Source organism: Castor canadensis, chromosome 10 (genome assembly GCF_047511655.1).
Source record: "Castor canadensis chromosome 10, mCasCan1.hap1v2, whole genome shotgun sequence".
Lineage (NCBI taxonomy): Eukaryota > Metazoa > Chordata > Mammalia > Rodentia > Castoridae > Castor > Castor canadensis.
In genome coordinates this window covers 32546603-32618691 of record NC_133395.1, presented here as the reverse complement: position 1 = coordinate 32618691, position 72089 = coordinate 32546603, and the positions used below count along the sequence as shown (strand labels likewise).

At 37.1% G+C, this 72089-nt stretch overlaps 1 long non-coding RNA gene across 1 annotated transcript; it reads right to left on the bottom strand.

Annotated features, from left to right (window-relative positions):
* Positions 1 to 14035: 14035 nt before the first annotated feature.
* On the bottom strand, positions 14036 to 56568 carry LOC141411448 (uncharacterized). Its single transcript, XR_012436196.1, has 3 exons — positions 56299 to 56568; positions 47431 to 47569; positions 14036 to 17724 (listed from the first exon to the last, which is right to left on the bottom strand). It is a non-coding gene; the product is annotated as an uncharacterized lncRNA (long non-coding RNA).
* Positions 56569 to 72089: the final 15521 nt, after the last annotated feature.

Here is a 72089-nt window from a genome sequence, read left to right as displayed (position 1 = left end):
AATGATGATAAGTAGAAATTAGTAAACAAGTAGTTAATAAATGATAATTATTTTTCCCATTTACTCATTTTGGCTCTAGGAAGTTGACATGGTATTAGAGCTATATATAGTTGCCGCATCTTTTTCAGGCAAGGTCTTTGCAATTCTAGAAAGAATTCACAAATGCCACAAAACAGAAGCACAAAAGTAAATACAAATGAGCAACCAAATTAAATTTAAGCAAGAGCCCATACATCAATAGTGATTTTGATAACTAGGTGTTCTATAAACAGAAAAAAATGAGGACCTCAAAATTCAATTTCAGCAATTTATTTTGTATAAGCCAAAAGGAATTGTGTGCAAGACAGATTGCAATAAGATTTTCTGTCATTGCTATGAACAGTCCTATTTTTATAAGGGATATAAGCAAAATGCCTAGTATAACCATCTTTCTAGAAGGTGTTGTTGAAGAATATAGCTGTGAATCAATGTATTCACAGCAATAAAAACTCCAATGAATTTAAATATTGAGAAACAACTTAAGATATGAATTCTAGATCCCAAATTCAAAAATCCAATACAGTAGTGGCTGTAATAAAATGATTGAGGCCAGGACAATCTATATTCAAGCACTAAATTCCACCAGCAGAACAAGCCCACCCAACTAAAAGTTCTGATTTCAAGACTTACTATATAAAGCTATAATCACAAGGACATTGTGGAAGTCAAATAAAAAGACACATATCAATAAATGGAAAACAATAGAGAATCAAAATATAGACCCACCTATATGTCTGAGATTGAGGACTTTATTTGTTTTATTGGTATGTTTACCAAAGAACCAAGGAAAAAATCATTCTTTCAAGAACTGGTGGTGAACAACTGGATATCTATATGGGAAAGTTATTAATTTTGATCTTTACTTCACATCATTATACAAAAGCCACTTCCCAGTGGAACATCAATCTGAATTTAAACTTGTAGCAAGAAACATAACAGAAAACCTTTATAACCATGAGGTGGGCAAAGATAGAACACCCAAAAAAGAAAAAAAAAGCATTTACTTGGATTTCACAAAAAATTTAAACCTTTGTCTACTAAAAAACACCACTAATAAAGTGAAAAGGCCAGACCAAGGACTGGGAAAAAATTTTGGAATACATGTACATGGCAAACAACTTAGATCTAGCATATATAAAGTACCCTTAAAACTCAGTAAGAATATAAAAAGGCCAATTGAAAAACATTGTGGGAAAAAAGATTGAAACAGGCACTTCACAAAAAGACGTTTATGGCTTATGAATTATGGAAAGTTGTTCAGCATTATTAGTCATTAGGAAATGCTAATCAAAACCAAAATGAGATACTACTTCAAGTCCACTATAATTGTTAACACTTAAAAGATTTTCAGTACGAATCATTTGTATGACTGTGAGGCAACTGGAACTCCCATGCATGACTTATGGTGAAGTAAAATAGTACAACCACACTGAAGAATGTTTTGATCCAGAAATTGCACTCTTAGGTAATTACCAATGGGAAATGAAAACATGTATTTATATAAAGACTTGATATAAATATTCCTATAAGCTTTATTCATGATAGTCAAAAGATCCAGATATCTATATAAAAACAAAAGAATAAACAGTGGTATATCCATACAATGACTATTACTGTCTAATAAAAAATGAACCACTGAGACATACAGCAAGATAGCCATATCTACAAATCATATGCTAAGCAAAGTAAATCAGGACAAAAAAGTACATATTGAATGATTTTATTTATATAAAACTGTAAAATATGCAAAACAAATCCATAATGACAGAAATAAAATTACCAGTAACCTAAGGACAACAATGAGAAGAGTAACTGCAAAAGAGCCTAGAAAACTTTTGAAGATGATGGAAGCATTCTATATCTTTTTTCATATTGGCAATATGAGTTTACACATTTTTTAAAACTTAAATCTATAATAGAACTCCTACACTGACAATCACCTAAAAAGCAAAGAAGCTAACACTAGAAATGACGGGAAAATCATGCATCTTTCACATATACCATGTGATATTTTTTAAAGAATATTCTGACTTCTATTTTAAGAAGAAACTGGAGAGGTAAAAGCAAATTTCCTTCTGCATGTTCCCTCCAGAAAGAAGTCATTCCTGGCTCCCTTATCTAAAGTAGTCACACACATCCCATTTACAATGATGTGATTGCATACATAGAAAAGTATGCAGACTCATAAATTATTTGAATTAATGTAATAGCAGACTTCTTGGCACAGAATAAAAATTTAAAATAAGTTTTGTTTTTAAATAATATATAAGTGATTGCAAAATATATTTTAAAAATAATATTTACAATAACATCCTAATATCCAATGTCTAGGAAGAAATTGGTTGTAAAACTCATTAAGAGAAATTAAATAATATCTAAATAATTGAAGTTCATTTAATCTTTTTAGTGAATTTGAACTCAATGTCATAAAGGTGTCCATTCTTCAACAATTTGTCTATATAGTCAAAAATCTCTCTCCTTCTCTCTCTCTCTCTCCCTCTCCCTCACCCACTTCCTCTCTGTCTCTCTCTCCCTCACACTCTTCTTCTCTTTCTCTTTCTCTCCCCATAAATCTTCCTCCCTCCCTGGTATAAACTAGAACATAAACACCATATTAAACTGCAAAGACCAAGAATAACCAAAATGAAGAACAAAGTGGAGGTACTTATTTGATTACACATACAACTGCAGTAACTAAAATGGAACAGACAAAGGGAACAATATAACCAAATAAAGAGTGCAGGAAGAGCTCAGACATACAGTCATTTTATTTATTATAAAGATGACACTACAGAACACTGGAGAAAAGGAAAATCTTTTAATTTGTGGTTCTAGGTCAACTGAATGTCCACATGGGAAAAAAGAAACTAGACACCTACATCATTTAATATCTTAAAAATTTTAGGTGGATTTAAAGATTTAAATGTGAAATGTCAAACTTTCTAGATGAAAACACTTGCATATATCTTTAGGTACTTGAAGAAGTTTCAACTGAATATAAAAAAATACTAATGACAAAGAGATTGATAAATTAAATTACAATAAAATTAAGAACTTCTATTGAAAGTCCTCATTTTTTAAAAAAGTAAATAAAGACATTATGGAATTGGAAAAAAATATATGCAACATTTATACCCAGCAAAAAATGTGTACATAGACTGAAGAACCACCACAAATCAATATTTCAGAGACAATACAATAGACTTGAACAGTCATTTCAGAATAAAAGATAACCGAATGACCAATAAACTTATGAAAAATGTTCAATCTCAAAAGGAAGTCAAGGAAGTACAAGCTAAGATCTCAAACTGGTATCACTATAAAACCACCAGAATGACAGAAATAAAAAACACTGTAAATACTATTATGATTATTCACTAACCCATGTATTTATGGTTTGAATGCATAGTATCCTTCATAATGTTAGAAATAAGACCACTGGGGTCACAATTGAAGACATGGAAACAGAGAATTGTCTCAGCAAGGCAAAATTTACTTCTGCAGAAGAGTGCACAGGCACACTGGCACAGCATTCATGAGGAGCAGACCATAGGTCCACATTTTTATTCCTGACACATTGGGGCCCTGCCCCCTTTACTCAGATCATTTGAGTTTCCGTGCAAAATCTGCTCACAATTGGCTAATGCTATACCTGGAATTTGGGGATGGGGTACGTAGTAAATTCAGCATGAAAACAGAGCTCAGTGAACAAGAACCTAGAACTGCAAGCAGCTAAGATGGTGGCACACTTATAGAAAAGACTTTCCTCACAATTCCCCCCTCTTATTTTTCATTCTTTTCTTCAAACTCACTTAATGTTATTTGTCTATTTTAGTTGTACTCAACAATAATTGGTATGATATGGGAGTTTGTTTAGTTAGGGTGGTTTCTAAGAGTCTAAGAATTAGTCCTCATATACAGGGTATAACTCAACACCCAACTAAAGCCATTGCCCCAAAAACAACAATGAGGGATGTTAAGATAGAGGTCATCACTCCCTTCCATTTTTTTGAAACTATTGTTCTAACCAGTTAGTAAGGGGGTCATTTATCCCTGAGTTCTTAGCTAATTGTTTGTCAGGACTGTCAGGGCTGTTCTTGGTCCATCTGAAGCTGTGTTGTTGGGGATGAATGTGCAACATTCACCCCAGTCAGAACATATACTCCTCCCCCCTTTCTGCCAGAATCATGTCTAGAGCCATCCGGTTTTCCCATGCCATCTTACTGGTGGGGCCTAGTTGCCCTGCAATTCCCTTCACAAGTTCCCTGGTATAACTGACAAATCTCTGTTGGTTATAATAGATATAATTAATCTAATTTCTATTTTTATTAATAACGGACCACCAGAATACTGCTGATTCAAATCCTGCTGCTAGTAGATTTTATTTTATTTTTTTTGCTTTGAATTTATCAGGGACCTCCCCTGGGATCCCAATGGCAGCTATGTAGACATGGTGAGGGAAGGTTTAGGTTATCAGAATGCCAGGGTGAAAGGGATAGGCAATTGGACTAAAGTGCAAGTCCCACTCCATTTGACCAGAAGAGTCTCAAGTAAAGGTCCATCACAATACCACCAGATGTCTGCCTTGGAAAGAGTTAGAGCAGACTTATTCCTCATCTTTTCAAAGGATCAGCCTTCACTACACCCAGAGGTGTTTCCCAGAAACTCTAGCTCTTCCCCAGCACTTAGAGAGGCAAGAGGCAAAGTTAGAGCTTCAAGATGGGGGATTAGCCTCTCATGGTCATTAATCACGGGAAACAGTAGTGACAAAGTCCTGCAGGACCCATGCCCCAGGCTCCTTCCTTGGAAGAGGCCAATCACTCATGCCATACCAGCAGGGTCAGTGGTCCATCTCATAGAGAAAGAGACAACATGGGGTTCCTGTCTTTCTGTTGCACATGTGTAGCAATCACTTTATTTAATCAATTTCAGCCAGGCATTCATTTCCCCATAACCAGTTTTAATAGTTATAGTCTGTCTTAGATCTTTGACTTCCACTACAGAGCCTGGTCTAAATATGACAGAGCCAGCGGATACTGTTGGGGACAGGGGATTATAGTGTGCTGTGGTAGCAGTTTCTTTGAGCAATTCTAAGAGAACTGAACCTATAGATCAATGTTTCCCAATAAGATTAGCTTCTAATCCATAATACCTTAAGACAGATGGCTCTGTGGTCATAGAATGGGGATCATTTATGATCAGCCTAAAGGGGTTGCATTGGAGGGGCTGACAATTGGGAGGGGAAATAACTTTTTTTTAAACTGGATTTTGTCCCTTAATTTTTTTTCTCTATTTATCCTTTCCCCATTCTGTGGGGTAGTAGTAGGTTGATGAGCTATATTCCCCAGGTGTAATTATCCACCCTGTCATGTCCCATCCAGAACATGGGTGGCAACCATCCTCATAACTGCCCTTTTCATAACCAGGGGCTGAGTCTACACATATATATATATTCTCAGCCCTGGTATGGATATAACTCTGATTCTAAAGGTCCCCACAGGGTATTACAATGCATGCATCAAATTTAATAGATATAGGGGAAGAGGTCTGAGTGATACCGATAGTAGTCAGTGTCCCAAATGGAAAAGGAGTAACAGCCTTATTACAGTTTCTTTAAGATTTTTTTTTGTGTTGCCAGGACTTGAAGACATGGTCCATCATTCCTCCTTGGGAGCTCGTTTTATTCAAGTGTAGGGGGGTCCATCACTTCTCGGCAATACGTACTGCTGTCTCAATAGTGAGTAACACCTGATAAGGTCCTTCCCAGGATGGCTCAAGTTTCTCTCCACTCCAAGTCAAGCTCAGGATATAATCTCCCAGTGCAGATGCACTGGAAATTCAAGCAGTGGTGTCTGCGCCAGCAGTTCCTGTTGCCTATGGGATGATAGAGCTGCAGAGAGACTGAGCACATAATTTCAGAGAAAATGATCCATAAGCAAAGGTCATATCACAAAAAGTTACAGTACTAACCTCATGATCAAATATAAAGAAACTTCCACCTTTATCATAAGCAAATGCTGTTTCTTAAACTATGGCTCTTTTAAATCCAATCACAGCTGTAAGATGGGATAAATTTATAGGCTTTTAGGGGGAAGAGGAAGGACTCCACAGCTTTGAGTGCCACTTACCTTAAGGTAAGTTACATTTGTTTCTGCATCAGAAGCAATAGGCTGCATTGCTGTTTTACTTTTTAAATATAATGTCTTGCCCTTTAGTTTTAAAGTAGTGTCCAAATTTAAGATTACTAGGGCTGTTAATTTAAATTTTTACCTTTAGAATAAGATTTCTCTTAGAAGCTTAGGGTGACAGTGTTAGTGACCCCAGATAGAATTTATTTTAATTGACCAAGTGTTGGTCACTTTAAACATTTGACCCCATAAACTTTTGTATAGCATTTAAGTGAAATCTAGACATTCACCCCACACATTTCTAACATAATAAATGTATTAAAATCCTGAAAAGATATTTAGTTAGAACTCAGTTTCTTAAAGAGTTAAAACCCTGATGAGTTTTACAAGCAATATTTTGACTTTAGGAAATCCCTTAGATAACTCTTAAATTACAGTCAAGTTAATTACACATATAAAACTTTATGAAAGTTTATTTCATAAACTCCATCTATCATACACTTTTAAGACTTACTCAGGACCTTTATAGGACATTCTGAACCTTTTGATTGTTTGTCCTTATCCTTGTTTATTTGTAATAATCTTTAGGACAAACCTTATTTTACAAAATTTTTCCTCATCCAAAAGCACTCTTTCTCCTGTTAACTTTTTCCCAAACACATACTCAATACCTTTTTATATAATTTTACTTGTTGACTTTGTAACTTGTATTTTAAAATAACTTTTATAAGAATTTTAAATTTAAATAAAATTGTCTTTTCAATTAGCCTTATTTTTACTATATAGAACCATGAAGAAAGGCAATTTTAAACTGTTTGTCTAAACAAGTAACATAAAACACATCCAATTATGAAAGACTTGAATATAAGATAGGATGAAACTGATCAAGATTACTGTCCATAAAATAATACCTGTATTTTAGTTAAACCTGGTTGAAAGAAAATCTTGAAAACCTGTTTTTTTCTAAAAAGTTCGTAGCAGAAGAGGTAAGGGAGAGAAGAGAACAGAATCAGTAAAATGATTCTACTATAAGAATCATTTTTAAATTGTTTAAACACACTCATCTACAAAAAAAGTTTTAAATTAGGCATGCCATAAATGTCAGTTTAAGGATGCATAGATGACTGGGAATTCCAGATCAATCATAAATGCAAGACTAATAGACATACACACAAAGACACATAAGAACAACTGTAATGTACTCACAGGAAAAGCTTTTAAACCACGTGTCAGTTAGAATTTTCCTTAGGGTAGCAGCAAGATAAGTTCAGAGCCCTTAATTTTTATACAAATCACAATAGTTCTCCTTAAATCTCCTGTTTTAACATGTGCCATCCCTTTCCTGCTAAAGACCAAAATAGAATCCAAATTTCCCTGTTAGACAAACTGCAGAAACTCAAAATCAGTTTTAAAGTAACACAAATGACTCAAAACCCTAAAGTGGCAATTGGACTCTTTTATGGCCCAATTCTGAGGCATCTCAATTTTAGGATTGACCATATATTATTATTATAATCCTTCCTTTTTAAAATTTTGCACATTTAGTAGTACCCTTAGTACAGTAAGCAGCACTCATAAAATCCTAAGGGAGAATTGCCAGGACTGCATTTTTTCCCATGCTGTCTCAATTTCTGCCTGGAGAAGAAAGGCAGAAGGAAGCAAAGACAGAAAGGAGCCATGCATATCTGCATCTGTTTCCTTTATTCAGAACAATTAATCTATACCCTTAAGAACAGACATCTCCTTACACCTTAACAAGCATTAATTAAACCTGTAATGATTTTTATGACAATATCCCTTTCTAATCATTGTACCTCCCCAGTCCTTTTTGTTGGTCCCTGGACTTCCCATCCTCTAGGGAGCCCCCTTACTAGGTGCATTGAGACACATAAGTAGGATCAAAGAGCAAGATCTTAACTTAAAATGGTCTCTTTTAAAACTTTATATTTACACAGAGGGTGCTTTTTAAATAACCTCCAGTAATAGCTTACCTTGTGCTACAGCAACATTGCTATTGGTCAGATCTTCTAAAGAAAATTTGGGGAACCTAGTTTTGGGTGGAAAGCTGCTATTCTACATCTTCCTCCAGAAAAAGGATACAGGATGCACAAGTCCACCCTGTTAATTTACATAAAAAATTAGTTTTTCAAATCAGAATTTGTATGTCAGGCATGGTAAAGGGATTATGTGGCTCTCTTAGTAAGCATGGAAAAGGTAGAATGAATTAGCCCATCAAGAGTTAATTTCAGGGAAGGAAATTTTTCATAAAAAAAAAAAAACCCAAATGCCTTATTGAATCCATAACAGAATCCAAGAAAGGGGCTGTCTTGTTGCCTTTTAACAGTGTAATAACCTGGAATACTAAGGTCTCAATTTTAAATGCATGGGCATTTGTAGGAAGTAGAAAAAGCTTAGACAGAAAATTGAATTTCCCTTTCTGCTCCCTTCAGCCTGTGTGCACAAAAGGCTGAGGGCATGGATCTAAAACTCCAACAGTAACTACATGGTGTCTTGGCCAGGACAGTGAACAGGCCAGCCCATGGTTGCCACCTGCAGTGACCTGGACATGACCTATTCTCTCTCCTGGTCTTGACATGTCTGTAATAGGAAAAGTGTCCTATCCTGAAAGCAAGACTTAAAGAGGTTAACTATTAGTAGAGAGTTTAGACAGATTTGGAGACTTAGAATTAGGTGGGAAACAATCCAGGAAAGAAGCAGCTCCAAACCTCAGCCACATGCCATTTAGATTCACCTTCCTCTGAGCTCTTTTTACTCACAGTGTTCCCCATCTACCTGGTTGGTGAGAATCCCTGGTAGATATTCAACCTCCCAAATTTCCAGGAAGTGTCTTGCACACTCCCCCACATGCTTTGTCTCCAACTGATTCCCTTGTGGGATGATATCCAGTTGGTGGCATTACTTGGCAATAAGCAGGTCAGTATAAGCCCCCAACTAGGACCACATGGACTGCCGTTAAGCTGTATGTAGTCACCTAGACACCTACAGAACTGCAGGTTGGAACTCCACACTCACCCTGTGTCTCAGACATGTTTCATTCACTCTCACACAACCTCTGAGCTCTTCCCCAACCAGTGGCAAAGAAATGCTTTGCCAATCAATGTTGTTTCTTACCTTCCTTGGTCTGTGCACAGAAATGTTTGGTGGCTGCAGTGCTTATTAAGGCCCTTTCTTCCTGCTATGCTGAAATAATGCAGGCCTGGAATGAACTTCTAGTCCAAGAGTGCCAGTTGCCTATACTCTGGGGCCACCTCAACAAAGTGGAGGGACACTTCTCCCTTGGGGAAAGGGGATTCTGAGCACCTCTCCCAATGGAATTATCCCAGATGAGCCCCCAAATTGTTAGAAATAAGACCCCCAAAGACCACTGGGGTCACAAATGAAGACACAAAAACAGAATTGTCTCATCAAGGCAAAATTTATTTCTGCAGAGGGGTACACAGGTACACAGGCACACAGGCATAGTACAAAGGAGGAGCAGACCATAGGTCCCCATTTTTTTTTCCTGATAATGGGGCCCTGTCCCCTTTACTCATATTGGTCAAGTTCAGGTGCATAATCTGCTCATTATTAGCTAATGCCACACTTGGAATTTGGGGGTGGAGTAGGTAGCAATTTCAGCAAGAAAATGGAGTCAGTAAACAAGAACATGGAACTGCAAGCAGCTAAGATGGCGACATAGTTTGATAGAAAAGTCTGTTTTCCTCACAATAATGAAAATTGAACCTAAATTTAAAAACAAATTGGGGTTACCAATGTTAGAAGGTTATTTAAGAAAGCAAACAAAAATATTCTAATAAAGGCATAAATGTCTAAAATATGCTTATAAAATATGGAAACTTTTGTCAAAAAGTCAATTAACCAATAATAATTTATTAATCTAATACAAACTTAATTTTGGTGATAGTATTGTTCTTGAGGAGATTTATCAATAAGTATCCATGACAGAAAGAAAATTATGAACAAAAAGTAGGAAGGGGACCATATACCTTACCAAATATTTAAATTTACCATAATGCTACTGAATCAAAATGCTCTGGCACTGACACAAAATTGGATAACCAAGTTTGTGGAAAAAGATAAAGTCCAGAAATAAACCCACAGAAGCAGCACTTTAGTCCAGTGGGAAATAGTTGGTTTATTAATAAATGATCCTAGCATTCATGGCTGTCTGGAAAAAAACAAGCTAAATTATCTATCTCTCACCATATGCCAAAATGATTTCCAGATGGATAAAACTTTAATGCAAAAATATTTTTGAAGTTTTTAAAAACTAAGAAATTGAGATATTTTCAAAGCTATAAAACAAAGAAAAGCTTCCTATACAAAACATAATTGTCTGAAGCCACAAATTTTAAAAAGAGACATATTTTAACTTCATAAAATTAGAACATGTATGAAAAATCCTCTGAAAACAAGTAACAATAAGTATGATTAACTAGGAAAACATTTGCATATGGCATAAGGCTACTATATTTAATAAGTGGAAAAAATGCCTTTATTTTGAAAAAAAAGAAAAAAATGGACAAAAGCTGTAAATAGGCAATTTACAAAAGATAAAATCGAATTAACCAACAAAAATGAAGAAATACTCAGCGTCACTGTTACTCAGAAAAATGGGAACTAAAATTGCATTTTACTCATATCAGCAAAAATTAAAATATTTATGACATTTGGAACTGATGAAGATGTGAGAAAATGAGCCCTCTTGCATTTCATGTTTTTTCTGGGACTATGAGTAATAGATACTCACAGTAAACCAACATTAAGAGGTCTGGAAATTGCAATTAACATTCAAAATCTATGTAGCTTTTGGACAACCTACCCTACAAAAACAAAAACAATAGGACATTATAAGTACAGGAATGCTTGTTGCAATTATTTTTGTGAAGACAAGAAAAGAAACAAAAAGAAAAGGAAGAAGAAAATCCTGAAATGAATGTCTTTGATACAGACATTGTCGAAGAGATTATGGAATACCATTCTACAAATGTAGCTCTTGAAAAAAGGAAAAGAAAGGGAAAAGACTTTGCCAGGTGCCAAAGAAAGGGCCAGCATTCCAGACATTGCAAGCAGTGGTTGTATGCTGCCATTCACTCATTCTTTTTTTTGCCAGGAACATTAAGTTTCTTAATAAATTGCATAAATTGTATAGAACTGCCTATTAGACTAAAATAGTGCTTAAAATAAATTTCTTCTTCTGGAAAACATAGAGAAGAAGTAAAGATCTCACCTAGCTCATAAAAAGAGTTAATAAAAAGAATTAATTTTGAATTCTAATTCAGCCAGAAAGCAAGAGCCTCCTGAAATGCTAACTTATTCTCCTCTAAAGTTTTATTATTTATATTTTTACTTATTCTACAAAAAAAATGCAATCCTTAGTCTCACAGACTCATGTGGACATGAAGAATGTTAAAGAGTACAGCCCACTGTGATAGTGCATAAACTTCCTTCTTAGAGACATTGAAAAATAACTGCTACTTGCAACTTCACTGTTGGGACAAAAAACCTGGAAGAATTCTGTTCTTGCTCTGCTCATTTATCCTCTTTACATCACACCACCAAGTGTGGTTGCCTCAAAGACAAGAACCAAAGGAAGGATAAGATGTGTTAGGACCAGGTAACCGAACTGCTTTTCCTGTTTGGCAAAGTCATCTTCTGGTACATAGAAATATCTTTGCACAATACAGGGAGAAGTTCATTACTTAGGAAGGTTTTGTCTTGCATGTAGCAGAATTATAGACCAATATAGTGAATAAATGGAAAGCACCTTAGAAATATCTAGCTCAGCTTCCTCTTTTATAGATTAGAACAGGGCAGAATGATTGAAATGCTCAAGATCTCACAGCTACTAAATTGTCTTTCCTCTTCATAATTCTGCATTCCTAATATAAGTACTTTGAATACACAGCAAGAAAACATTTGCTGAATTTATGTAAGCATGAATTAAATCTTTCTAAAAGTTGTACAGTAGAAATTCTACTTTAAATATACAAAGTGATTTGCTATTAATAAGAACTCTGAAATGAGTTCTTTTTAATGCACATACTCTTCTGTCAATATTAGGTTAGGATTTTTAAATCCTTTTGTATTTTCCTGAGAAAAGGAAATAACTGAATTACAATCTTAAACTGTGACAATGAATAAGTCATGCTTTTATCATGATAGCTAGAAAAACTGTTGCAATGATCCTATCAACTCTATCATTAAATAATTACTGAGAACTGTATACCACTTCCATTCTACTATATAACATGAACAAATATTTTTACTAGTAAGGAAATTTTGAGATAATCCCACTAGAACAGAATCAGCACATTTGGCCCAATTCTACTCCTCCTGGAAGTCCCTTTAATTCTGATTTGCCTTTTTCTTCTTTGCCACTTGTAGATATTTTTCCCCTGGGTTTTTAATTTATTGACTACACTTTTGTGTCAGCTGCAGGCAGCACCTGTTTCTAAATGCTTGGCATTTGTGTCTGATAAATTACCATATAAATACTTTGTGGCCTTCTTTATACCTTTGTCAGCCTTTCCCAAATACATTTCCATTTTTGGTGCTTTTATTTCTAATCATACCTTATTTGAACAAAAGCATATTTGGCTATGGTCTGAAAGAAGTCTTGAAGTTTATAGAGGAAGATAAATGAAATCATGTTACATTTTGGAGAAGGGATATGAGATATCACAGCATATTCCCTTCCTCCCTATCTTTATCTAAGATCTTTGTTTTCCTTTCAGCAATATAGCTCAATTTCAACAACACCCTCATCTCAATGCAACACTGTACTTCAGCAACTGTTTCAGTGGTCAGTATGCTGCAGGCACTAGAACATCGCAGACAGGTGGGACATGGCTCTGTCCCCTGGAAGCACACCACATAGGAGAGAAACTGTCTAGTTACTGCGTGGTAAGGCGCTTAGTGCTGCGTGTATAAGAGGAGCATTATCACATGATGGAAACTTTTCAGTTGCTCTTAAAATGAATATATGAAGCAAAATAAATGAGTCATGTATTCATGAGAAGTTCGAATCCAAGAAGGAAGATTCACAGCAAAGTTCTGCTGAGAAAGACTCATTGCCTATGATTGTCTTTGGCATGAAGACCAGTCTGTTATTGAAGTACATCTTCCATCCTTGACAGCCCAAGGGGCTGGATTCTCTTTCAAATTTTAATTTATTTCTACCCCTCCCAAAGGCCAAGCAATCCATCTCACATAGTAGCACTTTAAAGCAAATATACCTAATCTAGTCTACCTTGTTTCCCTCTCCCAGCACCTCTTATCCCCTGCTGTCCCCACCACAGAGTTTCTCCAGTAGTTGAAGATGATAATTCTTTGCTGTCATCTCTAAACATCCATCTGGTTACCAGAATTTATGTTAGAATTTGGAACCAGAACGCATCATTACATTGAGGAGCCCCAAACCATCTCCTGCCCATCCCCAAACAATAACTAATGTAAGCACAAATAAGATGTCAGCATAGGAAATCACAAACTTGGATAGATAAAAGAAATGGAAAGAAAAGAGGAGGTCTAAGTAGACAGACTTTCCTGGGGTTTTTCAAGGTTAGCAGGCCACTCGTTTCCTTTTCTCCTTTAGGGGTTTTTTGGGGCTCTGTTATGTTTCAGTTGTGTTGAATGCCTCCAACAGTATCTTCCCATGTCTTGATCACCAAAAGGAAAACTATAGTTTTCTCATCATCTAGAAGCCACATTTAGCCACTTCAATCTACACTTAGAACACCAAGAATTCTGTCTGGGAGAACTGAGTGGGGAAGAAAAAGGCAAGGCCCCTAGTTTCACATGAGTTCAATCAGTTGCAACATTCCAATAAGCACTTTAGAGAAAGAGAATTTTTTGGTTGTTTATTTTCTGGTTTGGGTTTTCTTTCTTTTTCTGGTTGGTTTTAAGCAACACAAAAAGGATCAGAGACTTACATAGGGAAGGTATTAGATTTGGCTTGGGGAAGAATTTTTTTGTTTTGTTTTGATTTTTGAGATGAGGCCACACAGGCCTGGAACTCTTGATCCTCCTGTCTCTGCATCCCGAGTGTTGGGATTACAGACCTATACCACCACGCCTCACTAAAGAGATTTTTAAGCCTCAAAAATGCTTTGAATTTTTGCAGCTTCAAAGGAGTGTCAAGGGGAATCTACCCTGAGCACATTTTTGCCTCTTTCTGTGTATCTAGAACTCTGGGGTGGAATCTGTGATTTACAGACTTCCTCTTCTAGCCTGGCCCATGGAACATAACTTGAGTTCTTACTGTAGACAGATCTAGATCTTCCTTCCTTGTTTTAGACTCTCATCTAGTTTTCCTCATGCATTTTTGAAGCTGTAAACAGATTTGGGATTAGATTTTCTATGTGTTTTGTAAGCAAGGATTTAAGATTAAGTATTATTTAAGGCAAGCTCTTTAAAGTTTGCTTCTCACACAGATTTTCAAGCAACATCCAGTCTTCAGCCTTCCCAGCTGAAACCTTACTTAATAACTATTCAATATGATAATATTACTTGTGTAAACTTGTGCCATAAACAAATCACCTCATGAGTATTATATAATGAACCAGGAAATTTAAAATTAGTCAGACTTTTCCCAGAGAACTTTATCCTCTTGAATAAATTCAACATATATGACCTGAAAATGCTTACATGAGTGCTAGACAGTTAAAAAAAAAAAACATGAATTAGCGTTCGTCCAAAGTTATTGAAAATTATTTGGGATTTAGCAGTCCTCATAGATAATAATCTAAATTAAATTAGGGGCACCAATTTTCATTAACACATTTGATTCTTAAGGCATTTAATTTGACACTGACTGTACTGTTTCCAGTTGAGTAAACCTCCACGCATAAGCACATGTCCGAGGACACTTCTCAACTACTTCAACATAGCCCCTCATGACACGCACCCCTGTCCCACCTCCAGGATAGAGAGACAAGAACACTGTCATTTATTTAAAAATTACTATGTAACAAAATTAAGCAACAGATTAAGTCCTACTTAATTTCCTATCAACAAGACATTTGAAAATCTAGTCATCTGAAAGCCCAATTGGGCCTATGATTATAAAAATGTATATTAATGTTGAACTCTTTCTAAATGAAGACTGAGACTTTTCCTTTACATTCCATTGTAAAGATAAAGAAGACAGTATATCTACTCTCAAAGGAAATTATAGAAAAATACGCAATGAATATACCTAAGCAGGTATATTCATTGCGATGCTGCTTTTCTGTTTTATTTCCATAAACAATGTGGCTCTACAATTCTGACCAAGAGATTCGAAGTCACAGCCAGCTGTGCAAAACAGTTTTACTAAGTATTAATCCTAGAACTGGAGTACCTTATGAATCCTAAACTCCACATTTGTCATAGGGCTTCATGGGAAAATTTATGGAAACCACTATTTGCCATGTTTTGTATGAAATAAGAACTTCAAAACCTACTGGCTCTCTTCCCTTCCCTCCCTGATATTTTACATCATGTATGGAATCTTAAAACACTTTTTAAAATGAGGAAATCTCAGATTTTTGAACCATAGAGGAAATCATCCAAAGCTGGGAACATAATTGCTACTATGGTAGACAGCCTACACAGTAATTGTATCTTCCTAGTATCTTATTTCTTCCATTGTAAACAGTTTTCCACACACAAAGAGCTGTGGGAATGTGGGTTATCCCACAGGATGGACCTTTCATAATCACTTAATACTGACCACAACTTGCCTCAGAGTTGAATCTTATACATAACTGCAAATTCTGTGTTGCTGACAAGGGCTTACTTCCGTGCTAATCCAATACCATTATTTAGAAATAACCTTCTATTATTGTTCCTTTATTATTATTATGTTGTTGTTGTTTACTAGTCCTCTCTTCGTTTAAACTGACCTAGAAAAATGTGGTTAACAGGAACTTTCAGCAAATTTTTATCAGTCCATTTAGAAGTTTCAGTTGAAGGCAGGGAACCATTGAAGATGCCAGGGGCTTGTTCAGAGCTTGCTTATTAAACCTCAGACCTAGTTAACAACAAGTTCTTCCCTTTTAGGTGAATTGGAATGATCTCTAAGGTGCCCTCCGGCTCTAAATTTCTATGATTTAAAGTGAACTGGGGTTTCCCTAAGAGCACAAGCTTTTTAATGATATGAGAAGTGGATCTGAACCCTTAAGGTCTTTTCCAGAAATCCATTTCAAGGGACTGATTTATACTTTCAGTATTCATCAAAGCCCCAGCCTGTTCTGACTCTGTAGAGGCGAGCTTCTTTTAAGGTACGTGCCTTTATGTGATGTGCACTGCCAACACAGCATGCATTTTTAAACTAGGTTCACAATATTGGGGTAGATCCATAGGAAATGTTTAAAGCTGATCAAATGCTCCCTAACCTCTTCATCCCATCCTGGGGCAAGGAATGAAATTCAATGTCCTATGAATCTTAGTTGTCATTTTAATTAAAATTCTTATTTGTCCTCAATCTAAATTCTTAATCTAGACTCATCTTAAATTCTTTCCAACACAGAGCCTTGAGCTGCTTCTGACAATCCAATACACGCACAAAATTATCATTCAAGTTTGGACATTCTTCCCCGAGCAGCCCAGTTATAAGGCTGAAACTGAACTCTGAGAGAATTACAATAGCTAAAAGGCAGGCATTGATTTAATGGCCTTACATAAACTTGTTTCATCTCCCTAATTACCCTACGAGGTAGGGATGATTAATATTTCCATGTTACAGCTGGAGAAAACAGAGACAGAGTAAGTTTCCCAAGCTTACATAGATATTAAGATAGATATAATAAATACAGGGTATAAACATTGCCTTACAAGGGGTCCAAGGGAGACAAATTTTCCCTGGACAGACTTCTACACATTGTGATTTATGTGTAGTAGGAGGGGACAGAGGTCTGCTGGAGTTGGCTCAGGCTGGCTCATAAATGCCAACTGTAAGATTTTCAGGAATTTCATCAGCCAGTAAACTTTACAACTTCATTCTGGCAGTTTGAAATTGTCCATGATACACTGCTCATGAGTTATCAGCAGTTATTATGCACAAAATAAGGCCCCTCCACTCCTATCCCCAGAGAGCTAGTTGTTAAACAGCCGCACATTACTTAGTGAAGTATTTTTTAAATTTCCCTATTAATGTAGGAAAGGTTACTCCTGTCAGGTTGTTAACTCTAGTCAGACATAAGAGGAGAGAGAAGATGGACCATTCACTTTTTAGCATATAATGTATTTGATACAAAGATATAGAAGGGAGTGTGTGTCCCCATTATGTTAATACAATGATTAAAATAATACACCAAATTTGAACAAACAACATTTTCAAGGTAGCCTCTGTCTTTTACTTATAGATACGGAAATCCATAAGTACTGATGTTGTTCCTTGATTTGAGAATGGAGTAAACAGAGTAGGTAATGAAGAAAATTCTAGAACACAGCCTGTAGGAAAGGTCAAGAGCTGTGAAGACTCAGTGGTGTGAATATCCAAGAGTGGATTCTCAGAGCACATTTCCAGGAAGACTTTGGGTGTCTCGAGTACCTGTAGGGAGAGAAGGTGGAGGAAATTAGGCAGAGAAGTCTGATACCAAGTCTAGAACTAACATCCAGTCTTAAATGCCTGTACTACAAAAACAAAAAAGAGTCCAGACTTAAGAAGACCGGCAGGAATCAGGGGAAACTTTGATTGTAGAGAAACTGGGATCCTGTAGAGAATTCCCGATGTAAAAACAGTAAGGAGAAGTAAGACTGAGGCCCACTTCCTGAACTAGATGATGAAAGCCCAATTGACAAGCAGAGGTTATAGGTTTGTTACACTCAGGAATGATTTGTTACAGACATTTACCAGTCTCTTGAGTATGAAAATTACTTTGCACCACATATGGGAATATAGGGACTCATTGTCATATTAATCTAATAGTATATTTGCCTAAAATCCATTTTTTTCAAAATTTATTTTATTAATACTAGATCAGTTTAACTCCTGATGAGATTTTTTTTATATTCCTTTATTTTATTTTTATATTTTGACAAACCAAATACTTCAAAAATATCTGTGGCCAACTTGGAGACATATGTTTTATTTTCCTATTTTTATAAAACAAATTCCACAAGTTAACATTTTAAATACATGCTGACAAATTTTCAGCCTCTTTTGACATTCCGGCCATTTTCCAAAGGTATCCTTTTCTCTTTCTCTCACGTTTCAGATATTGTGTGTGGTGGGGGGAGTAATTTATGTAAGACAATTTTATTTTGTTTTGAATGCTTGCTGAGGATTTACTTCTATGACTGCCAAGATGCTTAACCTTGGAGATGGAGCTATACAACCAAAGAGAGGTGAATCACCCTTTTCTTTGCCTCCTAATCTCTAATTAGTTAGCAAGTAAATGCCACTTGAAATAGGTGCTCTGACAAGGAGGTCAGGATGTGAGACAGCCAATCAAAGAATCAGAAGAAAAAGCACCTATGGCATTCCCTCCAGCGCCCCCATTCACTTGGGTTTCCAACACAGAGATGGCCCCACTCAGAGACAGTCTTCAATTCTATAGGAAACCTAAGCTAACTCAGGTCACTTTTCAGGATGTTAGCATGGTCTACAGCGAAACCCATCTCCTCTCCCTTTCCAGCATCTAGAGCTACATTTTTTCCTTACGAACTGGATCTATCTTCCATCTTTAAAACTGTCAGCATAGAATCTTGCTTCAGTGCTCATGTGGCCTTCTTTGTATCAAATGTCCCTCATAAGAATGTAATTATGTTAACGCATTTTCATTATTTTATTTTTAGTTTCTTGTTTTATTTTTATTAAGGTTTTTGTTGCTTCTTCTTTTTCTTTCTTTGTAGTAAAGGAGTTTGAAGTCAGGGCCTTATGCTTGCTAGGCAGAGGCTCTACCACCTGAGCCATACCCCAACCCTTTTTTTCCCTAAACTGTAATAAAAATTATAGTGGACTTGTGGCCAGAGACTATATAAGCAAGAAGAGAATAGAGTGAAATATATAAATCTATGTAAAAAGTTGACAAACTTAGAATTCTAAATTCTGCAAAATTATCCTTAAAAAGTGAAGAGAGGCTGGAGGCATTGCTCAAGTAGTACAGTATTTGTCCAGCAAGTACGAAACCCTGAGTTCCAACCTCAGTATAAATAAATAAATAAATAAAATTAAGTGAGGAGAAGTCAGATTTTCTCAAATAAACCAAAACGGACAACATCACCAGCAGAATTGCCTTGCCAAGAAAGTTTTCACAAGCTCTTCAGGCAGAATATAGAGGTGACAAATGGACCTATGTTAAGAAAGGAGGAGCATGTGAGAAGGAATCAATGCTGCTTGTGGTGTATATCACCTTGGCTACTGCTTTCAGTTATTCAACCAAGCACCAATCTAGGTGTTTCTCTATAGATATTCTATAGATAAGATTAAAGTTTCCAGTCAGTGGGCCTTAAGGAAGGGAACTGATCCTTGATCCTTTAAATGGGTTGATCTGACCAGTGGCAGGTTTAGAAAAATAGAGCTGAGGTTTCTCTCAAAAGAAATTACACTTGTGAGAGTCAGCTTCAGCTTTAGCTTCAGCAACTTCAGCGACCAAAGCATCAGTCTGCTATTTCTGCCATCTACAACTTGCCCTGTGGATTCTGGACTTGCTTAGCCAGCCCCCAAAGGCACGTATGTTAATCCCTTGAAATGAAACTCCATATATAATCCCTAATACCTTGTTTTCTCTCAGTGAATTCTGATAGATAAATGCTTTTACTTTTTCTTCTTGTTAACTAGTCTAAAAAGTTAATATTTCATCACCATAGTAACAGTGCATTGGGTGGTCACATAGATCAGTAAAATGAATGACAACAATATCCCAAGAGACAACAGACAGAATTTGGGAATACTCTGTCATACCTGCACAAGTAATGTGCTGCAGACTTATTTAAAGATACATTTAAATTAATTAAAATGTATATTCATGTAAACTCTATGACCACCACAAAAATTTTAAGAAAATATAATTGGTACTCAAAGAAAGGAAATCAAATGGAATCCTATAAACTGCTGAACTAAAAAGGGAAGAAGAGACAAAGAAAAATGAAGGATAGGAAAGTTACAAATATGGCAATTATTAATCCAGCCAGGAAGAGGGTGTGGTGCACTTGAAGTGCATGATAACTTTAGAGCAGTGAATCTATTCTTTGTGATACCATAGTGGTGGCTATATGATGTTGCACATTGCTCAAAACCATAAATTTTATAGCACAGAATAAATGTTAATCTATGTAAATTTAAAAATGTTAAATGTTAATCTATGTAAATTTAAAAATTATGAGGTCTGGGGATCCCAGGAAAGAATATATTATGTGACAAAAGAATCTAAGTGTATTACAAACACATGAAGTAATTTCACTGAGGGGATTGGGAGAAAACGTTTGGATATAAGTAACACTAAAAGTGAGTGGAGCCTACAAGACTCCAATAAGAATTGAAGATAAGCACTACACTGTAGTTGATTTAAAAAATTACTTCTTATGGAAATACTGTCTAATAAAACCACCATACATGGAAAATGAAAGTAACAATCAAATAAATAGTAGGTGGATGGATGGAGTCAGATTTCTTGCTGTTGGAGAGGGTATTTACAGACAAGAGTAAGAGCTAGAATGATCCCTGTGGCAATGGATTGTACTGAGAGAAATCATCATGGTTAGCATAGTATAGATCCAGATAGATATTTATAGAAATATTTACAGATATATGAATATGTACAGATCAGTGTTGACACATGTATTTCTTCATGGAGAGGGCCAAAATGCAACAGCACTCTAAAAGCAACAAGTATACCAAGTACCCAGATCCGGTTTTTAATAACATTTGCCAACAAAATGTAACTAAGATCTCATGGAGACTTGGGCAATTATAGGACTAGAACAGAAAGCTAATAAGATGAGCCTGGACCATTTTGTCATACCAGACATGTCAAAAACAACATAAAAAACAAAACCACAATAATCCTGGCATCTCAACAGGACCCAAATAGCCACGTAAGCCAGGCATGGTGGCACAGGCATGTAATCCCTGCACTCAGGAGGCTGAAACGGGAGGGTCATAAGTTCTATGCCAGCCTGGAATGCATAGTGAGACTCTGACTCAAATTAAAAAATACTGAATGACCTCAGAATAACTCAAACTGGAACAATTTGGGCGCAAAAATTAAGTGGCACTGGATTATAACCAAGAGTTTAAAGTAAGTATGACACTACACTGGCATAAGTAAATGATATATAGATAGACAGATGGTCAAGAAAAGACAAATTTCTGTAAATAAGAATTCTAAATTTATATCGATTTACTGTTCTCAAGGATGTGAAGAATAACTCTCCTTGAGTGTCAGCTGCACATAGTGACTTCTTTACAAAAAGGACAGAGTGGAATGAAACAAAGAGAACTTTGCAGTAGAGAAACCTAGCAAATACTGTGATATCAAACAATATCATATTATTCTATCAAGACCAATATCATGTTGATATCTTTCATAAGATGTGATTCAAACCTCAGTCTCATCATAAGAAAAACATCAGACACATCCCAGTTGAGGAATATTCTACAAAGTATCTGAACATTACTCCTCAAAACTTCCAAGGTCATCAAAAACAAGGAAGGTTAAGAAGCCATCATAGTCAAAAGAATACATAACAACTAAATGCAACATGGTATCCTGGAAGGAATCTTGGAAACTAGGAATGTCATTAGGTAAAAGATAAGAAAATATGAATCAAATATGAACTTTTTAGTATAAAATATATGTATTTATATGTATGATTTTAATTTGAATCTTTATGAATAAAAGTAAGCATCTTTTCATGTTTAACTTTTTTTTTGTAAAGATAGGGTTTCTTTACAAATTGTTTCTTTGTGGAATGAAAAAAGGGAGTCAGGGACAGCATGCGCAAATAAGAAGCTGACTTCCCATTTTAGTATTTTTAATTCACATTATATTTTTACCAATTTTGACTTTAAATTATATATGGCATAGTTTTCAGAATGTTTATTTTTCTATAACTTTATTCTTCAATTTTACAGTTTTAATTTACATTAATATTTTAATTGTTAATTTTCAATCACTTCATTTTTTAAAAATTTGTCACTTTTAACCTTTTTATGCTTCCCTTGGATTTCCATCTCAATTTTATTTTCTTTTATACACATTTAATGTATTGATTTGTGTTTATGAAGAAGCATTTTCTTCATTTATTTGTTTTTTTGGTGCTACTTGAATTGGAACTTAGGGTCTCACATTTGCTAAGCAGTCACTCTACCACTTAAGCCATTCCCCCAACTCTTTTTTGCTTTTGTTGTTTTTTGGGTACTGTCTCACCTTTTGCCTGGAGCCAGCCTCAGACTTCAAACCTCCTACATATACTTCTCATTATGGCTGGAAATTATAGTCACATACCATTATACCCAATTTATTTGTGGAGGTGGGGAGTCTCACTAACTTTTTGCCTGGGTTGTCCTCAAACCATAGTCTTACAGATCTTCACCTCCCAAGTAGATTGGATTACAGGTATGAACCACTGTGTCTGGCCCAGAAGAATCATGTTTTGCCTGCAATAAGAAAGCTAGCAGCTGTCAAGCATAGGAGCACATGCCTGTAATTCCAGCAGCTGGGTGGCTGTAGCAGAAGGATCATGAATCTTGAGACCAGCCTACACAACATAAGTAAGTTCCAGGTCAGCCTGGGCTATCTAGTGAGACCCTGTCTCAAAACAAAACAAAACAAGGAAGTTAGCATCACAAACATGAAGGTTAGGGAACTTACTTTGCTATCTTTATTGTTATCTATTGCTGCATAAATATTATCCCCAAATTTAGTGTTAAAAACAATAATAGTCATTTATTGTCTGTCATGATTTCAGTGAGTCAAGAATTCATACAGGTCTGGCTCCTGTGGTTCACACCTGTAATCCTAGCTACTTGGCAGGCTGAGATTATGAGAATAATGGTCCATCACCCTGGGCAAAAAGTTTGTGAAATCCCATCTCCAAAATAACCAAATCAAAATAGACTGAAGGCATGGTTCAACAGTAGAGCAACTGCTTTGCAAGGGCAAAGCCCTGAGTTCAAACCCCAGTCCCATCAAAAAAAAAATTCATACAGGGTACCACAGAGCAGTTTTTCTCTTCTTCATTGTGTGTGGGACCTTACCTGGAAGACTTAAAGACTGGCACCTGGAGGCATCTAGAGACTTATTCACTTACAAGCCTTGCTGTCAGCTGTGAGACCTGAGCTAAGGTTAGTGGCAGGAACACACACACATGGCTGGGATATCATTCTGCCTGGTCAGTGTATTCTAAAAGTGAACTGAGAGAGACAGAAAGAGAATGAGGTGGAATGGATATGACCCAATTACTACCTAGACCTGAAATCCACACTATCACTTCTGCCACATTCTATAAGTCACAGCAATTGCAGTCAACATCTACTTCTAATTAGGACATAACATTAATGTTATTTTCTATGAAGAGTATATAGGATGGGTGCATATTAGTGAAGATGTATTTAGAAAATATAATTCTCCAGAGTGCCAGATGTATCTGAAATAAATCTTTAAGTGGCATCTAAGTGATTTTACATCTTCTAAGTTCAGTAATTGATAGGTAAGTAGATAGATAGCTATAAGATAAATAGATAGATAGCTTCCTGTGGCTGCGAGAAAATACCAAAGATAATCAATTTATAATAAAGAATATTTCATTTTGGCTCATGGTTTCAAAGGTCTCAGTCCATGGTCACTTGGCACTGTTGCTTTGGGCATGTGGTGGCACAGTCCATGATGATAAGAGAAGTACAGAAAGCCTGCTCACCTCATGTCAGCTAGGAAGTGAAGAAACAGACAGGAAGGGACTAAGGGTCCCACTATTCACTTCAAAGAGCACAATGACCTGACTTCCTGACTTCCTCCTACTATGCCCTGCCTCCTAAAGCTTTTACCACCTCCTAACAGCACTATGGGATGAGTACCAAGACTTTAACATTTGGATCTTTTGGGGACATTCTAGACCCAAACTATAGCACATAGATAGATAGATACTTTAGAGAACCTACTAAGATCCAGTCAACTGTGCTACAGTCTAGAGAGATAATGCTGACAGAATCCCTGCCCACGGTTGGGTGGGCAACACAGGAAGGAAACAGGACATGATAATTCATGTGTTTTGTATGACAACCAGGGTAAAGACAAAGCACTACTGGAGGATTCAGGATAGACACATTACTTAGATCTAAGAATTGGGAACAACTTGCCGAAGGAAGTGGCATCTAATTTAGAAAGGATGAATAAGTAAGAGTTACCCAGGAAATACCTAGTCATGGTGGAGGAAGAAGAGGGAATAAAGTGTTCAGATAGGAAGAAGAGCAAGTTCATGATTCCAGAAGCAAGAGAGTATGGCAATCAGAGTCAAGTGACTAGGTCATTGTGGCTAGAATATTCATTTGAAAACAAGTATGGAAAGATTTGGTTGCAGTGTTACATGAGATATAAATTGAGGCCTTATAATCCCAAAGTGTTCTGCCCAATGCTTCAAATGTCCAATACAGAGCAGCTGGGCTATGCTTTCCAAAGCAGAGACCCCATCCAGTCTGCTAAATTCTCCAGGAGACAGTTATTTTTGTCAGATTTTGTCCGCTTACATGTCCTGAGTGCCTAATGTAGCTAGCACAGAAGGATGCAATAACTATTGACTGAATAAACTTTTTTTACCTTTCCTTTGTTCTATGGCCTTGTACTAGGATACCCCCCTCTCTGAATATTGATGTTGGGTAAAAATATCACCAGACAGTCTTGCCTGGATGTTATCTTCTGGTTTGGACTTAGTTCCATAAACACTGGCCTAAAGATAAGACCCTAGCCTTTCAAAGCAATACTCCAACTCAGACAAGCAACCAGAGGTACTGCTCCTCTGAAAATTCTATCACACATTTAGAAGAGTGCATTTGAAAATTCATGGTCTCCAACATTTTCAATCAAGATTTGACAGAAGTCATGGCAGCAGACCCTTGTGTTAGTTATACCCAAGTGATGATATAACTCACATAAATATTGTTGACTTACCTTGATATGGAACCAAATGAGGCTGGACTTCTTAATATATATGCATATAAGACGTCATGATGGGAGGCTATAGACATGAAGCTAGGCTTATTGCATCATCCTCAACCTAAAATATCAATCAATGGTTTGGTTCATCTATTCAGCTGTCTTCTCAATAGTATTATAGAAGATGGGCTAGATACACCAATCACCAATCACTACTATCTTTTCCTGGGTCACTCATCAGCCTGGGTGGAATTAGAGCTTTCCATGATGCAAGGGAATCTCAAATTTAAGTTTTGCATGGTCATTTATGCTAGTGATTCAATGAGGTCATAGAAACAAGGCTCTCTGATATAATTGCTATACTGGTGGTACTTAATATCAAACTTAGATTTTGGAACATCTGACTTCTAAGAAATTGAGGATTTAGATCATTTTCTCCTTAGCCAAATGGGAAAAATAAATGGAAGAAGGTAAATTGGGTTGGGATCCCTATCTCTTTCAACCTCAAAAGGGTTGTTGTGTATCATCCATCCACTTAAGGAAGGACTTTCTCTCAACCCTTCCATTCTTCCTGCCAAAAGTATCTGGCTAGATTTTGATGAACTGAGTCTAGCTATCAACCAAAGCAAAGAATACTTTTTAAAAATTTTTATTGTTTTATTATTCATATGTGCATACAAGGCTTGGGTCATTTCTCCCCCCTGCCAGCACCCCCTCCCTTGCCACCCACTCCGCCCCCTCCCTCTCCCCCCCACCCCTCAAAACCCAGCAGAAACTATTTTGCCCTTATTTTTAATTTTGTTGAAGAGAGAGTATAAGCAATAATAGGAAGGAACAAGGGTTTTTGCTAGTTGAGATAAGGATAGCTATACAGGGAGTTGACTCACATAGATTTCCTGTGCGTGTGTGTTACCTTCTAGGTTAATTCTTCTTGATCTAACCTTTTCTCTAGCTCCTGGTCCCCTTCTCCTATTGGCCTCAGTTGCTTTTAAGGTATCTGCTTTAGTTTCTCTGCATTGAGGGCAACAAATGCTAGCTAATTTTTTAGGTGTCTTACCTATCCTCACCCCTACCTTGTGTACTTATTTATGTGAGGAATAAGTCAAATCACTCCATGGAAGCTACGATCATGCTTATCTGAATAAATTCCTTTTGGCAGCAATATACTGCCCCAAAGTATAGTCTTTGTCCCTGTACACCTGGTTCTCATCAGTGTATCCGTGGCTTTAACGGATATACTTAAGCTGGAGAGAGCATATACTGAGCATTCCCTGTCTTCAGAATTGCTTAAGGTAATTCTGAGTGACAGGCATGTAGTTATTCTTCACATGACTTACCCTCATTAATTCTGGGGTGTGATGCTCTCTGAGGCAGACTTTATTTTTGCCTTATTTAGAGATGCACAGAAGTTCAACTTCAGCCACAGAATTTTCCTAAATCTGCTCATCAGCTTCAGCCTTAACCTTGGCCTTTTGAAGGACAAATGGTGAATGCATTCCTTCTGAAATCCATAAACTTGCAGCATATCAACTTTCATAGGAATGCTTGGTCATTATCACAACTGTATGACAATAACATCTAAAACTCCTTACTTACATCCATTATAGTCTTCATTATATCTACATCAGAGATGATTTTCATAGATGTTATATACAATTTTGAAGATTTTCACTATTTGCAATTTTGAGGTAGCAGAGTTGATGCTCTGCTTAATTAAAATTCTTCATAAATATGAAGAATTTCTCAACAGGATTTTTTTCTTGAAAGACTTAAGCCCTAAATGAAAATACATAAAAGTTCAATTAAATTATTGAAAAGATTTTTGTTTACATTTATGAATGTCAATAGCCTAATCAATTCCACAAAATTTAGAATTGTATCCTCTACTCTCTATTGTTGTCATGCAATATTTAAGTATCTATACACCTATGCCTAAATGTATATACTATCCTTTCTAAAGATATCAATTTGAAACAATTAAAATTTTAATACCTGTCATTCCATTTCCCTATTTAGCTATTCAAAAGTTCTTCTCAGTGTTTTTACATAACACTAAGAAGTTTCCTAATCATCTTTAATTATGGTATATTTGACTGGAAGCATCTGATAGAATTTCATCATTATTAAGCATATAAAGATATTCTTTTGCTCCAGGTTGTATCAATTATGTATAATTATATTTTAAAATAAAGTCATATTTCAAAAATGACTTCTAAAACATGCCTTGCTCATATCAATTACTTGTTATTTTGATAGACTATGGTAGAAACCTACCTAATTATTAAAAGCATGAGTGCCTCCTGGCATGCCAAAAGTAGAGTAAACCTTCAGCTATTTGGTCTTCCTGATAAAAAATTTAGGCCAAGAGTGTATTTGAGCCAAACACAGTGGCCCAACATACCCTTTGGTGCATTCAGGCATTCTGAAGGAAATCCTTCAATTTCTTATCACCCAGTTCACAGCTGAGTGAAACAACACCTATGTGTAAATGTACAGCTTCCCAAGGAGTTGCATCCTCCCCACTTGTTGACATGCTGATTCTCCTTTCATGGTTTTTTTCCATAAAATGTTTATGCTGAAGCTGTAGATACAGGAAAATCCTTTGTCAATACTCTCAGGTTTCTAACTGTAAGTGTCTTGTATGTACACAGTCCCAAAATTTGCCTTCACCATTGTTTACAAAATTTAGGGCCTCAACTGGGTCACAGAAAAAAAATCAGCTCAGAGAAGTCTTTTGTTAACATCCAGCCACACCCACTATCCACTTCTTCCCTACTCCAGAGGAAGGACCTTCCGAACACCTAGGCTCAGCCCTTTTGCCAAACCTCTTCCAAACTCTTATCAGAAACCTCTTCTTTTTCCTTGTGATAGGAACCTTTAACGTCTCCCCTCTTCACACAAACTTCAGTGCTTAATGCAATATTTCTTACTATAAGCACAATGCTGTCTAGCAAATCTCTATAACTTCGTCATCGTATATAACTGACACTTTATACCTAGTGAACTGCAACTTTGCACTTCCCTCAGCCCCAACCTTTGGCAACAACTTTAACCTCTCTATTTCTATGTGTTTGGCTATATTAGATACCTCATGACTTCAGAGTTATATAGTATTTGTCCTTCGGTAGCTGGCTTATTTCACTTAAGCAAATGTCTTCACAGCTTGTCTATGTTGTCAAATATGGAAGGCTTTCCTTATGTTTTAAGGCTGGATAATATTCCACTGCATGCATAACTCTTGTCTCCTTGTTCCTTTGCCCAAATTGCCATCCTGCCAATCAGGTAACAAGGGGAAGAGGAGAAAGAGAATACATTTTCTGAATATGCTTAGACTTCTCTCATGAACTATCTGTATTTTGTTGAGTCCTTCTATATAAAGCCTTACCCAAAGAAGATGTAATCACAATAGCAAATTTGAGTATCTTCAGGGCACATTACTGAAAGGAAGGGTTGATGATAGTGGGACATATTTTTTTAACAAAAGACTCTGTACCTCATGTTATATCAGAGGTCTGAAGGTTAACTTCTCAAATGTAGAGGGTAGATATGATTTCTTCAACATTTCCCAGTCTTTCCTATGCTCTTTTAGCAGCCTATATTTGTCCCAAGGCTAAACATTGCATATTTCTGTATCTATGTTGGTTTTCCCCAGGTTCAAGTAACTTGGCCGAGAGTAGCAACCAGTAGATGATAAAGATGATATTTGAACCTTGACCTTTCTGAAATCAGAGTCTACATTTTTTTATTTTTATGTTGTGACTTTTTAAGCTGAAGATATGTATTAAAAAGTATGTCAAACTAACTATCTAATCATTACTACTGGAATAACAAATCCTATTACTTTTTATGTTACTGTCCTTCTTTTAGGTGAATTAGTATTGTCATTTGTTTGATTTACTTAGGTTCAAAATTCCTTAAATAAAATGTGTTTAATCAATAACTATCAATGTACTTTTCACAGTGTATGTTTGCTAAGGTGTGCAAAGTCATAAAGATTAACAAGAAACACATTCTATATTAAAAACAACTCCATGTCATACACAGCCTTGGCATGCAATAGGTGCTCCGTGAATAGGGAAAGGTTCCTAGATCAGAGACAGGAGCTTGTACCAAAAGAGCTCTAGACTCTGCTGTTAACTTAGATCTGCTGCTTTTCTTATATGAATGTCACTCCTCCACTATAACATGAGGGTACTGATCCTATTATTTGAAACTAGTGTAGAATTATTCACTGCTGGCCCTGCACTTGCATAATTTTTCCTGAGAAAGAAACATATTGCTTTGGAACAGCCCAATAGCAGATCTATAAGAACAGAGGAATATTCTGCTTACTCAACATACCAGTTTATATAAAAATAGAAGATGCTCAGAGAACACTAAAACCTGATAAAGTATTTTAAATGTTCCAGTGAAAAACAATAGGAGTATGTAAAAACTCTAAAAGCAAAGAATAAAATTCCTTTGATAACTGGCTGCCCTAGAAAGAGGTGGTAGATTATTCATTCACATGTTTGGAATTCCATTTTTATTCCAGTCAGTCCTTAAGATTTAGGACACCATGAAAGAGAAGAAAAAGGAGAAAAGAGATAATGAAGTAAATCATTGGATTCAATGAAAAAAAAATAAAGGAAGATGAAAGACATCTCAGAATGCAATGAAAACATACAGCTTCCAAGGAAAAGGAATGTATTATGCAAGCAAAGAAAAGCTTAATAGGAAAGGAGATAAATTTATAGAGTTGTCACATTGATGGAACATCCAGCTAAACAAATACCAGAGCCACATTCTGCACATTTAGTATATAATTACTTATGAGTCTTACTAAATAAACTCAAATATATAATTGCCTAACTCTCTATTGTAAGCAAAGTTTTGCAAACTCTCAAATATGTTCAAAAATTATTACACTCAGCTGTGGCTAGGAAAACAATCAAAAGATATACAATAGAATTTCTTAAGTGATAAGAAAATATTCACTAATTTAGACCAGTGTCCAATTAAATTGAAATCTTGTGCAGTTCTTCATTTGAGTATTAAAACCTATTTTATTAAAAACTCCACAAAGGCATTCAGTTGAGTCTTCTTAGGTATTCCCAGCTGGATACACTATCTGTACTGAATTTATCACTCAATGGAACAGTTCCAGGTAGTCCCATAGGCTTAATGAACAGGAGGGATTCTAAGTACAGGGGGAAATGCATTGGAAATATCTTTATTGTAGATACCTATCTTTCTAATTTTTTCCCAGAGATGACTGCTTATAAATAGAAAGACTCTACTCAGATGTTTCCAGGTGGGCTGTTATATTCTCAAGTAACGTTTTTAAGATAATTTACAAAGGCGAACAGATACAGGAAGAAAGAGAAAGGAATTCTTTTGAAGCTGATGTTTGGGATAAAAGAGATAATACCATTAAATATGACATGTTTAATAAATTGCTGTCTTGCCAAATTGATTGGTCACCCTAGGAAGTAATCCTTCCTGAATTAGACTAGAAAAACATTTGACTAGCAGTTGTCACCTAGCTAAATTTTTATTTGAAAATAAACAGAGAGAAATGTTGGTAGCTCAATGACCTTCCATTCTCCTCTATGTTCTCAATTCCTGTGTATATTCTCTCTCCTGCCAGATAAGGCCCCCAACTTCTATCAAAGGAAATATTCTTTTTTTTTTCAAGAACTTCTACAATTTTAGGTATGCAAATATAGAGGAGGAGAAACATTTGAGACCTGCTTTGAAAATAACTTTTAATTCTGTGGTTGATAATGGTAGTGTATAAAGAAATAAAAAAAATCAAGAACTCTGACTTTAAAATTAATAGAAATCATGGGTCCAGCCTTGGATCCTGAAAACCATGAATTTGGTAAAGATCTTACAAAATAATATTTAGATATTATGAGCATGAGAGTCTTTATTATATATCTACATTGCATATACAAATAAGCTGTAGAGTATATGGGAGTCTGAATATAGAGGTAGAAAGTGCTTATCTTGAATAAGGTAAGTTGGAGTTAATTACTAAGAAAGGTCATTGAGTCTCTGGTTTTAAAGAAATTAGGGAAGCCATTCAGCCAATTCTCCAGAAGGCAGTCTGGACATCTTCAAACTATCACAAGCAGGTGACATTCTTTCATACACTGCCTCTTACAAGAAGACCCCATGCCTCCTCCAGCAATGTCCCTTAGCTGTCAGTTTTGGACACTATTTACTGAGGATCTATATCCTTGTGGATTCACCTAGTGCCTAAGCTAGGACTACTATCTAAGGTCAGTAATACTTGTTATACTTAATGAATTAATCCATTTTCCTAAGAAATGTTTTAATAATTTAACTATAAAATTAATAAATAATTAATAGTGTTAATAGTATTGATGAAACTGTAGCTAATATGTTTCCAATACAGAAATAGCTGTTCTACCTGGACTTTCAAATATCTATTCTCTTTGCCTAACTTATGAATTCAAATTTAATTCCTAATAGAGTGAAATCTATTATGTGGAAATATGCTGGCCAAAAAGTAACTTGTCAGAGTCATTTGCAGTTAATTGGGACAGAGTCCCTGCCAATTAAAATAGCTATTCTATGCCTTACTAAACCCAAACAGCTACAAGGCTAACAAGCAATTCAATGCATCATTAAAAATTAGTGACTCTTAGGATTAGAAGTGGCCTTTAAAAATGAGGAGACAAGGCCAAGGTGAGTGCCTAAAATGTACTTCAAATGATACAATTGTAGTTAGCAATCACATTTAGTTCATTCTTTTTTCATCTTTATATTTTCTCTGGTGAAGTGACTGAAATGAAGGCAGGTTTTTAAAAGGACAGAAAATAAAGGAACTAGATAATTCATGAACTGAATGCATATTTGTTGAATAATGCAACATTTGCAATAATAGAAATAGCTAATTTGGTTTACTTCTTTTTTTTTCTTGTGCTTTGTATTTTCTTTTTTTTATTTCCTTTATCCATATGTGCATACAATGATTGGGTCATTACTCCCCCCTTCCCCCCGGCCCCCTCTCTTTACTCCCACCCCCTCCCTCTTGGTTTACTTTCTAAATCACAATCAGAGACAGAAGTTCCACTTCAGACACAGTATACTCTTCTTAGCTCCCAAACTTTCTTTTTCATTTCCAAAAATTAGTCTTTAACTACAAATAGCATTCATAAAACATGCATTTTACCAAGTGTAAATGATGACTTATTTGAATTATAAAGTCTTATTATTTTTATTTTTTCACACAGTATATTCTGACTGAACACTAATATGCATTTTATGTTAATGGTTTTCCTCCTATGGATGTGTGTAGACTATACACCACAAAGTAAAACTCTTAATGTCCATAAAAGCACCTGCAACAACTGCCTGTTCACATGACCCTCTTAGCTTTGATTGGCACCAAAGCACTGATAAAATATCAAAGCAATTTTGGAATGGAAGAGAGTTCATAGAGGCAAAAATAGAAAAAAATAATTGTCCTCGTTTACAAATAACTTGTGTTGGTACAATGCCACCTCTTTATCTGTCTAGGTTTAGATTCCAGCCTTGGCACATCATCCTGGGCCATTCAAGGAGGAATTCTTACAGCTAAACTCAAGGATGGAAAAATAGCTCATACAGGTATTTCCTCTAGAACCAATGGAGTTTCCAGTCAAAACTGGAGCCTATAGCTTCACATTACTACAGTGAAATACCTGAGACAGGCTACCTATGAAGAAAAGAAGATTTATTTAGCTCAAAGTTTTGGTGGCTTATATTTATGATCAGGCAGCCTCATGGCTGTGGGCCTCTGATAAGGATGGTGAATGGCTGGCAATGATGGAGAGGTCACATTGTGAGCTAGTAAACAGAGATAGAGGATGAGACTGCAGTCTCACAATTCCTTTAGAGGACTCACCCTCAATGACTGAAGGACTCCCCGACAAGGTCTCAGGTCTTACAGGTCCACAAAATCTACCAGTACCATTGTACTAGGGATCATGTCTTTACAGATGGACCCTTTGGGAACACTCATCTTATAGCAGAAGCCATAAGAAAATTTAACACTGTTCAATTTTAATTTATTAAGAAAGATATTCTTAGGTTAAAATAGCATAATTTAATATAAGTAAATTGTCAGAAAGCATTTGATTTTTATCACATCCTAAACTATCTCATTATGGTGGTGTTACCTTATCCCAAACTGCATACATTAATTTGATCCATTTCTAATTAACTTTGCTCTTATATTCTAGAAAAATCTTATTTGGAAGCTGATATGTAATTGTTTCCTTCTGTGGTGTGGTTTCTGTTCTTCTTTTTAGCTTGTTTTTGTTGGGTTTGATTTTGGCTTTGTATGTATCTACCTTGAACTTACTTTTAAATCCTCAGATTTTTCTGGTTTGTTAGGAGCTTTTTAACTATATTTAAAAGACAGTTTAACTTGTGAGAAATTCTGTGAAATATCCAGAAAAGGGAAATCAGGAACCACACTGCCTTTTTACTTATTTATTTATTGGATAGAGAAGGTTTACTTGCATGTAAAAAAATGCCTTCTTAGACCAATCCAGTCAGATTAATTGCTTCATCCATAACTCTATCACTGTTAGGAAAGATTCAAACTCAAGATTTTTTGTCTTGATTTAGTTTGGCAGATAATTTATAACCAACAAACATTCCTGAATCCCCAAATCCTAGACAGTGAACTATACAGAAGATTCATCCCTTATCTTACAGAGCATATGCACTAGTTGAAGAGACAGAACATCAAGGAAAACAACAGGTATACACTCATGCTATCATGAAAAGGCCTGGAATTACTGTCAGAAGAATAACACAAATATAATCACTTTGTCTTTCTATCCTTGATTATATCTGTGAAGTAAAGCATTTATATTTTACCTTCCTTCCCACATGACTATATTGACTCAAATTAAAAGAATATCAAATTCACAGGCAACTTAATCATCTATTTAGTTTAATGATTGATAATAATGGATAGTAATTATTATGAATCAATGTTTTTATTAGCTATACTATTTTAAATGTGAAAAATATTTTTATGTATGAGTTAAAAAAAATAAACTAGGATGTAACTTAGTGGTAGACTGCTTGCTTACCATGTCCAAGGTCATGGGTTCCATCCCCAGCACCACAACTAAATTAAATGAAATAATAAAATAACAAATGTGGCAAATTTCCAAAAATTCCATTTCTAGAACTTTATTTATAGAACTTTATTCTATAAAAACTAGGATTTAAAAAATCATTCCAACAAGTTAGCAAGGAAGATCCTCTTTTTGGTGCTTTTTCCTCAGTGATGTCTATATGTCACATCTCTCAAAGGTCAAGACTACTCTTAATTATTCTTAACATCACACCCTGAAGAAGTTCATATGCCTTTGAAGTTGTTTATATGATCTTAGAACATCCTCTCATCCTCTCAGAAAAAGGTAACCCCCATTTTTAGATCCAGAGCTATACCTGGTAAGTCTGGGAGGAATATCATTTTCCTTGTCAGTGATTGGTTCAGTAATGGGCCAATCAACTCAACTCAGACCAAAGAAAAGTATGAAGATGACTTATTGGGTGTTTCTGTGGAAAGGATCCCTACTAAGAGAAAGCGTAAGATGGAAAGATGAAATAGTGTCTTAGTCAGTTGGGGCTGCCATAATAAAAATGCCATGAACTAGGATGGCTTATGAGCTCTAAAAATTTTTTTCTCACAGTTCTGCAAACTGGAAGCCCAAGATGACAGAGCCAATATGAATATATTCTGATGTGGGCCTCTTCTGTTCCTCCAGTGTCTATAGTTTTTAAAACAAAACATTTCCTTCTAGTATATGTAAATATACTACTAAAAGCATACAAAAGAATATTTTTAAAAATGCACTTATGACTTAAACATAAAATAGATATTATACTGTTTTCTAATTTTCCATGCATTTCATGAGGATGACTATCCTAAAATTTGTTTAGAAAGCCTACTTCTCTCACGCTCTCTTGAGCATCCCCAAAAGATAAAATGAGAGAACTAATTTTGCAGAGAAGTCAGTGAACTTATTAATGAATAAGCTGTAATTAAAATTAGTGCACAATTTTTAAATAGAAGCATAAACACCGCTATAATAGCACTGAACATCTGGAGCCACCAACCAGAAAAGCAGGAGTACCTACATTGTTGTAAAGCACATAGAAAAAAGAAAATCAAGCAATGTATGAGATTTTCCCTGCAGAGTTTGCTATTCTTACTCAACGGGGTTACGAATCAATTACTTGACTTGGCTCAGGTTTGGAACCACAGTAGTGGCTGTAAACACCCCAAGCCAGAATTCACAGCCAGACCAAAATTCACTGGGAAAAAATGAAGTTCAGAAGTCCCAGAGACAGAAGTTATGAGTCAAATCAAGGATGCAAGGCAGAAATCAACACAAAGACCAAAAAGTCAAGTGATCTTGAAGTCAAAATCCTAGCTGGTTAGAACCAGTCCAGCAGGATATGGGTTTCCAGACATAACTGTCTCAAATACTTCTGATTATTCTTGATGCCCTGTAGAACCCAACTGGTAATGATGGTTGAGAAGATGACAAAGACAAGCAGGCAGACCACCAATGATCTCAAAATAAAAGCCAAGACTTACACACTTAAAGTGCATGACTATAACTGCATGATGTCAAGCATTTACTGTGGTGGTGAAAATCTGAAAGAAGAGTCTTACTCCAGGTGGAGCAAAGGATCTCTAGCAAGAAATATCATGAGAAAGCATAGGTGTTATGGAAATTATAAAACCAACAAGTATGAAGTGTATTCAAGGATTTTAGTTCTAATAATGTCCAACTGTTGAGAAGGTAGGGCTCCAGTGCCTTAAATCCTTCCACCAAAAGACCTCAACATCAGCTGAAATTCAAATCTAGACTATAGTACAGCCATCTGGAAAATAACACAACAAATCTACTACACACACATAAGCCAGTCTGCAAAGATGAACTGTAGCCTGTGGAAGAGTGTGTTATATATTGCAGGCCACCCACACCAATCTGTGTATATGATTTTCAATATCTAAATCTGAACTAATTTCAATGACAGGAATAAACATTAAATATTTACCAGCTGGTACACCACTGGATCGATGGGCTCATCTCCCTCCCCAGAGAACACACAATAATAAATTAATACACTTGGTCTTCCAGGAGCAAGAAAAGGTTGCCTGAAGATTGGAAATCAATGATACCACTGTGGGTACATCAATAAGCTAAGCGATAAATAGAAGCTACTGTCATAGTTTGTTTTTTTTTTAAGTACTGTAATAACAAGAGGGGGAAAAGCTAAAGGGAAATTTTCTTATGTTTGCTTTATTTACTTTCAAATTTACAAAATGAATCCTGACAGAAATCCTGGGCCAAGAGTACTTTTAAAAGAACATCTTGTCCCAAACTCACAATATCTCCTAATAGTAAATCCAGTTCCTGTTAATCTGTCCCTAAGAATATTTTAGATTCAGATTTTCAGCTCTGGTCTAGTGCTGAGAAGGATAATGACCAAATTTCTCAAGGCAGAATGAAAGATGAAGTTACAATAAACAGTGTCACAAGAACCTGTAAAAGAAAAAACTTTTTTTTTCCTTTTAATTTCTGTTTTATTCTATTAAATTTCAATGGCTTCTAAAGTATGCTGAACCTAGAAAAATCTCAAGTCACAATTTAGTATGGAAAATTTTAGTGTTAATATTGTCTCTTAGAAATAAAGATATGAACTCTCAGAATAGATTTAATCTCATAAGCTTATTTAAAGGAATTCTTGTTACTAAGAGCACCATTAAAAAATACTGATGGGATTTACACAGCCCTTCACAGACCCAATAAGGTACTTTTTGCCATCCAAAAGCATGATAATGACACTTTCGTGGCTTTCATTCTTTCAATCCCAATCAAGGGACTACATGACAAATTCTAATCTTAGCAATACCTAATGCACTCCCACAGCACATCACCTGGAAGCTGTGTCCCTGACTAACTCATTCTTATGAACTCAAACCAAAGAGTTGGTCCCAGTGAACTATAAGGATGGGACAACAGTGATAATGATAACAAAGGAATGCTTTGGTAGAATCCTAAAATCTGTTTCAGAAAATAATTGGTAGTAAGAGGAAATATAAGTCACAGTTTGGTACACCCAAAGAGTTCAAGAAAACAGAGGCCACTTCAAGTGTCTACAAATACTTTTCTTCTTTTGAAAACTATAATTCCCTGCATGGCAATATTCAGTTGGATTCAGAATATTTGAGAGAAACAAACAAACAAAACTTGTTGGGCTGGTAGACTAGATCAAGTGGTAGAGTTCCTGCCTAGCAAGCATGAGGCCCTGAGTTCAAACCCCATTGTAACCAAAAAAAAAAATTGTTAGCTCACTTCTTTATCATAAAATCTATCTTTACCATTTTACATATTCCTATTCTATATTTTCCTATGCAGAATTTTTTTTAAAGTTCTCTGTAAAGTTAGATTTTTTTCTGGAGAATCTATCTTTTTGTGAAAATGTAAAACCCTGTAAAGCATTACTTATAAAATGTTATGAAGACACACATATGTCAATAGTACAAATTAGTTGAAGATATCTCCATTATAAACCACTTTAATTGTAAATAGATACATTGGTTTGATTTGTTCCTCTCTCTGTTCTTCCAATCTATGCACATTCTCTAGGGAAAAGATCCAGTCAGTGGGTGTGTATTCTGCAGCTTCTTGTATCAAGTGATATTTAAAATGTGGATACCAGAGTGCCCCTTTTACAGAAATGGTAATTCCATCCCATAAACATCCACCATTCATTTATTGAGCCTCTACTATTTGCTACTACTATAAGTAAGGAGGTGAAGAGACACAGCGATAGCACGACAGAAAATCATACAGTCCCACAGGTTTGTAATAAAGTGCAGTTCAAGTGTAAAAGCACATGCAAGAAGAGGTGAAGAATATTTTAATTTCCAAAATTACTCTTGATGCAAAAATTGCACAGTTTTGGAAGACAAAATAGTTTAAAGAGTTGTGTTAGTGGAATATGAAATACTCCAAGGATTTGAGAACAAACTGAAGTTAAAAAGATTTTCATACAAGTGTTTTCTTAAGAGCAAGCTAGGGGTATAAGTCATGACAGAACTGTACAACACTGCATAACAGGTGACAGAAGAGTGAGAATATAACTCTGGGAAAATTCAGCAAAAGAGGCTCTAAAAAAGGAGGAGCAAGGAAGAAAAAAAGGAGGAAGATTGGAGAAAGAAGGAAGCTGAGGAAAGAGTTCGTCATTTTTGTGGAAATGAGCCTAAAAAAGAAATTTACTATAAATCACTACTATATACCATATTTCTTTAATGTTCTACATTTCCTAATGTAAGTCGCCCACTCCAACACAATTTTCATCCGATCTTCCATATATATTCAGGAAACCCTACAACACACACACACACACACACACACACACACACAAACCCTTGCTGTTTATTAGGATCCTTAACAAAATTATTGAATGTACAGTGTTCCAAATGTGGGTTGACGCAGGCTGAACAATCAGGGTATGGCTGAGGAACAGCTGACATTGAGCTAGTTATTCATACAAAAATCAATAAGCAGGGCAAATACAGGTTTTGTAGGACTTAAAAGTGGTACAATTTGATAGGTTGTGTTTAAGGAAAAAATTCCACAAAAATATAAATCTGGATAAAAGAGTTAAGAAGAGACTACACAAAGGGTACTGAAATTAAAACTTCATTCATTTCAATGTAAATTCACTTCTTCCTGTCAGTCAAATTATGGAAACCTTTCTTAAAAAATATACAAATAATTACGTGCAAGACTATTCATCACATAAGAATCTCAGAACTCTGGATCAAGTAGGGAGTGGACGAGAATATTAAAAATAAATTGTTTATGAAGTCAATGTTTATCATTAATTATCCAAATCATTTCCTATGTGCCTATCATTAGCAAATTCTTTTAATTAAGTACATGTCTGATATAGAAATCATCTCATTATGTTACTATAATTGGATAAAAGCAATTTATGCCATTACATTTAAATATGTAATAATATCCAATGCAAGATAAATATATATAGAATGTTGATTGCACTAGTTTTCAGTTACTCTTATTAAAACCTGTCAAGAAACTAAATTATAGACCATATTATTATTACAGAAAATATGCGGAAAGTAATTTTTTAATTCTGACAATGAGAGATACATGTCTGAGAAAGAAGAGTCAGATACCTTTGTTGTGACTATGCTTTGACTAATGATGGAACTTTCCTTAATCCATGCTTTTCTGTCAGCTCAATGCCTTTTCTTCCAGAATTTTCCACTGAGAATATATACAACAACATCAGAAGAACATAAAAATAAACATGTCAATGAAGCCTACTCTTACTCTGAGTATTGTCTTTCTCCTGCATTCATTTTGACTTTGTGTTTGGTGACAAGATTCAAGGAACAGCAGGAAATACAACTTTATTTGATGGTTCTGCTTTGCCACAGAAAAGTGGGTGCTGACCCAGTCTTCCCCTTTTCCTGATAAGAGTCTGTGCTCTTCCTTTGGAAAGACATATCTCTGCTGGTTTCTCTTGTCATGTAAGCCTGTCTCAGGGCTCGGAGGAGGGCAAGTGACCCAGACCAGACCAATTGGGTTTTCTTTCTTGAGAGACTGCATCTGTGTCCACCAGGATGAAAACCATATGGAAGCCACTGGCGCTGGTTGTTTCCAAGGGCACTGCCAAGAGAAGACACTGTCCTTCCAGAAGCATGGGAATGCAGCAATTCCTTGGAATCTGTTAACTATCCAGAACCCCTCCTACAATGTCCTCATATGCTTCATTCAAGTCCTCAGATGCTTAAGTTAGAAAAGAACTAGACTTGATTGACAGCAATGTGGCCCAACATGGGAACAGACAATATTCAATCACTGAGTTGATAGGGTCTTACTTCTAATTTTCCAGTTCCATTCACTTCTATCTCTAACCATGAAGCTGCATTTAAGGAAAATCAGAATGCAATCTTCTTTTTTTAATGGTGTGACTGGGGTTTGAACTCAGGGTTTTGCGCTTGTACAGTAAATGATCTGTGACTTGGGCCACAACTCCAGTCCCTTTTGCTCTGGTTTATTTTGGAGTTGATGGTCTTACACACTCTTTGCCTGGGCTGGCCTCAAACTGTGATTCTCCTGATCTCAGCCTCCCAAATTCTAGGATTATAGGTGCAAGCCATCAGTACCCACCTCAGAGCACAATCTTAAAAATAAAAATCTCTTCCCTATATCTCCCCCTCAAAAAAAAAAAAAAAAACCTTACATGCAAAATTTAAAAACTACCATATCAAGTCTAAAAATCAAACAAGATGAAATATCAGGGTAGTGGTGTTTCAAATGGAAATTCCCAAAATGAAAATGAAATTCTCTTTTTCTTCTAAATGTTTATAAGACCACATGGCTTAAGAGATAATCTCTTGTGGTTTGAGACTTCCCTGAAGTCTCTCTCTCTCTCTCCTCTCTCTCTCTCTCTCTCTCTCTCTCTCTGTCTCTCTCTCTCCCTCTCTTTCTTTCTTTCCTTAAGACCTTGCTTTGTGGAGACTTTTAGTTAAAAATATTAGTTAAAAATCGTTAACTTTTAAATTAGTTTAAATATTTTAGCAGTTTTTATTTGTCTGTGTTCTTATAATTTAAAAAATTAATTTTGAAAAATTGAAATTGGCAAGCCAGTTACCTCCAATAGCAGAAACTGTTTTATGTACTTAAACAGCAAAAACGAGAAAACAGAGAAAATTTCTGGTATTTTTCCAAGCTCACCATTTCCCTGATGTTTTCACCATCAGTCTAGAAGGTTACCACAGGACATTCAACTATGAACAGGGAAGGGTGTCCTCTGTGGAGTCATTCCATAAACATCCCCATTGCCTTTGTGTACTGGATCAGGCTGGAGAGCCTGCACCTCCTCACGTCCCTGCCCACGATAGAACTTATTTCAGCAACTGCTGAGCTATTTGCTCTGTCTTCAGTATGAATTCTCTAGAGTTGGGCCAAATGTATTTCCAGATGAAAGCACTTTTCTTTTGGTGGTACTGGAGTTTGAACTCAGGGCCTCACATGTGCTAGACACTCATTCTACCACTTCAGACATTCCATCAGCCCAGATCAAATCACTTTTAAAAGTGATTCTATGTCCAATAATTATACAATGAAGTTTGACTTTTTTTCTATCTATAATTCTGAATCATTCAAATTAGAAAACACTCAAGAAGCAATCTATCAAACCCAGGTATAGTTGAGTACACCTGTAATCCCAGACATTTAGGAGGTAGAGGAAGGAGTATGCCAGTCTGAGGCCAGGCTGGGCAAAAACACAAGACACTATGTGAAAACTAAAATCAACTTTACCACATGTAGCTCATGTAATAAAGCCCTTCCAAGCATGAGGCCTTCAGTTCAATCCACCAAAAAAAAAAAACCGCCTAGCAGTTGATCTAATCTTTCAGACTTGGCAACCATACTTAAAGCTGGGTGTGGAAGGGGGAAATGTATACTTTTAGCAATACGTACATTTATTTTTAATCTTTTTCTTATTTTAAACTGATACACAAAAACATAAAAGTTGTACATATAATGGGGTACTTGTAATGTTTGTTACATGTATATGTTGCATAGTGTTTAAATCAGATTGAACAGATTCATCTCATCAAACATCATTTCTTTTTTTTTAAACACATAAATATCTTTTTTATTTATTATACTGAACAATTTTAATTGCAACAAAGTCATCCATCGAGAACACCAACTTGGATTTTATTGGCCAACTGTTTTGATTGCATCTATGTGTAAACCTCACAACCATTCAGGGTAGGCTCTTCATTCTCATTCTACAGTGGAGGGAACTAAGAAACAGACAGGTAAAGCAAGTAGATGGAAGAGTTGAAATTTTAACATGGAAACCATCAGTCTAGAGCACATCCTGCTAACAATTTTTCTGAGACCTTAAGATCATAAGAAAATAAACATTTGAACTAATGGCGGACTGCCAGCTCATCTTTAACGGCTTGGCCTTATACCTATCAATGAGGTGCATTGACTGACCACCAAAAAGACTCACTTTGACTTCCATTTTCCTTCAGACTAACAACACCCACTTTGGACTATCTTTCATGGCCTCTCCTGATTTATAATACACTTAACCATCCAGTTGTCCAACCATCCATTTAGCTAATCATTCATCCATCTACTTGTGAAACTGGATGGTGATGCCTGAAGGTTTCTCTGTGCATATAGTAAACTGCAACTTACCTTGATGTATAAACAGACTCACCTATTCTTTTAACAAGTCGCTGAGTCTCAGCCAGACATAGCCAACTGTTCAAGCAACATTCAACACTGACATGGGCTGCAATCAGTCAAACTCTCTTTAGACCTCACTTCTGTATTCTGTGCACCTCTCCTTTTCTCTGGCTATAAATATCACCAACCCATGTGGTGGGTCTTGGCATTCTGAACTATTTTTGGTTATGACTGCTTCTTGATTCTGGAATCACAAAGCCTACTGCAATCTATAAAGTGAGTTTTTTTTCATTTATTCATATGTGCATACATTGTTTGGGCCATTTCTCCCCACCCCACCCCCCTCAAACATCATTTCTTTGTGATGAAAACTTTCAAAATTCCTTTTTCTAGATTTGAGGAATGGACAATATGTAATTGTTATCTATAGGCACCGTACTCTGCAGTAGGACCCCAGAGCTTCTTGCTCCTATCTAAATGTAACTTAGCACACATTGGTCAACCTTCCCTGTTCTCAACCTTCCTCCTACCATTGTCCCAGTCTCTGATAACCACCATTCTACTCTCAATTTCTATGAGATCAACATTTTTAAAGATTTTTTTTAGATTAGTGAGATCATGCAGTACTCATCTTTCTGTGACTGGTTTATTTAACTTAACATAATGGTCTCCAGTTCCATCCTTGCTGTGAGAAATGGCAGAGTTTCATATTTTATGGCTGAATAGCATTCCATTGTATATATGTACCACATTTTGTTTCGGTTGTTTTCATTTCTTAGCTATTGTGAACAGTGCTATCAACACCTATAAACCACTGTGTCACATTTACTAATGCTGAGGTTATATCAAAGAGTGTAAAGAACTAAAGTCTTGGTGGTGTCCATATTTTAAGGCCTCTTTAGAAATCAAAGGTGAAGCAAAGTATAAACTGGGCTTCATTAAAACGACAGTGTGATTTACGGAACCCGGCAGTGACTTCAGAAGATGTCTCTTTGTTGCTTATGTAATGGAGATGGTCCACACACTCATGTTTCCACATCCCCAGCTCGGGTTGTTTCTCTTCATTGACACCAAGCAGAGATGTGAGGATTTGCTCTCCCATGCTCCACATCCTGACAAGAGTCTACATTTCTGCTTTTGTTTGTATTCCACAGATGGGATTGGGAGTGACATTGGTATTGTAAGTACCCGGGTCCTTACAAGTGTGTGATCCGTGCTGGGAGTTCAGGCAGGGCCGAGCAGGCCATCCCCTTTGCCCAACACATCAGCTAGTGATGATGGTTCCAACCCTCTAAAAGTACAGCTGCTGTGGCTCCTCTCACAAGTTGCTGGCTGTGGTCACATGGTGGGGATGGGTACACGTTGACTAGGCGTCCATGCCCCCAACAGTGTTCACCTGACAGAAGCCAGGCAAATTCTCAAAGCTCTGCTGCTCTTCTTCATGTGGTTCTCCAAGCCTGTTTCTCTTATCTTATGGCCACCAACCTCTTCACGTGTCACATGCATGCTCCTCCAGCACCACTCTGCAACTCTGAGCATCCTAACCCAGTCTGCTAAGGCTCTTTGTCACTAAGTGGTGGGCAGGTGCTTCACATCTCCTCCAGTGTCCAATAAATGACATTTGTTGACATCTTAGTGGGCCCCATAAAACTGCTCTTCCCAGAAGGTGTGAACAAAGTTAATATCTGGTGTTTATTTCTTCAGAGTTCTAGGCTACTTATGGGTATTTAGGTTGGACTGACATCACGGTGAAGTGCTCATATTTTCCAGTAGAGAATCTTTGCTTGTTTCTTCAGGATGCTTTCTTTTTTCCCAACATCACTGATGTCACCTCAACCTAGATTGCTCAGCCCCAGAGGACAGCATGGCTTCTCTTGACACTGGACAAGATTCTGGTAATCCCTGCACAATAAGGGTATGCATATACTTTCGCCCACAGTCAGAGAAGCACCAACCCATTTTCCTGCCATTGTCTCCTCTCCAGCATCACTGAGCCTCTGCATAGTGGTCCCCTAATTTGAGGGGTAGTTTTTTGGCTCCACTTTCTCTGTCTCCACAAGGATCTCTCAAGCCTGCTTTAAAAGTCCAAATTCCAGCCAGGTGCCAGTGACTTATTCCTATAATCCTAGGTACTTTGGAGGTTGAGATCTGGAGGATCACAGTTCCACACAATCCTGGGAAAAAATGTTTGCAAAATCCCATTTCAACAGAAGAAAAGTTAGGTATGGTGGTACACACCTGTAACCCCAACAATGGCCAAAAGCCTAAAATATGAGGATCATGGTCCAGCCTGGCCTAGGAAAAAAACAAAGCCTTATCTCCAAAACTAACCAAAGCAAAAAAAGACTGGAGACATGGCTCAAGTGATACAAGTCCTCCTGCCTTGCAAGTGTGAAGCCCAGAATTTGAACCTGAGTATAGTAAAAAAACACATCCCCCAAATCCTGGCTTTGGAATTTTTTCCTTGTCTAGTTAGGGGTACAATCCCTGCCTCCAAAGCAAAGACTGTCCTACTATGTCCAGGCCTTCATATTTCTTCTCTAAGCTTGTATAGCATCCTTTCAGAAAGAGATTCAATGCTCTTGAGGTTGAAGTTTTACATGTTCTCCCCTTTCTATAACACACTTTCATCATAGTCTTATGATAGTCTCTGGTACCAAATCAGCTGGGATCTCTGAGAATCTGCTTTCTTGCTGAACACCATTTTTCTCATAAGGTTGCAAGTCTAATCTCAGGCTGATTTTTTCCAGTTCTAATCTGTACAGATGTGTCTTATACAAGTGCTCTTCAAAATGCCAGAAAACTGTGCATGTGTAAGAGGTATGAATGTCATTATCATAAGAGGTGGGCGTGCATAGGTAGGGCTTTCTTTATATCTTCATAACTCAACACATCTCACACACCCCTTTTTACTATTCATGGTGCAAACATAATCATTCCAAGTATGAGTTCAAAGACTGTTTAAATAGAATGTTTCTATCTGAATTGTGACTGAAATCTCAAAATAATAAATGCAAACGCCAACCATTCCCACATTTCAGTTCCTACACTGGAAGTATTTTCTAAAAATTCACATGACCATTGGTCCCTAACTCCCTGTTGGATATAAAAGATAGGGTGTGGAATCTCTTTTCATCTCCAGTCAGTTGAGAACTTCAATAAGACCAGTTACAAAGCATCCATACACAGATGGGATTTAAGAGGATTTGGCTACTTTGTTTTTCTCCCACAAATTTCTTGGTTCAGACTGAGGAGAAAAGGTTTGTCTGTTCTTGCTACTTTAAGCCCCACTGTTTATCTTACTTTTCTCAGGTAACATCCTCCAGTTCTGTTAGAGCCTAAGACAGGCTTGTTTTGGAGATTCACATGTACTTCAATGTAATAACCAAAAATGCTCATTTCAGTCAGAGTCAAAGTTTCTACCTGGCCTAGCTCAAACCACAGTGGGTGGGCGATCAGTGGTAGAAAAGGAGGAAAAATGTGGGTTATTCCTTTATTCTGTCAGTGTCTCCAAGAAAACACCCCACTCACTAGCTATAGCTTCTAACCACTCTGACTTTGGAAAATGGAAAGGCAGAGGACTTACAGGCAGAAAAATACTTTGCTCATTTGCTGCTAACCTGGAAATTGTTTCTACAGATTGGCAGGTGACTACCCATGAGTCTTTCTCTTATGGGTGTCCCTTCATAAGTTCCATGACAGCATGCTCTCCATGTGTGTACTTCTGTTTGCTCCCAGATGCATCACTGTCTCCTTGCCACCCTGTATTTCAACACAGCAGGGTTCTTCTGGGTTTGGCCAATTGGTGGTCCTGGGTGAAATGGAAGGTGAGAGGGAAGAGAAAAGCCAAGCACTTTACTCCAGCTCTCTTTGGCTCTGTTGCCCTCTCCAGGAGCAGGTGCGTTCCTTCAGAAACTCAGTTCCTATGGAAAAGCCCCAGCATCTTTCCAGTGGCCCCAGCCCACAAGCTTCAGTAACACCAAATTTAAGGATGTAGTTCTTGCCCATCTCTGATTTACCTGTCATCTCTCTGTCATTGTGTAAACAATTCCCTGCACCAAACTTCTTCCATTGTAAATACTTGAAGTTGTTTTTTCTCTCATGAGGCATTACTGATATAACACTAATATACTTGGTGTCTCCCTCATCACTGGTAGGGACCTTCCCTTCAATTCTCTAACATGGAAAAGTACTTTGGCTTTCCACTGCCAGCTTTGCCCTACATCCCTGGTCACTGGGAGCACTTAAGTGTCTTTGGCTTGAGATTTCCTTTCCCTTTGGACAGCCATATTGGATGGAATCTAAAATGAACCAATGTCACATGACTTAGATCTGGTCCACTGGACAAATGTAACTTAGAAACTGTTAGTAAAAGCCCAATTACTTCCTGTCTTATCCTGAGGATCCCCAAAAGCAGACTCTGAGACAAAGGCTTCTGCATGAGCACTTAATTTGGGGATGTAATTCCAAGGAATTTGGGAGTGAGGGACGAGGGAACAAAATGTGAATGCCTTGCTAGTTTCCTGTGACTGCTTTACCTTATTACCACAAATGCTGGCAAACTTAAACAGTGCAGATTTATTATCTGTATGAAGATCAGAAGTCCAAAACAGGTCTTATAGGCTAAAATAGATGTTAGCAGGCCAGGTTTCTTCAAGAATCTCTAAAAGTAGAATCCTTCCCCTTGCATTTTCCAGATTCAGGAAGCCAATATTCCATCTTTTACTTTCACATTTTCACTTTCATTCTACTTCCTTCTTCATATGAGGACTCTTGTAAGTATTGACACCACAGGGCTAACCCACAATAATCTACCAATCACAGAAAGTTTAATGACAATTGAAAAGTCATTTTTGTCACATAGGATAACATACTTACAGATTCCAGGAATTAGGACATGGCCATCCTTGTAATGTCATTATTCAGCCCATCACAGATGCATTGGCTACTGCTATGGGAAATTCATTCCTTCAGAACCTGAGAAATTATCTTATAAATCCATCTCAGAACTATCCACCTAAAGGAAGGGAGGAAGACAAAGTTATTTGGCAGTAGCATCCTTTATGGGTCAAAGTTATCCCCAATGGGTTAACTCCTCCATAAGTTCAGGAATCCTGTGCAATAATGATTCCATGTTGGTCATGTTGGTTCTAACACATCCCATGCCATAGTTCCAGAGATGACTCAAGAAGCAAACAGTTCAAGCTAAGGTGCAATCAATTTTTTTCTCCCAAAATTTGTTGCTTCCTGCATGGTTGCTGTAGTAATGACTGGAATAAGAGACAAAGCCCAGAGAATTTGAAGAAATTCATAATAGCTGCTTAACTCATTTCCCCACTCTAATCTAAAGCAACAGATAACTTTACCTAATTTATATCTTTAGGGACTACTATAAGGAACACATACACACAGGCTACCAAAGATTGGACAAATGCCCCAAGAAAGGCAGCTGAAGAGATTATTCTCCCTATAGTTACAAACAATTACTACTCTCAAATGAAATCCTTCTCAAAGAGCCCTGTGAAAAGAGATACCTGGAGAGAGTCTTTGAGCCCTGACCTGGCATATTTGTATGGTGCTACAGAAAGTGACAGAACCAGGAGATGGGAAAGATAAATAAGCTAGCCAGGACAGTCATGCTATCAGGGACAACTGCCTTTTAATGAACATGCTTCTGGACTTGTTGAAAACTTTAAGGCTCAGCAAGTCATTCCTCAACCATTTATCAGAAAAGGGAGGAAAGTATCTGTGCGTGGTAACTAGAAGTAAAGCAAGGAGAAATACTGCTGCACTGATAATCAACAGAATGCAAGCTAAGACACACTCTGCTATGTATCAGATAGGCAAAGACTAAAATGAGAAAATATATACAGTCTTAGAGACAGAATGAAAACATGGGCATTCTGACACTTAACTGGTAAAAAGCATGGATTGATGGAAGCCTTTAAGAAGGCAATTTGGCCTTATCTATCAAAATGCGAACAGTGCAGACTCCTTGACTTGGAATTCTATTTCCAAGAAGAAAAATTTTATGGAAATTTGCAAATGTATGAACAAAAGAGCATATCAAAGCATGTTTTTTGTTCTGTTCTTTTTCATTCTTCTTGTTGTTCTGGGTGGGAGTACATTGGAGTATTTACAAAGGTTCTTACAGTGTATCAAATATATCATACTTGATGAGAAAAAATTTTTATTTAAAAAAGAATGAGTTGCCTGTTTATGTATTGACATGAAAATTGGCTCATAATTATATAAAAGAAAAGTGCAAGTTGCAAAAGAGTGTGCTAGGTTCTAGTTTATATCTTTACAAACAGTATGTGTGTGTGAGAGTTTATGTGTGATGTGGCTATCACTTCCTATCCTTGATATCACAGCCAGGGTCAATTCTCAGAAATGAAACTGCAGCCCACAGCTGCTTCCTTTGTGTGACTTCCTGCTTTGCTTATCATACTAAAGGGGAAATGGGTGATCAAAATGATATAAATTGTGAGCTCTCAACGTATTGGCAGTGATGCAGAAATCCAGGACAGGGTGTGATGGTGTACATCAGTAACCCCAGAAACTCAAGAGACAGATGTTGGGAGGATCATGGTCCAAGGACAGCCTGGGGCAAAAAAGCTTGAGATCCTATCTGAAAAATTACTAAATCCAAAAAGGACCGGAGGCACTCAAGTGGTAGAACATCTGCCTGGTGAGAATGAGGCCCTGAGTTCAAAGAAAGAAAAGAAAAAGAAAATATACTCCCTTAAACAAACATTGTATATAATCCAATGATAGATGTGGCCCAGTGGTATTTAGACTTTATTGCTATTCTTAAACCTGTAAGAGCTCCTGAAATTACTATAGGAAGAAGTGATTTGCTTTAAAGGCTGAAATTCTGTAACTGAAACTCCATTTCTATTAAAATAATTTAATATGTGATTTTTTTTGTTTTGTTTTGTTTTGAGACTTTTTCCCTTTGTTGTTGTGCTGGGTGGGAGTACATTGTGGCATTTACAAAGGTTCTTACAATGCATCAAATATATCATACTTGAATTCACCCCCTCTGCTGCTGTCCTTCATTCCCACCTCCCTCAATTCCTGGAATAGTTTCAGCAGGTATCACTTTTGCACTTACATGCACGTGAACACATTCTTTACATTGTATTCACCCTCGTACTCCCTTTCCCCACCACCTTCCCCCTCCCACTGGTGTCAAACCTCTCCCCTGGGCAGGATTTTCTCTACTCTCCTGTTCTCCGATTTTGTAGAAGAAAAATGAGAAAAGGTAAAAGTAAAACACAACACTTTTGCTTGTTTGAGATAAAGATAGCTACATAAGGAATTTCCCTGTGATATTTCCATGTATATGATATATTTTAACCCCCAAGCTCTAATTTTCCTCATTCTACTTTAGTCCATTTCTTATGGTGATTTCAGCCAGTTTAAGGTTTCTATATTCATTCTTGTATAGAGAGTATATCAACCATATTTAAGTTCTTAGTTTCCTTCTTTTACCTACCCCTCCTGTGTGTGAACTCCCCTTAGTGTGACCATTGTTTCATAATACTGCTGAATTTGTATTAGGTCTATATTCCACATATGAGAGAGAACATGTGACTTTTGGCCTTCTGAGTCTGACTATGGCAATAGCCAAGATGCCCCACTACTGATGAGTGGATTGGAAAAATGTGGTATTTATATACAATGGAATTTTACTTAGCACAAAGAAGAACGAAACTTTGTCATCCACAGCTAAATGGATGGAACTAGAGAACATGATCTTAATATGTGATTTTTAAAGCAAGACAGTACTCCTAATTAATACAATTCTTGAGATACAGCAGGATATATTTATATATGATCATATACCCAAAAAAGTCTGGTGAGTTTAACAAGTTTGTAACAAGTGAAATATAGATATTCCATGGATGTTGTTTTCTTGAAAAAGAGTTGTCAACACAATTTTGGAAGATGGAAAGAAAGGTAAAGAACTAAGAAATTGGACACCAAGTATGGGGACAAGTTGACAAATATAAAACAAGCCACTTCTTTCCACCAAGCCCAGAATGACTCAGGAACTAGAAGCACCAGCTCCCTCAACAAGTTGGGCAGGACCTGTAAATAGGTCCTGTTGTAAAGTCTGGACTAGGAAGTTAGAATACTAGAGCCCTTTCCCATCTGGCACATCTATGTAACTACACTTCCTCTGCCCTAGCAGGACACTAGAGATTTATTCTATGAAGAAACACAGTCAAAAGAACATCAGATCAGCCCTTCTCAATTGATGTCCAGGAAAAAATTTAGCCCTGATGCTGTAAGGCACTCATTGCATGTAATACATCAACCTCTCTCGTAGACTTCTAAAACAGTCCCAGTTATATGTTGTTTTGGGAAGAACAGAGAAAATGAGTACTCAAATCATTTTTGTAGACCTTAATACTCTCATAAATTTCTGGTTAAAACAGGTTGCTTTGGACACTGTGACCCCAGGCTCATAGTAGGACCACTTAGATGGAGAAGGGATGAGAAATGGAAGGAAGGTAAGGACAAGGGAGAGAAAGGGAAACAGATAACACTGAGAGTCTCCAGTAGTTCATTGTTCTACTTGTGCCTTTGCCTCCAGAATGTTGTCACCTGGGTGACAATCTCTCCTCCCTAATCTTTAGTTGCTGAAAGGCACACATTCATCCTAAAGACTGAGTTGCAGCATCACTGAGGATCTAACATTTGAAAGAGCCACATCACAGACCTGCAAAGTTGCCAGTATTTTCAAACAGTGTCGGACTAACACTTTATGTTGACTCCATATTTCTGGCTATTGTTTAAAAATACTGGAGCACTGTGTATGGCTGTTCTTTCCAGTCATGTGCTAAGACCAAGTCATGATTTTGATAAAGTGATCAAATAAACTGGCAGATGGGGTCTTAGTAACTTACTTGTCTAAGTTTTGGTTCTGTTATGTGCTGATCCCATCAAATCCTTCACTTAAAAGTGAGAAGATTGACAAGGCACTGAAGCCTCAAGCCTGTAATCCTAGCCACTTGGGAGACGAGATCAGGAGGATCTTGGTTTGGGCAGCCTGGACAAAAAAACTCACAAAACCCCATCTCAAACAATAGCTGGGAGAGGTGGTGTGCACCTGTCATTCCAGCTACAGTGGAAAGTGTAAAATAGGAAGATCTCAATATAGGCTAGGTTGGGTAAAAAGGCAAGACCCTATCTCAAAAATAACCAGAGCAAAAGGGGCCAGAGGTATTTTACTTAAGTGGTAAAATACCTTCCTAGGAAGCAAAAAGTTCAAACTCCACTACTGCCCAAAAAAGAAGATTGATATACATATAAGATAATGGAGAGGAAAAGACAACTATAGGTTTCAACATCTGAAGTCTGACCCACAGTAAAAATCTGATTCATTTATAATTCAGTTGACTTCTTACTTTAAATTCCAATGTGTTTCTGGAGTGTGCATTTGAGGCAGGGGGCCTTATCAGGTCTACATTAAACACCATCTTCCTTACCTCTGTGTTACCAAAGCAGAACTAGCCATTACGCACACAGTGAGCAGCAACACTGGATGACAGTCATCTTTTCAACTGGTGCTGGTCAAAGCTCAGAAACACACTGCAGCACACCACCACCCCTTCCATCCACAAGATAATGAATTGTCCCTCACAAGGAAATTAGAAGTAAGCTGTGTTCTCAAGAGAGAATGATCAACACTTGTGACTGCTGCCTACATCTTTGCAAGTTTGGGAAAACTATCACTATCACAGTAAGAAGCAGTAGGAATCCAATACAGTGGAAAGGGCAGAGGATAAACTTGGGCCTCCTAAGAAAGAAAACCAGAGCCTTTTCCAGATTAAACAGAACTTAGTTCCAGGACCAAGAAGGCAAACTTGTTTAGTGAGCATTACATTGGTTACATAATTGCCCCCTTGCAACTTATTTTGCCCCCAAAGCAGAATCCAACAGTTTTGAGAACAAAATGACATTGGCTACCCTGGAAAAGGGAAAAAATGATTTTATCTATAAGATGACTGAAGACATCAAATTTAAATTCCAGAATTGCACCCACCATAGTCAGCAGAAAACCCTGCCAATACAGGCAGCTTATTTGGAAAATACCCACAGCCCAAAGACCTAGAGCAAACAAGAATAGATTTCTTGTCCTAGGAATTAGAGACAAAGACACCTGGGGCATATTGTGGTGACCCACCACTGTAGTCAATACATGACAAACCAGTCTTGCCAAAGGTTAGAAAAGCATCCTGTGTTATGGAAGAAATAATTTTACATATGTAGATTTTCTATTCAAATTCGCTGTGATAAAAAGAGGTATCTCCTATAAGAACTACTCACTAAAGCTGTATAAGTCTAAGACCAGTTCCAGCATAACCCACAATGTGAAAAACTTAGCAAATTTAACTGAATTTGCTGGTGATAGTGCACCCTAAGTCACTAGATAGCCAGGACCAGAATCTATTCTGAGCCAGGCATATCAGTTATCTAGTCCCACAATACTACCACATAAATACAACCACAAAACCTCAGTGGTTTATAATAATAAACATTTATTTTTCCCACAAATCAACAGTCCACCTTGGCAGTCCTACTGCTTGGGACTCACTTGTAGATCTGTATCAATTGGAAGATCAACAGGAGTCTGGCTGGTCTAGTTTGGTCTTTGTGCTTAGTTGGGATAGTTCCTGTCTGACTCATGTAACCCTTCAATCAAGCACGCTATCAGAGCCTTCTCCTTATAAAGAGGCTGGAATTTAAGAGAATGAATCTGACCTCTTGAAATCAAGCTCAGACTAGATATATCTTCTCACCTGCTGCCAAAGAAAATCAAAGGTCAGCCCAAATTTCAAGGTGACAAAGTAGACTCTATCTCTTCACAGGAAGTGTTTGAATTTCACATTGCATGGAACAAGTTCACAAGAAAGATGATAAATCTAGCCCATTGGGGCAATCAATCTACCACAGCCACAATCTGCCATAGCCTCTTGGCACCACAGAATTAGTTCTGTGAACAAATCAAAAGTATTTGATTAAAGGCAACGTGGTATCCTAAAAGAAAAAAATTAATTATGAGAAATCTGCTGAGAGATGAATAAAGTCTTTATTTTAGTTAATAGTAGTATTGATTTACTTAGTTTTGATAATTTACCATGGTTGTGTAAGATGTTAACACAAGGAGAAGCTGTGTCAAGGGTATATGGGGTGTCTGTACTGTCTTTGTAACTTTTCTATAAAGTTGCAGTTAATTCAAAGTAAGAAGTTTATTTTTAGAAGATACGATTAAAAAGAACTTGGGGTATAGCCATTTTGGTGGCAGCACCCTTGACTGGGTACATCACCACATCACGGAGAATCATCCATTCTTAATTCAGAAACTCCAGGGTGCCAGGAACATTTGATTATGTGTGGGGCACTGAAAAACTGACAGAGGCTTTGGCCAGGGCCACATTACTGCAGACCCCCAAGGCCACCACACACTGAGCCTCAAGCTTTAGCAGAGGAGGGGCCAGGATGAGTAGGGCAAGGGCTGTGCCAACATCCCTTCTCAATGTGATGGGAAGCTGTTGACCCAGCTGGCTGTGGTGCTTACAGCAAATGCCACATGGCCACCAGGCTACAACACTTGGGGATTCTCTTTTCTTCCCTTTTAAGGGAGTGAAATCCAGATTTAGCCATCTCCTTCTGACTCTTTCCAATGTGCTTAAGAAAGGGATCTTTCCTTCATCTCTACCCTCATGTGCCCCAGAGATGGACACATGACATATAGTGCAGAAATGGCAGCTCATCCATCCCTCTAGCCACTGCAATTGATCAGGGATATTGATTGTCCCCAAACTTAGCCAATCAAATATTTCCCATCCTACTTGATATAAGATCACTGGAAGCAGAAGGGTCTTTCTTTTCCTAGTTCCAGTAACAGCTATAAAAATAGAGCCAGGCACAGTTCACTTCTGTGTGTAGGGAATTCTGGTGACAAAGTTCAAATGAGTTGGTCATGTTTTTAAGCCCTTTATTACCAACCAGGACCTTTGCCCATGTTGCCCTTCTAACAGCAGAAAGAGAAGGGCCTACATAGGCTCATCAAAGAGATAACTTATTTCTCTAGAAATCCTTAGGAAGATACACAGTGTGAATTTTCTGTTTTGAAATGACAAAATATAAGAATGCAGGAAAATTGGGGGATATCTAATTTCGTAGGTCCTTACCAAAACTTTCTGGCTAGCTATTCCCCACCTTAAAAGACATTCATTTCCTTATTTTAAAGGGGCATCCAAGCTGAGTGCTGGTGACTCATGCCTGTAATTCTAGCTGGAGGTATGTTCCAAATGGTAGAGTTCTTGCCAGCATGTGTGAAGCCCTGAGTTCAAACCCTAATAACACCAAAAATAAAAACAAAGTACATCTATGAGAATGCAATGCCACCCCCTTATTCCAACCACTGTTCCTAAGGCAGAGACAAAGAAGCGAGAAAGCAAAGCCTTGTTATTGAAAGAAAGAAACTCCAAAAACAGGCTGGATTTCAGGAACACCCATGGTGTGATCCCTGCTTTAAGTGACTTATATGTCAATTCATAATTGATTCAGAATCAGGAAAGGAAGGTGGGTGAGTAATTGAGCCCTACCTCAAACTCCAGCACTAAGAGGTTGGTGCTTTATCTTGTATGCTTTTGGGAAACATAGGGGCTCTTTGCCAGTTTCAGGCAGGTTTAAGATAGATAATTCTTGTGGTGTGTTCTGTAAAGGTACCATGACAACACAATGGATCAGCAGGAAAAGGATAAGACTGAGAATTAATCCAACAACTAGTAAGCAACAGCAATAGGAAAATCAATGAAGACTAAAGTTAACAGAGTTGCAATTAGTGTGGAGAAGCACTGAGGAACACAAAGGATTATGCAGAAGATGGAAGAGTTCACAAAATCAGAAATACAGCAGAAGGAACACATCCTGTAAGACAGCACACAGATCAAACTTTATAGACTGTAAATGGATACATTCCCTTGTTTTCTTTCTGGAGAGAAGAAGCAGACAGCTGGAATCCTGTCTAAAACAGAAGGAAAGATTTTAAAACCCTTATTTATTTTTCCCTTGGAAAGGATTTGTCCTGCAAATTGTCAAGATGTATAGATGCTCTTAAGGGATTTGGCCAAGATATACACAAAAGAATGCCTTGGTTAGATACCGAAAGGCAGTTCCCTGGAACCTTAAACCATAGCAAGCTCTTGGGAGCCTCTAGGTCCACCTCACAAAGTTAGAAAATGAGGCTAATTACTTTCTGTGTTTCCTTTAACCTAGATAAGAGCATAGGGCTAAGTGATTCCTAAAGATTTAGCAGATTATTGAACCATGTAGACCAGAAAAACTTTAATCAAAACACATTTTTACTTATAAAGGCTAGAGAAGATGCTCAAGGGAGTTTGACATCAGTCTTATTCCTCCAACATCCCTTCCCTCACTGGGATTCTATTAAGTACTGAATTCCTCTAAGTGCTGTAAGCCTCCTCCTTTGTCACAGTTTTGCATTAGTCTCTAAATAGTGCAAATAAGTGTCCTTTGGTCTCTCATGAAAATGTAGATTTAGTTTGGCATTGTAGTCCAGCTAACAAATAGGACCAATGAGAGGAATGAACGAAATTTTTTAGTTCCTGACATAATAAACACACACACACACACACACACACACACAGTATCTATCCTCAATTACATATTGCTTTAGCTAAAAGGAGTTTGCAAAATAGATACCTTTCTTATAAGAATCTGATAATCCACCTCTATTTCCGTGGCAGTCTGTACTTCTTCCTTCTTTGATAGTTGCCCCAGAATTAAATTTATCAAAAGAACAGAGGAACAAAGAAGCTTGAATTTGAAAACAAAAAACTTAATAGTAATCAAAGAACCACCCAAGCATTCCTTAGCTAGATCCAAGATTATTATTCATTAGCACACTTATGCTTCTACCCTATTACAAAGAGCAAAACTTATTTCTCAAAGTTAGTTGGAAGCCTTGAAGTTCTTTCCCAGAACTGGATTGAAGTTGTTTTGTTTTTGGTTTTTTTTTTTTTTTTTCCTCCAACTTGGCCAGCTGCACTTGAATTCAAGGTTTCTGCCCTAGAAAGAATGTGATTGTGTCCAAGTGGAATGAGTCACTTGAATTCTAAGCAGGAAAGTTTTCATCTCTTTAAGAGGAGCTGGAAAGAGTTCCATTTTTATGGTGAAATAGTGCTTGAATCAGGCCAGGATGAGAGAGCTATCCTATCTCATTTCCTCTTTTCCATTCCTTGCAACATAGGGAGGGGAGGAAGAATTGACAAGAGGGAGAGACAATTTGAACTCTGGCAACAGGCCACTTGGCTGTGTAGATTTACCAAGTAATCTTGGCCAAGAAAAAAAGTTCCTGAGTAAGGGTATGGAACATTAAACTCCTCTGGGATACTTGTTAAATGCTTGTTGGCCGTCTGTAGAGAGCCCTAAACCTCATTGAGTCATGCTGTCCTATTTGTTACTGATAGCTCTACAGACTACCTCCCACCTCCATCTTCTTTGAAATTGTCTATAAAGTTATGCCACTGTTTTTGAGAGTTACAATTGTTTATCATCTCTCAAACAGGATTAGTTTTTGGAGTAGTTTGTTGACAAATGACATTTTCAGATATTTCCATATTAAAATGTGTTCATTAGGAACATGTAAATCACCCAGGCCTTTTTTTAAAAAATAAAATATCATTGCTGAGGATGAGGCAGTTTCATGTAGTCGATGTTTTTCTGCATATTGTTTTATTTAATCATTATATCTACCTTAAGAAAGGGAAAGTACGTAATATTAGTTCAATTTGATAGACTCTTGTAGGCATTTAGTGAACATTTACATATGCAAGCTACTATACTATATGCTTTAAAAAATACAAAGCTGTGTTCCTGCTCTCTCCTAGCTTTTAATCAAAGAGGAAAGACAAAAGCACATATAACAACAATTCAAAGTGAACTATGAAAAGATTCTGGTTGTTAGCCATAAACAAATGGAAAAGAATTGAAGGGTTAGATGCAAGAAAGTGATATGATTATACCTACATTAGAAAGATCACCATCCTGGCAGGGAGAAGACAGACTGAGAAGGAGAAAATGAGGCAAAAAAAAAAAATACATTAAACGATAATTATCTAGGCTTCTCCATGAAACAGAACCAAGGACTAGTAGAAGACAATTAGATAGATAGATGATAGATAGATGATAGATAGATAGATAGATAACATGAGATTAATTATAATGAACTAGCTCGTGAATATGGAGGCTGATGAGTCCTATCATCTGCTATCTACAAGCTAAAGAAATTATAATTCAAGATCAATATCTCAGCTGAAGTCAAAGACAGAGAATTTATTCTTTTGCCTTTTTCTTCTATTCAGGTCTCAGATGGATAAATGATGGCCATCTCTCATGGAATGGACCATCTGCTTTACTTAGTCTACCAAATCAGATGCTAAATTCTTCTGGAAACACCATCACAGACATACCCAGAGGTGACATTTAAACTAATATCTGTGCATCTTTTGCACTAGTCAAGTTGACATTTAAAATTAACCATATCAGGAGGCAACTTCAATAATCTAGGCAAAATATATTTTCTAACCTAAGGAGGAAAATACAGGGGAAGTTCAAAAAAAAGATTTTAGTGAGGTGACAAAATAAGATGGTTTAGCAAATGATTGATTGATGAGAGAATGCAAAAGAAGAAACAAGACCCCTGCCTCTTGCAGGTGGGTGGAAAATAGGCCATTTGTAGGAAAGCATGGCAAAGATGGAGAAGGGCATTTGAACCAGACCAAAATAGAAGAGCATGGGAGGCCCTCAAGGAACAAGGACATTGATGTGATAGTGAGAGATACATGCAGCAGCACCATGTCAGACAAGGTTGGGAAGGCAGGTTGATCACCTGTGATGATCAATTTCATGTGTCATCTTGACTAAATTAAGGGATACCTGGAGAGCTGGTAAAGCATTACTTGTGGGTATGCCTCAATGAGAATGGCACCATCCAAATGGCTTGGAGCCCAGAGGGAATTAAACAGTGTAGGAGAGGTAAATTTTTACTCTCTCTCCATTTCAGGGCCTAGACACTCTTCTTCTCATGCCTTTAGACAGTATTCCACAGTCTCCAGATTTTGGAACCCAGGACTTGTCCAAGTGGCCCTTAAACCTCTTTTGCCTTTGTCCATGGACTAAAAATGATACCATCTGCTTCTCTAGTTCTGAAGCTTTCAGATTTGGACTGAGTCATACAACCCAAACAACCAAAGCTTTCAGGATAACCTAATTTGAGTCTCTCGCTCTCTCTTTCCTCTCTGTGTCATATACATATACATATATGTATTTGTACGTTATTGGTTCTATCTCTCTGGAGCACCATGACTGCCAGGAACAGTTTAGACATTAATTTCAGTACATAATGGAGAAGCTTTTAAGCAATAGAATGACATGATTAAAGAAGTTCTCTTGGAAAATTAAGCTAATCAATGAAGAGACCTAGATTCCAAAAGGTTAACTGGTAAGACAGCTAATTAGTGTCATGGATGGGACTATAATGCAAGACTCCAGACTTCTAGTCCATTTCCTCTAATGAGGAGGAACCTTGCCTTGCCTCTTAAAATTCTAAGTATGTCCTCCTCTTTCTAAGAAGCCTTTCTACATTACCAATTTCTACAGGCTTCATATTTAGTTTCAGCAGACATTTAGCCCATTAAAATAGGGGGGAGATGGATGCTTCCAATATTCCTAATCTTACATTGTTCCCATCATAATACTCAAAAAAAATCTGTGATTGCCAAATGCAGATAATGGCAATGACCTCATAAGGCTCCTTCAGAGTGGAAATGTACTGGAAATAAAAGAAAAACTAAAGATCAAATACTTTAAAATAATACAAATTATTATTATTAAGACAACAATAAGAATAACATTTTACTAAAGATTTATTCTTCAACAGGGATTATTTCATGCGTTACTTCATTTTGTCTCACAAATAACCATTGGATAAATGAATAAACAGACTTGGAAAGATTAAGTAATCTATTTGATGCATCATAGTAAATAGTGGCTTCAGAATTTAAGCCCACCTCTAAGTAGAATCCCAGCCCTTAACAGTCTGCTATTCGATTCTTCAGAATAGTTTTCTAGAGAAAGTTCAAAAGCAGCAAAAAGAGAACACCAGAGTTTATCTTTTTATAAGAGCAATAAACAGTGGTTTTCTTGTGGCTGTACAAGCCATTATAGCAAACAGTTGTCTTTTACTCTGCACCACAAAGAAAACCTACCAACTCAAATTGCAACTGTACTCATTGGGAAGAACAACAAGTTCCTATTACACTGGAAATAAAGATTGGGGAAGAAGACATAATGAGAGGGGAGTGACTGCCATTAAACTTTCTTATTTTAAATAAGCACTTCAATGAACAAAAACAATCAGGAAGTTAAAATAAGCTAAATGCTAATCAGTGTGTGTGCTTTATGCTTTGTGTGCATGTTGCACTCACACAGAATGGGAGGGGAAGCCCTGGAAAACCAAAGGAGTGAATTCAACCTAAAGCAGTCTTCTTTCCTGTTAACTTCTGAGTTACTATTTCCAAGACATAAAATGCACTGTATTGGCTCTTGTTTTTATCAAAGACCTTGGGTAGTTTTTTTTTTTTTATTCTCCAAAGTGAATTTAATAGAGAAAAATGCCATAGGATTTTGAACAAATATCCTTAATGTAACTACATTAACATCTGTCTTCCATGTTTATTCATAGCCAAACAATGAATTATGACTCTACTTTTCTAATAATCCAGCTTGAGAAGGATGAAGGTTGAGCTTGATTAGAAAAACTCACAGGAGAAAAATTAAGGGAAAAAGGAACCATGGAAGGAAAAAAGAAGTACCATGATCAAAGCAACAATGTGGAGAAAGGAAAGAAAAAGAGGCAGAGTGACAAAGAAATTAAAAATATGACTGGAGCAGGGAAAAATTAATTTTTCCAAGTACTAATTCTTTAATTTTTGCCATCATTGTTGACCTATATGCTCAGTCTCATGGTAGTCTCTGGATTATGTAAGTGTTGCCCTGTTGCAATATCAAATGAAGTAGCTAGGGGATCCACCCAATTGGTTGTAAAGCAATTAGCAATATATGACTATTCCAGAAGGAACTAGAGTTAATTCAGATGAAGAGAATAGATGGAAGTAACAAATGAAAGAAGAGAAAAAGAACTAGGAACAGGGAGAAAGAACCACTCATAAACACAAGAAATGGTTCTGATGGAACAAGGTGCCCATTTAAATTTTATATTCTAGTTGGAAAAAGCAGATAAAACAACTGAAGTAGTATAAGAAAGGAGAAATGAGTCACAAATCTCAAAGATGTTGTTACTGTAGATACCTAAAACTTAAAACCGTAAGTTAAACAGATAAAATACACTTGAAACTAAATGCATCTTTAAAAAGAAAGACAATGGAGTATAACAAATAAACTGATGTAGGTCTAGATAAAGACACTACGGTGGTTTATTCCAAGTACCCAGACCTAAAAGAAAAATTATTTATCGACAGGACATATTTATCTGAGATCATATACACAATCATTCATTCTATGTTTTGTAAGTGAGATAAAATTCCTTGACAGAAAATGAAAAGAACTTTTATATTCAGTATGTCAAACTAGTTGTTAAAGAAAAAAGGACTTGATATAGAATCACTAAAGATGTTAGAAAAAATTATTTATAGTAAATTTTTCCTTCCCAGATTTTCTATAAATAGCAATTTTACATTAGAAAGCTTGGAGGGAGTGACTTCAAGCAATTGTCTAAAAATCCACATTCTATTCCTCTCAACAGTACTGATTTCAAACCAAGTAAAATTTCTTCTTATTTAACTATTGCTCAGAATTTAACAAGGCTTGGGAAAGGAAATGCTGCAATCAGTCTTGAAAACATCTGTCAGTCAATTCTAACAATTATTTTTAACTCCAAAATGGGATAAATGAAACCAAAATTACCAACTTTCAGAAAAGATATTTTTCCTGAATATTCTTATCATTTGAAATTATATTGATTTGGTGCATCCTTTTTCTGATTAAAAATATGTTATGTTACTGTTTTGCTGAAACAAAAAATTATATTAAAAAAGAAGCCAGTTGGTCCACAGAAGAGACTGGTAAAGACTCAAGACAAAGCATCACTCTGATTCAGCTGTAAGCAAAGCATAACATGACTAACTTGCTTGGTGAATCACCACAGCTACTCTCTACCTAGAAATGGCACTGCAAGGTAATGTAAGGGTAACTACTATGCATTGTCTATAGTCAGTTCTTTATCCCTAAATGGAAAAAGTGCTGCACAGCCCAGCATCTTTGTAAGAGAGACAATGAAAAGCCAAGAGAAGTATTCTTCTCTTCTTAATACATCTAAAGATTTCAGCTTGGAGGCTGAAGAAAAGGAAAGGGTTGATACCTTGGAAGTCACCCCTTTAGAATCCTCCACATTTCTTTTTCCACTCTGCTTCCTTTAAAGTTCTACTCCACACCTTCACACCCATGGTTAATAATGAGTACTGTTCATCTTCAAGGTGCCTGAGAATGTGCTGCCATTGACTACAGCTTAAAAGCATTTGCTCATCTTGCCACCCTAAAAGCCCACACACAAAAATAAATTTAAAAGGTCAGAAAATCCCCCACTTCAATGAAATGTGCAATCGGTCACAAACAAGTCCCACACTGTGAGACCAATCTGGCAGGTACTGTGCAATCTAGACTGAGTCAGGTAGCCTGCTTCAGAGCACAAGGTGAAGACATCCCCTGCCATAAGTCAGAGATAGTCAATAATCTTTAAACTGAAACCTTGAGTTCTCAACATGGGGGTCAGACCATGGGAGAGGTAGAGAATATTCTTGAATGGTAACAGGTTACAACATCACAACACTGGAAAATACAGAGGAAGCTATAGCAGAAAACATGACCTGTTACCTTTTTTTGTGGATAATCCAGCCACTTATCTGAGGGAAATAGCCAGGGGTGGAGTAGAGGAAAGGAAAGTGTGATGAGCAGGGATCAGAGAGCCTGTGAGCTATATAGTTTTGTTGTTAGGTTAGCTATCCCCTGAATTCTGAAAAAACAAGAGAATTGTGCCCTCCCAAAAGTAGAGTAACTTTGGGGACAGAGAAAGCTTTCAAGACAAGAAATCCTAATGGTACAATGGATATCCATGGCTCAATCCACCACTCTGACCACCCCCAGCACTCCTTTTCTTCATACATGTACACACACACACGTACATACATGTGTGTCCAAATTTCTCCTTCTCTGAGGACCTCAGTTATATTAGATTAGAACCCACCCTTAATGACCTCATTTTAACTTAATTACTCCTTTAAATTCCCAATCTCCAATTATATTCTGAGGTGCTGGTAGTTAGGACTTTAACATATGAATTTGTAGGGTCACAATTCAACCTATAATACCTGACTGTGTCACATGCTTTTTGCCAAAGTTTCTTTAGCCAAATGTTGGTCTTGGACTAACTTCAGCAGTCAAGAGGTGTGGTCAACCCAATTAACTCTCACAGATTAGGGCTGGGAGGAGTCCCTAAAAAGATGATGGAGAGGCAAATGAAAGCCTTGACTGGTATCATAAACCTGTATCTTACTATAATGAAAGAAATACTTCTGCAAGTTGACTGCCATAGGACAAATAAAAACACTTTTTAGATTCTTCAAGTTTAGAGAGGACAACAATTGAATTTAAAAGTTGAGGTTGCTTCTAGAAATTTAGGTACTAGCAACTACTTTTTACTGAGCAGTTACTATGTGCAATGCAGAGTGCCATGAATTGTATTTCTAACATCTCAGTTAATCTTCACTGAAATCTAATGAGATAGGCATTGTTTTCTCTAAGTTAAAAAAATTTAAGAAGTTATGTAATTTGACAAAGTTTGCACAATTTGCAGCCTTGAATTTTCAATTAAGTTCACATAAATTCTTAATCACTATAAAACATGGGTACTAAGGATTCAGGGTGGAATTTGAGGCCTATATCCTGTCCCTTTTGGATAGCAGGAACCCTCCAATGAGCTAAACAGTGGCATAAATACTTAAATAATAAACATTTTTATGGAGATTGGCCCTACCCTGTTAGTGTTTGGAAGGAGAGCCAGTCAGGAGTCTCCAGGAAACCTTGGGGGAACTAAAATTAAATCTGAAGATTCATGGGGCTTCCTCTCCCTCTGTGAACCATGACTTTGAGGTTCTACCATAGAGACTCAGGACCTTAACCAGCTTCTGTGTGGAGGATCATGGACCAGCTTCACACAGTGAGGGGCTGGTGGGATGACAAGAGGAAGAGAAAAATGGCTGTTTGTTTTGAGATGTCTATTATAGAACCAGCCCCAGGTCTGTGCTTAACTCACAGCAAAGGTGAAGTAAGGAAATCTCTGGCCCTCTTACTGATGTGTGTAGGAGGCAGGGAAAAGGACCTATGCAATAAAATACAGGTCCTTATCACATAGACCAGCCTACTCAAGCAATAAAATTTTCCACTGATCATATTAGCTACTTCCCCTCATTTGGGGCAGCTTAGAAAGATATCTGGAAGCAAGAAGTTCTCTTCCCAATCTTTCCCCAAGAGAGAACAAATTGTTGAAAGTTAGGACTGGAGGAACATACCTGTTTCTTGCTCTGTGGGCCAACTCAGGGTCATCAGCAGGGCAAGAGAAGGCTTATCTAATACAGTGAAAGAAAGTGACAAGTCTCAGCCCCTGAATTGGGGGCTAGGAAGACCCTGTTGGTGCCCCACTATCTTCTTTCTGTAACTACAAAACTATTCATGTTTAAGTGCCTTTCTGTATCTCTCTAACTGTGCAGTTAATCTATAACAGTGAGACAATAATCTCCCCAGTTGGAACTCCCAAGTAATGAAGGGCAGAAGCTGGCAGATAGACAACCGTAAGAGGTTTCTGAGAAGAATCCCGCAGCCTTTCAGAAGGTCCATAGCAGGATTGGACTCTCAATTCCACATTTTTGTATTTGTCTATCTCCCTTCCTTGTCTCACTTTTCTACTGTCTCTGGTGCTTCCTGGAATCACATCCCAAAGAAACCACTTGCACTCAAAACTCTTGACTCAGGTTCATCTTTGAGGGGAAACTACCCTAACATAGAACCTTACGGGAGAGAGACATTAGTTCCATGCTGTTACCTAAGAGTTTCCCATTACAAGTATGAGGAGTGTTTGAGTTAATAGAACGTCAAGTGAAATGTCCCACTGTCTGGCTACAGGTGTCTCTATCAGAAGCCACAGGTGAAATTTCAGGGAGCCATATTTGATGGATACTCAATTCCTCATACAAGGTTAGCATTTAATAAAGTGACTTCTCTTTCCCCTTCTCCAAATGTGAGTATGCTCCCTCATCCCCAGGAAACAGGCATATTGGTGTCTAGCTCAGCCTGAATATACCATTCACAAGTATTTTATCATCAGCACTATGGGTTTTTAACAGCCACCTCTAAGTTCTTCAGTTTCAAATCAAATTTTGCTCAAATGAAACAAACAAAAAAAATTCCTGTCCTTTTTCATGGATTATTAAAGCTTTCTGATTTCTAGCAACATAAACTTTAAGGTAAAAAACTATTTAAATCACTTTTTAAATCAAGTCACTTTGGATATATATCTTAGTGATTTATCTACCTGGTTCCTTGGTTGAAATAAGGAATTTCAGTAGTGTCTTTCTAGAGCTTGGAGGTCAAAGTTAGGCCAGATAATGTGTCTTTCAGAGAAGAGAGTCCCATCCTGCAGGGAAGATGAGGCACAGCAAGAAGAGATACCAACTCCTGTTTTCAGATTCCTGTTTTTGAATTAGAAGTGTTTCTGCTGCTTTTCCTCTTATTTAGTTAATGTGAACTTGCATTTCTGTAAGTCAATCTCATTTTCCAATTCTAGTTCTTTGCTCTGTTAGCATACAAAGAATATCTACTTTTTCTTTTCTACATCCATTATTTCAGATTTTCATCCTACAATGATTTCTGACTTCCCAATACATCTGTTTCTCATAACTGGTCTCTCTCCCTCCCTCCTTCTTTCTCTCTCCCTCAAACCCACCCTTCCCCGTTCTTTCCTCCTGTTATCTATCTCTATAACGTTTTACTGAAAATGCAGTGAAAACTGTTCATTCCACACTTGAGACACTAAGTCCCAACTGCTGTGTAGTGTTCAGTTCACATTGTGCTCAGAACCTCACAAGGAGGGTCTCTAGTTTTATAAATATGCTATTTAATGACTTCCGTAATGTTTTACCTTTCGCAAGCCAAACTTCTCTAAAATCAAGAAGAGGAAAAGCCTTGTGATCCTAGTGGAAGAATAATGTAGTCTTGGCATTAGACTAAAAAGCATGGGAAGAAAGGCAGGAGGCGGTTCAAAATCAGCACAGGCTTTTTCGGGAAAGAGATGTCACCCTTAACACTTGGTAGCAATAAACGAAATCCCTTATCAGTTGACCAGACAAAATATTCAGGCCCACATTACTGATCTCAGACCTGGTGCTACTCCCAGGCTCCCTGCAGTCCCACTCTTCTGTGCAAACTTCCTAAACAACCACATGGACCACAGCCTCCCAATGCATAGCAAACAGGAAGCAAAGAGTACTGCCAGGTACACCGAAGTTAAAATCCCAAGCCACAGGAAAAGCTCAATGCCAGATTTCCATCATCACTCCCGTGATGTCCTGCACCTGGTTAACTGTGCAACTCAGAGTCCTCCTGTGCCCAATAGACAGAGCACAGATACCACAAGCTTCACACTTTCACCCAATAAAGGAATTATACTGGCAACATTCCCCAAGTTTAGTCATCTGACCTGTGTTAAACTACTCTAGAAGGCCTTGAGAAACAGTGTTTCTCCTCCTCTGCAGGCTAAACTTCTCTGGTTCCCTATTCATTCCAAGTTTAATAGGTCTTACAAGGTATTGTTTTCTCAGTTTCTCTACTGTTACCACACTTGAGTTTCAAAGCTAGTTTCAGAAGCAGTAACTCCTGCCACTATAATTGATACAATGCTATGCGCACATTGTGTTTCCCTGGTCTCCCTCATGGTCATAGCTTTAAGAGTCATTGTTTAATATTCTTCATAAACTAGGAGACACGTCTGTAACCCTACCTGTGGGGAAACAGAGGCAGAAGGATAGAGAATTCCTGGACAGCCTGGGCAACGTAACAAATTCAAGACTAGCATGAGCTACATAAAATGACACTGTCTCAAAAAAAAAAAAATGCTAGAGTGCACATTAACCACTATTGTAGCTTCCTCTTCCTGATTTTTTTCAAAAAGTTGGGCAGCAGAATAAGGAAAAAAAAAAAAGCACATCCATCTTCTTGCAAAATCAAAACAGAGTTTAAAAATGTCAAACTATTTTCCAGATATCTTTTCATTTCATGTGACACCATTTCCTCAAAAAAAAATTTGTCAGCAAGAACTAAAGAGTAATGAAAATTAATTCAAGCAGGACGGGAGGAAAATGCATGTTAAAATACATGGAACATCTAAATACCGCAATAAGACAAACATTAAGGAGGATCACACTGAGTGCATCTAGACATAGAGAGCAAACTTAAAAATTCTGATTATGTGTCCAAAGGGAAAATGCAGCTGTAGAAGTAGAAAACAGCAGCCCAGTGTACTGCTCCAGTATCCACTGACCAAACACTAGACGTTGTGGGGTCCATTATACTTTAGAATCACTGCCAAGCACGATGAAAAGAAGAAAGAGAAATAAAAGGAAGCAAGAAAAAAAGGAAGAAAAAGAGGAAAGATTAAAACAGTAACAGAACTAGTAACTAGCATTTCTGCCAAGAAAATGGGAAATACTGATTCTTTTCATTTTCAATGATTCATCTGTTAATATATTTTGTTGTATAAGTACTTATAATTGTCTATATTATCTGGCAAGCATTTGCAGAAAAGAACATAGAATAAATACCAAAAAATAAGAAAACTTAAACGACATAAAAACATACAAACAAACCTACCATCAGATATATAGAAATACAAAGAAAGAAGAATTGTTCCTTCCTGATTTCAGACTATACTTAGCTTGTTGTGGGCGGAGAGAGTTCTCTGTGGGCTTACGCTGTTTTGTTTTGCTATGCTTTGTTTTATTTTGTTTTGTTTTTGTTTTGTTTTCCAGATAACATCTGTTGGGAGACTTTTTAAAAGGAAAGAAATGCTCCTGCAGGTTTAGCAGACAACAAAAAGAGCTACATTTCCTGAATTACAAACAGCAGCAGATGAAAAGGAGAAATAACTAAAAGGTTATTTCACACCCAGAGCATTCTGGGTTTGGGGTTTTCCTTTTTCCTTTGGCCACCACTAAACCACATTCCATATGCATGTTGTTTTTTCTTATTGAGTAGAGAAAAACAGCAAATTAAACAAGGTTACTCACCAGAATTCTCCTTGCTTAGGTGTCCTGGGAGTTTGAGGCTATTTTGTAGAACATTTGGGATGGTCCATGAGGCTATCAACAAAATCTCTTCGGTTTATAAATTTATTTTTTCAGTTTGGTGTTTCTGCCGTTTTAACTCTTCCAGATGGATTTCAGTGCATTGGAAGGTCCCTGTTGTATATAAAATTATACCTGATGTTCAATCTCTGAGGCTGCATTAACACAGGAATAAAATGAGAAGAGACATTTAAAACAAGAAACGTGAGTACTGGATGTGATTTGAAATCAATTAAAAAAAAAACTTAGAAAATTTTTCTTGTTTTCTGGTCAAGTCAAAGGAAGGTTTTCAATCAATCATCAAAATGTATTCAATTTATAGCTACCAGGTGGCCAGAACTATAGCCAAACGCTACTCTGTAAGGGATATAGCATTTTTTAAAATGGCCCTTGTTCCTACATATTTTAAAATTTAACTGAAACAATTTGGAGAGCATTGAAAGGCTGGAAGGAGGAAGGGAGATCTCAGGAGGACCAGATAGACCAGCAAGTTCTTAAACATTAGGGTTCCTGGAGAGGTAGAGACAGTGGACTCCAGCCTGGGAACTGCAAGATTAAAAGTGTGAGAAAGGGAACACCAGAAGAATTTTCAGGAACAAGTAGACCTAAGAGGAAGCAAGCAGAGAAAGCCAATTAACAAGCTTGGAAGATTGTCAGTTATTCCATTTTTAAAGCAAGTCATTTTTCTTCTGTTCAGGACATCAAATGCTTTGAATAGATCTCTCTTTCTGTCTCTCTCTCTCTCTCTCCATCTCCCTCTCTCTCTTTCTCATTTATCTCAGGCTCTGTTTATTTTTTAATACTTTAATTTTTTAGAGTAAATTTTAGGTTCCCAGCAAGTACAGAGAAGCAAGTACACAGATTTCCCATATAACCCCTCACCTCCCTGCCCCCCCCACATATACATACACAGCCTCAATGACCCTCACTAGGGTGACATTTTTGTTACCACTGATGAACCTACAGTGATATAGTCCATGGTTTACACTAGGGTTCACTCTTGGTGGTGGAATCTATGTGTTTGAAGAAATGTATAATGGCACACATTCACCATTATTGTATCTATCATTCAGAGCATTTTCTCTGCCCTAAAAATACTCTATGTATTCTATTTTTTTAATGCAAAAATTTCTTTTCTTTCTTTTTTTTGTTGTTAATAAACTATGCACAGGACCTAAAGTAGTATTTTCTAATAACCAAAGTATGACCTCTGTACTATAGGAATGACATGATAGAAGTACATCTTTCTCCCACAGCCTTCCCTTCCCTTATTGCTTAGCATAATAATGAGTGGTTGGCAGCAGCTAAGAGCTCAGAAGGGAAAATTGTGGGCCAAAAATGGACTGGACTTCAATTTTTCTGGGCTTCAAATTTTGAGAGATTTGTAAGGATTTATTTTTTGACATTTTATACATAGATAATGTCCTAATAATTACTTACTTCAACTCCATTAGGAAATGGGAATAGTACCAAAAATCTATATTTAGAGAAATATATATTTCATTAAAATGAAAATGTATATTTCATTATGTTAAATATGTACATATTTACATATGTACATGTGTAGATTGAAGGAAAATATGTACTTTATTAGAGTTTGGTAACATTCATAAAAGGACCTTGCTCTTCTTCAAGGAAGGATAGCTCTGAGGAAACACTTTGTATTTGTGCTCAGATAGAACCTTGTAGGTTATTGTAAAACTTCTGACTCCAATGTTTACCAGTGGAATTCTCTGCCAGTCTCCCAATTGCATTGAGGCAAAGATCACAAAAAGTTGTGAAACCACTTGAAGACAAATCAAAGGAAGGTACTTAAAAATAAGAGTAGGAGCCATCTATAGATCCTCTCGCACATGTCAAGTCCACCAAGTGATTCACCTTTACTGTCTAATTCATCCTTGCCCTCTTCTACAAGGTGACATTATGATGCCCCTTTTGCCAATGGAGAAACAGAAGCTTAGGGAGGTCGAGCAGTTTTCCCAAAGTCACATTCTAGCAAGTGATTGAACTAGATTTATGGTCTGCCCTAAAACACCACACAAATATTAATGTGGAATATACAGAAAATGAAAGAAAAGGGAGTTACAAGGGGGTACAAATTAACACGTGTGGAGAAAGAGAAAAAGATGAGACTGGTGTCAAGATGACTGATCTAGCATTTTGAAGAAGCAGAGTGACTGAAAAAATAATAAGATTAAAGAGCTTACACTGACTAACGATAGCTGCAAAGAAAGCCAAGTGCTAGTCTGAGCTATGAATAATCTACTACTTTTATTAGGAATTACCTGTGTGGGCTCTTCTTTGCGTGACTATAAACCAGCAGGGGAAAATGGTCTGTTATATAAAAGCTTCCTTCTTCCTTGACGAATATTCATTTCTTACAACACCATGTCTAATATTTAGACTTTAGCCTTTTTACTTTTCTAAACTCCACTTTGTATCTCCTATCATAATTTTGGCTTGTTCCCAACTTAACCTAAGGAATGAAAAAATATAATTTTATTCGGTGTGTACAAAATTGAAATAAAACTTTGTCTCTAACTTAAACCATATAGCACATGAGCTAATTTAGGAAACCAAAAATCATCTTAAGAAAAAACTTGGTGAGACCCAGGTAGTTGGTTTCTTCAAGACATAATAGTTGTCTTTTTTCTCATAGTCCATAAATGTCATGGATACCACTTAGCCAAACTACTTGACGGGATGCCGTAAATTGAACCTAGCAGAGAACATAGCATTGAGAAAGATGCTTTCTCAGTCATGAAACCTATTACCCTTAAGCTTTTCTAGAGAGCGAGGGGTGATTGCATTCTTTTGCAATAGCCAACATTTCCTCAAAACGAATGGTTGCTTCTCTCAGTGGGATTTTCGCTGCTGAGGAACAATCCTACTTGGGAACATCTCTTGTTGTTATGAAAATGTAAGAACTTTGCAGAAGAACACACTTCGAACATCTACGAAGAGGAAATTCTAACTCCCCTCAGCCACACATGGGTCTTTGCCATAATGCTGATATTCCATGGATGCAGCCTTCCCAGATGAGCCCACCCTGGGAAGGTAGGAAAAATGAAATGGACATAATGCATAAATGGTGAGAATTGTTTACATTCTCCTCTGCTATTACCAATCAGCTGTCTGATCAGGATGGAAACCACAAATAGGCAAGCAGAGGCTTCCTCAGTTTTGGCTGTTCTGGGCCCTTTAATGCCAAAGGCCTATGAGCTGAACTAACAGATCCAGAACCTTGTGGCTCAGACTCCTGAGAACTACAAGCTATGGGTACAAGCTCTAGCGACCCACGACTTAGGTCTAGGTGCTCAGGTCAGAGGCTTACTGCTCTGGGCCTTTACTGTCGGTGGCCTTGTGCTCAGCAGCCGATGCCTCATGGCAGCAGCTAACATTGGTGGTAACAGGTAATGGCCAGCTCTCAAGCGTTAGTTGTCAGGGCTCTGAGCTTCTAACCATGGCTATGTCACAGGTCTCAGGCCTTAGGCATTGGGACTCTTGGTTTGTAGGGCTCGGCAGCTCCCTGAACTCTTCTAATGGCAAAGGCCTGTGGTCTCTTGTCTTTGGCTCTTCATAGCCTTTTGCCTTCTGAAACTTGGCTCTCCATCTTGTCTCACCTTCTCTACACTTTCACCACAGAGCCTCCTTCATTGTCTCCACACAACGCTCCGCCTGCCTCTGCCCACCTCCTTGCTCTCTAGAACTCTGGAGCAGACTTCTTGTTCCAACTGCTGGGGCTACTTTTGCTGCCCCACTGCCTCCACTCCACATTGCCAGCTGAGCCTGTTCTACCCATGATAAGGACTAGGCAAAAGACTACTTGGTAGAAAGTCTTTTATTGCAACTAAATATTGCAACACAAGGAAGGTCACACAGAAGATCTCCTGGATGACCCCAAAAGTGAGCCAACCAACCTGGTTATATAGCCAGAAGGGGGTTGGCATGCAAATGTGGAGATTTTAACTTGTACCAATCACAGCACGACTAACAGTTTTATCAAGAAATATCGCTGCCAAA